General features: G+C 32.5%; 6 protein-coding genes and 1 pseudogene across 7 annotated transcripts; 3 read left to right on the top strand and 4 right to left on the bottom strand.

Annotated features, from left to right (window-relative positions):
* The first annotated feature begins 9669 nt into the window (after positions 1-9669).
* LOC114712044 (ABC transporter B family member 15-like) lies at positions 9670-14057 on the top strand (annotated as a pseudogene).
* A 9026-nt stretch (positions 14058-23083) lies between these two features.
* On the top strand, positions 23084-25077 carry LOC114712045 (protein JINGUBANG-like). Its single transcript, XM_028896496.1, has one exon. It carries the CDS (start codon positions 23460-23462, stop codon positions 24774-24776), a length of 1317 nt encoding a protein of 438 aa, XP_028752329.1. The 5' UTR covers positions 23084-23459; the 3' UTR covers positions 24777-25077.
* Positions 25078-28015: 2938 nt separating this feature from the next.
* Positions 28016-33626, bottom strand: LOC114712046 (protein SIEVE ELEMENT OCCLUSION B-like). Its single transcript, XM_028896497.1, has 4 exons — positions 33461-33626; positions 33214-33356; positions 32665-33136; positions 28016-28029 (listed from the first exon to the last, which is right to left on the bottom strand). Exons 1-4 carry the CDS (start codon positions 33555-33557, stop codon positions 28016-28018), a joined length of 726 nt encoding a protein of 241 aa, XP_028752330.1. The 5' UTR covers positions 33558-33626.
* A 47-nt stretch (positions 33627-33673) lies between these two features.
* LOC114712047 (protein SIEVE ELEMENT OCCLUSION B-like) lies at positions 33674-36700 on the bottom strand. Its single transcript, XM_028896498.1, has 3 exons — positions 36202-36700; positions 36030-36125; positions 33674-34150 (listed from the first exon to the last, which is right to left on the bottom strand). The coding sequence occupies exons 1-3, from the start codon at positions 36388-36390 to the stop codon at positions 33674-33676; spliced, it is 762 nt and encodes a 253-aa protein (XP_028752331.1). The 5' UTR covers positions 36391-36700.
* A 72-nt stretch (positions 36701-36772) lies between these two features.
* Positions 36773-41599, bottom strand: LOC114712042 (glycosyl hydrolase 5 family protein). The gene is made up of 4 exons (XM_028896494.1): positions 41101-41599; positions 40741-40988; positions 38031-38551; positions 36773-37448 (listed from the first exon to the last, which is right to left on the bottom strand). Exons 1-4 carry the CDS (start codon positions 41494-41496, stop codon positions 36943-36945), a joined length of 1671 nt encoding a protein of 556 aa, XP_028752327.1. The 5' UTR covers positions 41497-41599; the 3' UTR covers positions 36773-36942.
* A 6290-nt stretch (positions 41600-47889) lies between these two features.
* LOC114712041 (myosin-9-like) lies at positions 47890-51615 on the top strand. Its single transcript, XM_028896493.1, has 5 exons — positions 47890-49847; positions 49955-50031; positions 50210-50321; positions 50540-50656; positions 51092-51615. The coding sequence occupies exons 1-5, from the start codon at positions 48474-48476 to the stop codon at positions 51443-51445; spliced, it is 2034 nt and encodes a 677-aa protein (XP_028752326.1). The 5' UTR covers positions 47890-48473; the 3' UTR covers positions 51446-51615.
* A 1151-nt stretch (positions 51616-52766) lies between these two features.
* Positions 52767-57422, bottom strand: LOC114712043 (pentatricopeptide repeat-containing protein At1g13040, mitochondrial-like). 2 transcript variants are annotated; one of them, XR_003737191.1, is made up of 4 exons: positions 55557-55639; positions 55297-55389; positions 54432-54693; positions 52767-53375 (listed from the first exon to the last, which is right to left on the bottom strand). XR_003737191.1 is itself a non-coding variant. In XM_028896495.1 (4 exons), exon 1 carries the CDS (start codon positions 57263-57265, stop codon positions 55718-55720), a length of 1548 nt encoding a protein of 515 aa, XP_028752328.1. In that variant the 5' UTR covers positions 57266-57422; the 3' UTR covers positions 52767-53375; positions 54432-54693; positions 55297-55389; positions 55707-55717. The 2 variants fall into 2 exon arrangements, 1 of the variants encoding a protein (XP_028752328.1); XM_028896495.1 differs by lacking the exon at positions 55557-55639 and adding an exon at positions 55707-57422.
* Between the last annotated feature and the right edge of the window lie 3597 nt (positions 57423-61019).

Consider the following 61019-nt stretch of genomic DNA (forward strand, 5'->3'; position numbering starts at 1 on the left):
ACTATTCATGGGAGAATGTCATATCAAAATTAAAATTGTGATTAAAAATGGGTGCTTTAAAATACAATTTACTCTATAAAATATTCCTATTGATTACCACATGTCAAGAGATTTTTTATCAAAGACTAGTTATGATTATTAAAATGATACTTTAGAAAACTCTACTTATATTTATGACAAATAACTAATTTAATTAATTTTTTTAATATATTTAAATTAGTTAAGTAGCTTTTATACTAAGGATAGGATATAGTAACATCTAAGTGATATGGACATTTAAAACTTTAAAATATTAATTGTCATTGTTTAAGGTTTTGTTGTCATTCATCAACAAATTTTGTTATTTTCTTAAGGTGAAATAGTTATTATCATTAGGTCACTTCCTTTCCAATATTTCATTTGCCACTTTCTTTGTTGAGAAAATTGGTTAAAAATCCCTTCTTGACAAATTAATCAAGGAAGGATACATGTAATAAATGTAAAGATGTTGACATCTAATGTCAATGTGGTAGAAAAAAAGATTATACTCCTCCGGTCCTTATTATAAGACCCCGTTTGACTTTTTATTTGGTCCTAATTATAAGACCCCAATCATTTTTGTCTCTTATATTTATGCAGTTTTTTCCAAGATAATCCTTCTAATAATGATAGTTTTAGCCAATATACTTAATTAGCAAGGATATTTTAGGAATGACAACACTTATTTATTATAAATAACCAACTTAACTTACTTCCTTAATCTCCTCAAATAAGTCAATTGGGTCTTATAATTAGGACCGGAGGAGTATTAGCTTAACAGATGCTAATTGCATATGATGGATTCTCACTTGCATAGCACGGATTTTAATTGCATATGATAAATACCTAACTGTATATGAAATTTTATTACATATCACAAATCTTAATTGCACATCATTGAGCCAAACTTGCATATTGCTGATTCTAATTGTGTATTATGGATACCTAATTGTATATGGTACCTTATTACATGTCATGGATCCTAGTTACATATAATTGATTCAAAGTTGTATATTAGCTAGTGATTCTAATTGCATATGTGGATGCCTAATTACATATAAGACCTTATTGTGTATCACAGATCCTAATTGCGTATTGCTGATCCAAAGTTGCATATGTCTGATCTAATTGTATATTGATGATGCCTAGTTACCTTATAGCATATCATTGATCCAAATTTGCATATTGCTGATTTTAATTACATATATGTTACTATTTAGATAAACAAATTTCTTTGTGCAGTATTCACAAATAAATTCTTATATACAAATTAACATGAGAGAAGTAAGATTTGTCATATGTAATTAGTATAGTAGATAAGAATTTGTTTGTGAGTAGCACAAAAGAATTTATTTATGTAAATAGTAACATATACTAAAAATATAAGATAAGCTTTGTTAGAGGGGCTTAGTTTTTTTTTTTTTACAAGATAACACTTATTTTTATCTAAATATTTAATGAGTTTTTTAATCAATTTTGCCTCTATATATTCTCTTTTCGCTTTGATTTATTTATTGCATCTTTTACTTATTTCTTTATTAATAAGGGCTTGTTTGGGGGGAAAAATACATTCATTACATATTATTTTTTAAACTAATTTTAACTAATTTTTTTATAAATGTAAATGGATAAAGTTTATCTTATATTTTGAATCGGATAGAGTATGCAATTAGAATAAGTAAATGCAAATTTAGATCAATGATATCCCATTAGGATCCATGATGTAAAATGAGGTCTCATATACAAGTAGGCATCCGCCATATGCAATTAAAATCACCAACATATAACTTTGAATCAATTATATGTAACTATGATTTATGATATGCAATAAAATACTATATGCAACTAGGTATTCATAGTATGTAATTAGAATTAGTAATATGTAAGTTTGGATCAATGACATGTACTTAGGATCCATAATATGCAATAAAATCTCATATGGGATTAGATATCGATCATATGCAGTTAGCATCTGTTGAGGTAATATAGTCTTTTTCCTATCACACTTACTAATATTTAAGGAGTCAATACCTTTATATTTATTACAAGTCTCATTTCCAAATTAATTTGTCATAGAGGAACTTTTAATCCATTCTCCCTTCTTCGTTTCTTTAACTTCGCAATAAAAATTAATGCCAGAAAGAGTTCATAGAGACAAGGAGTTTGGTTATTTCATGGTCTACTTTGGGATATGGATACTGCCGCTGTTCACAATATAAGTTCAGGTTAATATTGGGGTGTTCGGGACAATTCCAGAAATACTTTTCAGAAACACTTTTTCACAAATCGAGATAACTTTCTTCATATATTTACTTCATATACCGTAAAAGTATTTTTAAAACTATGGTTTTGTTTCTACTTAAACACCCGCATTATCTAGAATGTTTTATATTTGTTTTCCTATTTTACCCTTAAAACTTTTAGCACCGTTCTTCCCTTGAATAATACATATTGATATCACCCGCACATATTCCAATTTAAATGCATCACTCCAGTCCTAAAGGTAAATTAATATTATGAGATATTTGGATCCTTAATATAAGTCACTTATAATATATTTAATGATTATTTTTTAATTCTATCTTTATTTAATTTTTATTAGAAAGAGAAAAGGAAGTGAGAGATATGGAAATAATTTGTAAATAAAAAAGAGAGAAAAAATTAATGGAAGTAAAATTGAACAATTTTGTCAACTTAATATATTTTTGGATTACAGTGTAATTTTAACAACTAAATTTATCAAAAGACATTGGGCACTATAAAACTTTTTTGAATCCAAAAATATACATGAAGTGTCAAAATGAGACAAAAATAATAACATCCTTAATGTCCATTACTTTTCACTAGTGGGACCTACAAAATCAAGTTTTAAGGTATTTTTAACAACAAAGTTACACTAATGGGCATTGAGCATTATAAAATTTATTTTGCTACAAAAATATACATGAACTTTTAAAAAGAGTGAAAAAATTTAAAAATTTGTCAATTTTCATAAACTTTTGTTAACTTTATTCTTTTAGGTCCCATCAAATGTCATGTTTTCTCTCCAGTCATTTTTGTTTCCAAGTCGATACATCTTTTTCTTATTATAGTCAACACATATTCTCTTTTTTTGCCATGTCATTTTTTTAGCTTCCAAGTCTTTTATATATATTTACCCATTTGTCAATATTATGCCCCTCTATCTTGGGCCTCTCTCTCGCGCACACGTTCATTTTTGAAGATCTTGCTACATGGTACAGAGGCAAGACAGAACTAACGATATTTGATGAGAAAGGCAATGAACCTCATATTCTCAAAGAAAAGACGTCGTGTTAGGTAACTACATATAAAATATTGGGGTTTAACAAAACAATATGGCAAAGAAAGTGTGTATTGAATGTGATCAGAGAAAGATAGATGACTTGAAAGTAAGAATGAGTGGGACGAGCAGCTCAAAAAAAAGAATGAGTGGGACGAAGAGAAACATAGTATTTGATGGGACTTAAAAATAAAGTTAATCGATGTTTATAAGAGTTGACAAATTTTGTTATTTTTCTATTTTTAGAAAGTTCGTATATATTTTTACATACAAATAAACTTGATGATACCCAGTATTTATTAGTGCTAACATCGCTATTAAAAATGCACATTAACTCTGACTTTGTGAGCCCCACTAATAGACAAATAACGGACGTTAACCGTGTTATTATTTTTGTCCTTTTTGATAATTTTATTTTTTTATCCAAAAAATTTTTTATGATGCCTAGTTCTTTTTATGCAAACTTAATTGTTAAAATTAGCCTTCACTCTATACTTTTTGGTATTTAACTTTCTCTGATTCTATTTATAAATTTAAATTTAGATAAAGTATGATCCATTTTGAAAGTTTTGATTTAGAATTTGTCTAAATATTTAATATATATTTTTATTTTTGCTTTTAATTATGTTTTTTTGTCATATTCTTTTATTATATTTTTTTGTATATTCTCTTTCATCTTTTTTCTTATCTATTATTATAAAGACAAATTTAAAAATAAAACTATATTTTTAACTTAAAAGTTTATAAGAATATATATTAATAACCGGAATGGTACGTGTACGAATAATGGGAAGCCTGTACAGTGGGGTGCGTGCGCGTCATCCCCTGTGAGCTTTTGATGCTATCAAGGCCACACGGCTGGCCACTTTGGTCCCATTATATCCTACCTCTGAATAAATTAGTCATTCCTCACTAGAACACATTTAAGTTTTAGATCCCCCAATAACAAAAAATTATATTGAAAATTTTATTTTTAAGTTTATTTAATTCCAAAGAAACAATATGTCAATAAGAGAAAGAATTTAGTCAAAAAATTATAATTAATTCATTTTAGGTCCATTTTAATAATTTTTTTATAATAATTTTAAAATTTCGTATTTGTAGTTTTGGTGATGATGAGCCCCTTGCTTTTGGACGCTTTCCAATTTCCATGTTTATTTTATTTATCGCTTTTGCCAACCTTGGAAGTGGAACCACCGTTTTGTGTACGGATGGTTTCACTTCCCTGCCTTCCGTTTCTCCCAGATTTATTTACGCCTAAAATTCCTTTAAGACAAAACTGCCCCTCAGGTTTTGATCATATTATCATGAGATATTTAGACAAAACTAAATATGAATGAATTTAGTTTGATTTACAAAAAACGTGGTTGTTAGGAAAAAGTGGGAACACCCCCAAAACCCATTGCCTCCCCATTTATGCGGTTCTTTGGTGCTTGGGTTTATTGGCCCCGCGTCGTCTCTTTTTGTATCCTTCGCCTAATAAATTAACAATGATTCTCTTCTACTCAGAAAAATTTAACAAAAAAAAGACTATGAAATTTAATAAAATAATATAATTATAAAAAATTTGAAGTATATATATGATCTTTTATTTTATACAAGATTTCAATTTACGAGTAGTCTATTAATTATAAAAAATATATTTTTAGTTTATTAACCTTAAAACAGTTAATCTTAAATGAAAATTTTTGGTGACGATCTTGATTGTTTTTTTTGTTAATATCAGATTATTTGTTAATGATCTTAGCATTAAAAGCCTAAAAATTTAAAAGTTTTCAAACATGCCTTATATTTGAAAGGGGAGTAATAGAAAAGTAAAAGAAAGATGTAATGTTGACCAAAAAACAAAGGAGAAGTAACGCTTTTTTATTTTTTTGGACCAGCAAAGGAGAAGTAACGCTTGACATTATAAACCATAAACAGAAATATATGGTATATTCAAGAATTAATGTAATACGTAGAGGCCTAGAGTTCTTGAACATTTCGTCCCATCCTGTGTCCTCCATGATTCGCCTTTTTGTCCCACACTTTCCAATCCATTGAACACTCTCTCCACAACTATCATGCACACATTGAAGCTCTCAAATTAATTAACTAAATGAACCCTATATAGTATAGAAGTAACTTAGATAGTCTCTCTCTCAATGAAGAGCTTTGTTAAATTTTCAAAACCTTTTTATTAAGAAAAAAATGTGATGTACAAAAAGAAAGAAAGAGTAGGAAAGAAAATTGATTGATTTTTTTAAGAAAATAAATTGAGAAAAATAAAAGGAGAATAGTAATAATTAAAAGAAAGCAAAAAGAACGAAAACTTTACTAGAATAATACACTTCCTAAGGATATTGATGAGTGGCTATTATGGTTTAAAAGGACGAGGAGTTTGTATAAAAACAATTACTAAGTAAAAAAAAATCATAGAAAACATCTAAGTCGTGATTAATTAATTAATTTATACCTAGAGAGCTAGCATATAATCACCTTTCAATTAATCATTTAAAAATCACTTAGCTTGTAAATTCAATTAAACAATTATATCTTATTTTCTTGAAGAAAGTTATCTATTGAAAACCCTAAAGCATGAACTACTTGTACAAATCAAAATAGAAATCTATAAAAATAAACACTCATAGAATCATGAGGAAACTAAAATATTTTATTGAAAACTTCAAAATATAATTGTTCAACTAAAACACAAGCCAAATATCAGTCCGTAAAAAAAAATCAAAATTTTAACCTAGGAAATTCATAAAAGCAATGTACTAGTGGATTGAAATATTGAAAACTAACAAATTCCTTAATATAAACAGAAACCCAAACCACATCATCTTGTCCTCAGGAATAAGAGGACTAGCACACCATAATGATAAAAAGAAAATAAAAAGAAGACAGTGAAAAACTAGATACAAGAGGAAAAGTGTTTGCTTGTGCTTGTGTAGTAGATGGCTTCATTCTTCTTCAAGGCTCCTTTGATCTCTTTTTATAGTGCTTGAATTTATCCCAGTTGGATGAAGAAACCCTTGAGACTTTAATTTGATCTGATCTTTTATTTTCTTTTATCTTATAATATTTGATAGAACTTTGAATTGAATTCTCTTAATTTGGTGTGATCTTCATTGCAGCCAAAGGAAAAGAGCTTGTGAGTTTAAATGATATTGGATAAAATGATAATATTTCAAATTTGAATAAAGATGTGGTGGTAGGTTTGGATGATTTTCAATTAGATAATTAAAAAAATTCTCTTTTAATGCCAAGTGGCTACTACAAATGTAGTTTTCATGGGGTTCATACTTGGTTTAACAGAATATTCCCCAAAATCAAAACAAAGATACCTTTCAAAAGAGAAATTATAAAAATATAATAAAAATGCACTTTTAAGTAATTAATTTATATAATTTTCTTAATTCAAAATATGAGTATCTTCTGCATTTTAAACTTTTTAAATATTATAAAATCCCTTTATTATATATAAAAATATATTATAAAATTGGGATACATCACACGCATTTGTTTTCGGTTTCAATAGAGAATATGGCCTTACATGTGAGTAATGGTGGCGGCAGAACGGGTAGAATGTAAGTTGATGATTTGATTTATACCTCAGGATACCGTCGTTAAGAGATACTCCCTCCGTTCCTTATTATAAGAGACAAATAACCAAATCACGTTGATAAAAAAAACAGTTAAAATTAGTTGAGGACAATTAATGTGTAAAAAATATAATATTTTTTTCCAACAATACCCCCCATTAATAAGGAGAGAGTATGGGAGAGAACAATTAAATTATTGAAAAAAGAGAAGTGAGAGGGAGAGAGAGTATGAGTTGGAGACAAAATAAATAGGGGTAAAATAGGAAATCAATACAAAAAAATAGACAACTTTTAAGTGTCTCTTATATATGGGAACATACCATAAGCATCAAATGTCTTTTATAATAAGGAACGGAGGGAGTATTCCCCAACCTCTCAATAAGTTGAGATACAGCACTTATAAGGATTAATTGAATCCTCCTTGCGACAAACGGGGTGACATACAAAACAACATAAATAAAGAAAAAGAACTTGGCAGCAGAGAAAAAGAAACTAACAAAGAAAGTAGAAAGACATTCCGAAGCTTCGGATAACATGTTATTATTTGTACACTTTTCATGCCCTTAAGTAATATGAGACTTCACACCAATACACATTATATACAAAAAGTAAAACTGAAAATCCTTACACCCCTTACATCAATGGCTACTGATACGGACTTCTCCATTTCACATATCAATATTCACTGAGCATGCATTCTTTACCTGCCAAAACAACAAAAGCCATGTCTAAATATATATCCTTCCTTCGAAGTTTTGTAGTTCACGTACACAGATCATGATGATCACAAGGTGATTAACTAACACATTGATCTCTCCTCCTTAGATAATTCAGGTGCCGTTCTTGGCACGCTAATATGGATAATCCATATGTTGTAGTTTTTGTTTGTGTGTGCCTTTAAAAGAAGTCTCACATTACTTAATATGGTAAGATATGAACTTGGCCTAATAAAAGCACTAAGAACAAAGGTGGGAACGTGCCCAGGTCAACAATTGCTACCAATTGACCAAATCTTGTGGGGATGGACCAAATCTAACGAACGCCTCATATATAATTGGTCGTGATGTCTAGTAACTATGCAACATGCATGCTTCACGTTCTGTCCTAGGTCATGTGACACCATGTGCACGCTCCTGTACCCTATCCTCTCATTCCAAGCGCAGTCAATAACAAAAACACTTTTTGGCTTTACACATTAATTTCTCGTTACTTTTTGCTAATCACAGGCATCTTCCTATGAAGTCAATCTTATTTGAGACACCATCGGGTGCTAATTTACCTCTCTCATCTCATGGGGATTCGAATCTTGGTTTGTCATGTTGTAAATACTAGTTCCTTCTGCCAGATAGATCTAACCCTGTTGGTTTTTTTGTTCCTTAATTTAAATTATGATGACTCGAATTCAACAAGTGGGGGAGTATCTATTTGGGGTCAGCTCTCACATCAAGCGTAATGTTATGTTGTTGTATGTGAACAGCTCTGGGCTTACATGTTTGCTTCAAACTGAAAAGAGAGACCATAAAAGAAGAAATAGGAAACAGAAAATTGAAACGCTAGTTGATTTTTGCTTTTGCTTTCGTCTCTTCTGCCTCGACTTACAAAGGAAATTACATGTTTAGATCTTTCGAAGAAATTAACAGTTCAAGACAGAAATACAAATTGTATCAGAATCCATTATCCATATATTAATAGTTCAAGACAGAAATACAAATTGAAACGCTAGTTGATTTTTGCTTTCGTCTCTACCATGACTTACAAAGGAAATTACATACTTAGATCTTTCAAAGAAATTAATAGTTCACGACAGAAATACAAATTACATCCTCCTATTGCCCTGTTGTTTGAAAAAATAGAACAAACAATTATATATGCGATATCGGGAAAGAATACAAAAACTTGTTGGAAAAATGGTGCGACAAAACTATTAATTCATCAGCGGTATATGTATTATGTAAAGTGATATTTCAAATGAAGAATGGGATGTTAATATATAAATTTATTGAAACAAATTAAGAATCTTTCATTGCCTATCCTCTAATCAGTAACGTTAATAAAATTCGATTCCTCCAAGGGAATGCAAGATACCACGATATGGCTGTTGGTTATGTTTTGTCACGACGGTCTTGGCTCTCTCAAACCATGTCTAAATCATCATGAGAAAGACACTTCGTTCTTTACTTACATGGTTTTAGTGAAAAGGTAATAAAACCATAACTTTCACCCCCCAAACACTAATTGGCTGCGTTTCACTGTCTGAGTAAATGAAAATGAAATGTACCACTCACAGTTTATTGTACAAGAATATGAAATGGAGAGGCATATATAAACTTCCTTTTCTGATTAAACCAAAAGAAACACACACACCCAATCGATCACTTATTGCACGAGATGATGATGTTGATATGCTCTATGAATGACAAAAGCAAGTTGAACTGACACAGCTTGCCAATTCTGTGCCGTGCCTTATTATACTAGTCCAACATGCATGGACAACGTCGTATAAGTTCATAAGGATGTCAAAACTACAACCAATAAAAGCATTAAAATAATCACAAAGAATGATTTGTTCAAAATAATTAACTATGACTATTGCATCTGTTGTGACGGCAAGAAATAAAAGTGCACGACTTGCGTACAAATGCCGGCCAAAGCCAAGATTTGAGTGTACACTTGGTGGGGTCAGGCATAGAGGTACGAGAACAATGTTATCTATAATATAACACCTTGCCTTTGATAATCTAGCATGAAAGGAATTTTCTTCAGATGGGGAAAAAGGGCGGTTTTCTGCGTTATGCAGATAGGGTGGACAAGTTATTGCTATTGTTTGGGACATTGGGTTGCATTGGAGATGGCCTACAAACTTCTGTGACAATGCTCGTTCTTGGCAGTTTGATTGATGACTATGCAAATCATACGTCTGATTCTGAGAATGATGCCTTTAAGCATTCGGTGGACAAGGTATAAGAATGCAGTTACTGCTATTGTTTATACTTTCTAGTTTATCACCTTTGTTAAATTTCACTTCAGTCCAAGACATCTGACAAATTAATGTTCATGATCATTTTCTCATCAGTATGCTCTCAGGCTGCTCTTTATTGCCATTGGGGTGGGCTTATCTGCATTTGTTGGTAAGCAAATTTTGCTATTTCTATGTAGAAAATGATTTGCAAGACTGGAAACACAATGGCTAGAGGTCTTGTAATTTTTCTTGTGGATGGGTAGTGAATAGTTCTTTTATCATAAATATATGCAGAAGGAGTATGTTGGACAAGAACTGCAGAAAGACAAACATCTCGCATGAGAATTGAATATCTTAAATCAGTCCTTAGGCAAGAAGTGGGTTTCTTTGATAGCCAATCTGGCTCTTCCACCACTTTCCAAGTTATTGCCCCATATATATCTTCTGATGCTCAAACCCTTCAAGACACTTTGGCTGAAAAGGTCCTTGATAAAATGGCCTTCTTCTTCTTCTTCTTCTTCCAATTATTTATGTATGTTTTTTATTAGAGGATATGATAACAATTAACGTGTATGATTGTTTTTTCTTGTAGATACCCACTTGTTTGGTTCACTTTTCAGCAGTTTTTTCAAGCTTCATAGTAGCTGCAATTCTTTCCTGGAGATTAGCAGTATCTGCTTTTCCATTTTCAATTATGATGATCATGCCAGCAATCATATTTGGGAAGAAACTAAAAGAGATGGGAAGTCAGATGAAGGATGCTTATGGTGTTGCTGGTGGCATAGCAGAGCAAGCAATCTCTTCGATTCGCACAGTATATTCATATGTAGGAGAGAAACAAACACTAGAGAGGTTTTCCTTAGCTCTTGAAACAAGCCTGAAGGTTGGCATAAAGCTTGGTTCAACCAAAGGTGTGGTGATTGGGAGCTTTGGGTTGATTTATGCAACATGGGCATTCCAAACATGGGCTGGAAGCGTTTTGGTCTCTCAAAGAGGAGAAAGTGGTGGAAAAGTATTTGTTGCAGAAATATGTATCATCTGGGGAGGATTGTGAGTATCAATTCTAAATGCATTCTAAACCTTTTCTCTGTTATTATATATATGGGTTTGTGTGTGTGTGTGAGTGACTTATTCATACAACATTTGCAGGTCATTGATGAGTGCACTTCCAGGTCTTGCTTTTTTAGCAGAGGCAACAAGTGCAGCTACGCGAATTTACGAGATGATTGATCGAGTGCCAGCTATATACTCTGATAGAGAAAAAGGGAAGATTTTGAAGGATGTGAGAGGAGAGATCAGTTTCAAAGATGTTGACTTTAGCTACCCATCAAGGCCAGATACTCCAATTCTTAGAGGGCTCAATCTGAAATTTCAAGCAGGCAAAACAATAGGTCTTGTTGGAGGGAGTGGTTCTGGGAAATCTACAATAATCTCTCTGATTGAAAGATTCTATGATCCTGTAAATGGAAACATATTGCTTGATGGGCATGATATAAAGAAATTTCATGTCAAGTGGTTAAGATCCCAGATGGGACTGGTAAATCAAGAGCCAATTCTCTTTGCAACATCCATTAAAGATAACATCCTACTTGGAAATGAAGGAGCTTCAATGGAAGATGTTGAAAATGCAGCAAGGGCTGCCAATGCACATGATTTCATTGTCAAACTTGTCAACGGATATGAAACTCAAGTAAGCCATTAAGTTTGCATTATTTCCCCATTATTCTGTTGCATAAATATTTTGTTGAATTTGATGGCTTTTATAGATGCAACCTTTTTTTTTTTTTGTCTAGGTGGGGCAACTAGGAACCCAATTATCTGGAGGGCAAAGGCAAGGATTGCCATAGCAAGGGCTCTAATAAGAAACCCTAGAATCCTGCTACTTGATGAAGCTACCAGTGCTCTTGATTCACAGTCTGAGAAATTAGTAAAAGAAGCCTTGGATTTAGCTTCCCAAGGAAGAACCACAATCATTGTAGCTCATCGCCTTTCAACTATTCGTAAGGCTGACTTAATAGTAGTTCTTCAATCAGGAAAAGTCATTGAATCAGGTTCCCATGATGAGCTAATCCAAATGAACAATGGGCAAGGTGGAACATACAGCAAAATGCTCCAACTGCAGCAATCAGCCCTTGAAAACAAAGAGATTGAATCCATGCACTACACAAAACACAAGTCCACTAAACGTAGAGGTTCCAAGAACAGCACATTCAAGTTGGCAAAGTAGCCCAGCAATGCCATTTAGCCCTATATATTCTTTTAGCATTGTAGATTCTCCCCTTGTTCCCTCTTGGAGTGATGATGATTACTACAATAAGAAAAACTCCAAGAAATCTTCTAATTCAGATAAAAGCTTTTCCCAATGGCGTTTGATACAGATGAATGCACCCGAATGGAAGCAAGCTTTGCTTGGGTGTTTAGGAGCCATGGGATCTGGAATATGCCAACCAATATACTCCTATTGCCTAGGAATTGTTGCATCTGTTTACTTCATAAAAGACAAACCTCGCATCAAATCTGAGATCAGGTTGTACTCGGTCATCTTTTGCACCCTAGCCATTGTGAACATTATTTCAAATCTCTTTCAACATTACAATTTCGCTGTCATGGGAGAACGCTTGTTGAAAAGAGTAAGAGAAAACTTGCTGGCTAAAGTTTTAACCTTTGAGATTGGATGGTTTGATCATGAAGATAACACTAGTGCAGCAATTTGTGCAAGGCTAGCAAATGAAGCTAACTTGGTTCGATCCCTTGTTGCAGAACGAATGTCATTGTTGGTTCAAGTTTTCTTTACGGCATCTCTGGGTTTTATACTTGGCTTAGTTGTTTCATGGAGGGTGGCTATTGTGATGATTGCTATGCAGCCTTTGATCATTGGCTGCTTCTATTCAAAAAGTGTTTTGATGAAAAGTATGTCTGGCAAAGCTCAAAAGGCTCAGAAAGAGGGAAGTCAATTAGCAATGGAAGCTACCATCAACCACAGGACTATTACAGCATTCTCATCTGAGAGAAGGATACTGAATCTGTTTAAGATTGCCATGAAAGGCCCTCACAGGGAAAGCATTAAGCAATCATGGATTTCAGGTTCCATCATGTCAATCTCTCAGTTTTTGACAACTGCATCTATAACTATCACTTTCTGGTATGGAGGGAGGCTTTTGAATCAAGGATTGGTGGAATCAAAGAACCTTTTGCAGGTTTTTCTCATCTTGATGGGCACTGGAAGACAAATTGCGGAGACAGGAAGTATGACGTCTGATATAGCCAAAAGTGGGAGAGCCATTGGTTCAATTTTTGCCATCCTGCACAGGAAAAGTCAGATTGAACCTGAAGATGATCATACACATGATAGGTCTAAAAAAACAATCAAGGGCAACATCAAGTTGCAGAATGTGTTTTTTGCTTACCCAACAAGGCCTGACCAAATGATACTCAAGGGTCTAAGTCTTGAGATTGAATCTGAAAAAACAATAGCACTAGTGGGACAAAGTGGCTCAGGCAAATCCACCATCATTGGATTAATTGAAAGGTTTTATGACCCTGTGAAGGGATCAATCTTTATAGACAATTGCGACATCAAGGACTTCGATCTGCAAAAGTTGAGATCACAGATTGCCTTGGTGAGTCAGGAGCCCACTCTATTTGCAGGAACTATACGCGACAACATCATCTATGGGACAAAGGAAGCATCAGAGGTAGAAATAAGACGGGCAGCTAATCTTGCAAATGCTCATGAGTTCATAAGGTAGAACACAGTACACACATTTATGGTCTGATTGCTTTGAGTTTTAACAAAACTAACATCTCTTTCTGCATAATGCAGTTCTATGAAAGATGGATATGATACGTATTGTGGAAAAGAGGAGTGCAACTATCAGGAGGCCAAAGGCAAAGGATAGCCATAGCCAGAGCAATACTGAAGAACCCATCAATCTTGTTGTTAGATGAAGCAACCAGTGCTCTTGATAGTTTATCAGAGAATCTGGTGCAGGAGGCACTAGAGAAGATTATGGTTAAAAGAACATGCGTAGTTATAGCCCATAGATTGTCCACAATACAGAGTGTAGATTCCATAGCTGTGATTAAGAATGGAAAGTTAGAAGAATTAGGATCACACTCTGAGTTATTATCCGTAGGACGAAATGGAGCATACTACTCTATGGTTAAGTTGCAGCAGGCTCACTCTGCATAATGGAAGCGATTAAGCGAATTAGATGATATACATACAAATGGAGTCATGTTACTTGTTTTCATATTTAACTTTTATAGGCATCATCTGTATTGGCCTTTTTTTTTTTTTTTTTTATCTAATAGGTACCAAGGTAGTTTTGTAATAAAATCAAGGCTCATGAGTTTTTTTTTTTGCCCAAAAATAAGGTTTATCAGTTTTGACAACGAGAATGAATCTTGTGATAGTTTTAATTTTATACCTAGCCCAGGATTTTTTTGTTTTTTTTAACCTTCCGCAACTTTGTTTCAAACTATTACAAAAGGCTAGCCTATTTACCTAGATCCAAACTTAATGTTGTCCATTCTTGAATTTTATGGGGCAAGCTAATGGATTAATGGTGTTCATGATGACACTAAATATACTAGGTAAGATTGATATATTATTTTTTTCCCCTTACTTAAGCTTCAAATATTATTTAAGAAATTATAATGCTTTAAGATATTTTTTTAAAAATTTTATTTCATAAAACTAGAAAGTTAATAATGTCGAAGTGAGTATTAATTTTGTTTTGAAAAAGTCAGCTAATCCATTTAAGAAGCTCTTTCGATTAGTTTAAAATGTTTTTGATCAAAAAAATGTCTTTGCATTTTTTTAAAACCTATCTCCTTTGACGTTTTCATATAACGCCAAATTACATTTATACAGTTAGTTTAACAGACAACTTGTCCACTAAGATAGGTTTTGATTTACATTTACCAATTACCACTCTTTCATGATTTGTGTTTGTAACTGATAAAATCCATTCAAAATCATAAAACAACATTGAAAAGATGTTAATTCAATTCTTGCTTCTTTAAGGAAAATAAATATTGTTATCACTGGGGGCCAGTTGGATGCTTTGTCCGTTTTAATAGTTTTTTTTTTTTGTACAATGTCCGTTTAATAGTTGCCCAATTGATGAGTATTTTCCACGTGGCCGTATCTAAGTGAGCCGGCCCAAATCATGCAGTTGATGAAATCAAATTAAGGGTGTGTTTTGGGTGACACCCCAAACCATGGTTTGGGTCCCCAAACCATTTTGGAGTGTCAATCACCCAAACCCCCCTCTAAAAACCAAAACCATGGTTTGGGTCAAAACCATGGTTTTGACTCCAAAACCATGGTTTTGGAAAAAGTAAAATTTTTTTGCTTTTGGAGGAAAAAGGGAGAGTGTGAGAGCCTATATGATATGTATCTTGTTATTTTTTTTATAAATATTTTTGATAAACATATTTAATCTATATTTTATAAATATATATACACTTAATTATTTATAATTATATTATCTTATGTATTATTAATTATGTTGGTAAAAAATATATTATTAACAATTTTATTCCTTCAAATTAAAATATATCATAAAATCTATTTTTTCTGTAATATCATATTAACTTATGTCTTTTTTTTTAGTAATTTGTATATATAAAAAGTGTTTCTGATACAACTATCCAAACACTCTCACTCTCAGAATCACTTTTTTACAAAATATTATTCACAGAATCTATTCTCCCCAGAATCTATTCTCCAGAATCACTTTTCCAAACCACGGTTTGGTTTCATCCAAACACACCCTAAAGCTCTCTTTGGCAACCAACAATTTATTGATTGAGATAATAAACGGTTTTATACTCATAAAGAGAGAACATAAATTTAAATTTTAAAAAGTACACTTTTAAGAGCATTTTAACCTAATGTTTTTGGCTCAATAGAGATTAGTCTCAAGTGGTGCCACTGAAATAACTAATTGCTAACAAACTTCGAGGTTTTGGTTGGGGTGATTTATTTCTAACTTAAACGTTGAAGGACCAACAGCAAAAAAAAAAAAAGTTTTAACTTGTCCAAGTAATGTTAAGAAGGAAAAATTACTTTAAAAAAGATCTTATTTAATGCTAATATATCTTAAAGAATTTAATATTTACAAGTTTGACTTGTAAATAGTGCAACTAATTTGCAAGTATGAGGCCATTCTCAAAAGGGTGTGTCCTTCCAATTAGGTTTTAGGTTTACAATCTCTTCTTTTCAAAGTTCTGAATAAACATATTGATGAAAGCTTATTGTCTGATATAGTTAGAGTAGGAGTTGGCTGATTTTATTATTTGCCGGTTTAACTAATTGTTCTGTTCTCAAATATTATCGGATAAGTTTTATTATAGATATAGTTAAAGAACTTATAAATATAAAAGTTTAATCTGCAAATAGTATTAAATTCTTTCAGACTTATCAACATTAAATGAAATTAAAAAGATTAGATGTATTTAATTTGACCTACATGGAATTTTTCTTTTAAAAAACTAGCCAACAAAAACACAATGTCAATCCAACATAAAATAATAAACAAAAATGGGAATTATAATATAATACTACCTCTGATCCTTAATATAAGACCCTATTTGATTTTTATTTTGATCCTAAATATAAAATCCTAATTCACTTTGTTTTCTCATATTTATACATTTTTTTTCTAAGGTAGTCCTTCTAATGATTGTAGTTCTAGCTAATATAGTTGATTAGTAAGAATATTTTAGGAAAGACAACATCTATTTATTACAAATAACAAATTTAATTTTTTTTAATCTCCTCAAATTAGTCAACTGAGTTTTTAATTAGGACCAGGGGTAGTAATAATTATTATGAATAAGTGAAAACAGAAGAGAGAATCTTTTGGAGCGCAATTTTCCTTGGGCTGATGTGTCGTCTACCTCAGTATTGCAAGTGGCTCTTCCTTAATTATTTACAAATCCATCCCTTACCTGAAAATATGCCTTCTTTGCCAATTCATAAATAATTTTATAATTACCTTAAATAATTTCACGTGTCTCTCAAAGTCAATTCTAGAATTACTTTATATATTGTTTCTTATCATAATATATAGGTATTTATATATAAAACATGATATCAAATCTGGGAGCGTATCCAATGAGAGCATCCAATTTTGAAAAGCCAACTTTAATATTCATTCGGGAGTTAAATAAGGTGGTCACAGTCAAAGATGAGTTCTGTCGGTGTAATTTTTAGTTGTTACTAAAAATGTTTACAAAGTTTGACTTTGGATAAAATAATCCATTGATTTTTTCCCAATAAAGCAAAGCCACGTTTTCTTACCCAATTTTATCTTCTTCCGTTTAACGAGAAGTAGCAGTTAGTGCGAGCCAATTTGCGAGTTGCAGATTATACAAGGCAGGCTGAAAAAGGAGTGCTTCTAGGTTGATTGGCATTAAGTCAACCCGAACTTATTTAAGGATGCGTTTGGTACAAAAGATTTGGAGAAAGGGAGGGGGATTTTACTCTCTTTTTCTTTGTTTGGCCACCCAAAATTCGTAGAAGAGAAGGGAAATTTACATAAGGTTTTCCTCTCCCTCCAAAATTGGAAAATTTGAAAGAAAAATGTATGTTTTTATCTTGTTTTGACCAAAATATTCATGGCTTTTTGTAATATTCTCATCCTATCCTTTTGGCTTTCTTCTTTGTCTCATCTCACTCAATATTAAGCAAAAATTGTCAACTAATAATGCTATAAAACCTGCTTCTTTCAATGATAGAGTTGTGTGCGCATGTGCATAAATATATATATATATATATATAAAGTTTAGTTTTTTATTGTGTATATATATTATGATTATAATATTTATAATTAGTATGGTATGTATATTGTAAGCATGATTATAACCTATAAATGATACTTTTATATAATAAATGTAATTTATTATTATATTGATAAAATTATCCATATAAAAATATCTTTTCTCCCTTCCCCTTCTAAACCAAACCAAGTAATACTACCTCCAGTCCTAATTATAAAAGCCAGTTGACTAATTTGAGGAAATTAAAAAAGTAAGTTGAGTTAGTTATTTATCATAAATGGGTGTTATCTTTCCTAAAATATCCTTACTAATCAAGTGTATCGACTAGAACTATTATTATTAGAAGGGCTATTTAAAAAAAAGAAAATATAAATATGAGAGACAAAGTTATTTGAGGTCTTATATTTAGGATCAAAATAAAAGTCAAACAGGTCTTATATTAAAGACAGGAGGTAGTATTAAAATTCATCACTTTCTCTCTATTTGGATCAATTCAAATGAGGTAATGTTAAAATCTCTCCCATCCCTTCACCTACCATTACCTCTATTAAAATTTCTCCTTTCTCCTTCCTTCTATTAAGCCAAATAGATCCTCAAGCGTCATCTTAAAAAAATTAATTTGGCTTTTAATTTTTTTTAAAAAAATTAAATTATAAGTTTTGATAGACAAAATTTAAATTATTTTTAGCTTACGACAGGTCCTGGACATGCGAATTGACAAGTTGAGCCCACTGTCTGCTTTTAGCCGTCTTCTATAAAATTCAAATAATGAAATTACGTAAATAAATAATAGATTAAATCGATTAAAATAATAAATAGGTAAAAATAAAATTTATTTAACAAACACTTTTATTTATGAGAAGAGGATTAATAAGGGAGAATAAATAAATACAATAACTAATGCAGTGAAATTAAACAATAATTAACCCAGACAGAATTAAAAAATGACACTAAAAAAATTAAATAGAAAGCGCTTATTCCCCACCGTGGAATTTATATACGTAAAGACACACGCACACAATCCATCTGTCCCATACATACTTTTAGGATAGGATTGGTCCCTTTTATAACTTAAACTTTGTATTATGAAAATTTTAACTTTTTTTAATTTAATATTCCTATTGTTTGCAAGTTTCTGCATCAAGTATCACGTTCATCGAGAATTATAATCAACTCTCTCTTGTCTCTTTTTTCTACCAATTTTTTATTATCTCTTTTTTTTTTTACTCATTCTTTCATAAATAAAAATGTATTTTAAAAAAATATATTTTGTAAAATGATAAGTTTGGGTTTATGATTAACAAACAATTTTTTTCTTAATACATAATATTTGAATCAAAGGATTTATAAAGGGGGAATTACAACCAAATCCCACAGAAGAGAAATAATTACCGAAAGGTCCTAATAACAACTTCAACAGTCTATAATAACAAGTTTTATAGTGAAAATGACAATTTTTAAGACTTGTTTTTTAATTCTTTTTCTTGCTTGGGACCTCATTATAATTCTCCCATATTTATAAATGCTTTTTAATTTATATATTCATATAACTTATTATATATTAAAATACTTTTTCACATGTGTCGTTCATTTTCATTGCTTTTGTGTATCTTTCAACTTTTTTTTTTGGGTTACGTCGTTTTGCATGTTTACACTATGTCCAAACTTATCATTTCACAATTAGGATATGTTACTTGTAGATGAATTGTTGTTATTTTTAATTGATTCACATATTACGTATAAGGAAAAAAAATTTTATTCTTAAATCCAGACTTGTCATTTTACAATTAAAACTTGTTTTTGTAAATGAATTGTTATCATTTTTAATTAATTGTTATATTATTTTACGTTATATATCAGAAAAAAAATGTTGTTAACCTCAAATCAAGATTTATTATTTCACAATTAGAATTTCCAAATGAATTGTTATTGAAATCAAAGTAAATGAGTTAACTTTTATATATATATATATATATTTGCATTATAATATTAATAAAGTTTGCAAGCTTAGTGGTCACTTTTAATTTTAAGAACCGTCCGGTTGAGAATCAAATCCTACCAACTTCATTTTTCCTCCCTTTTTCAAAAAAAAAAAAATCCTCCTGCAGACGAGGAGCTCCAAACTTAAAAAAAAAAAATAAAAAGACATTTTCATAATTTTTCTTAAATTTTAAAATTTTAATTTGAGTTTATCTTCTTTTCTATTATTTGAATTTGGAATTTTCTCTATATTTTTACTCATTTATTTATACCAGTTTATTGGGATGAATAATTCCGTGAATTGGGAGAACGTGTCGGGACGCAATTGGCCAACACAGCGTATAAACCAAGAACGAGGAGACGAGTTGCTCACAAACTGCCAACTGGCACCACATACCCAAGTTTCACAAAACCACATACATAGTTAACCGTAAACATACGCCTAGAATTTTATTTATAAATGACTTTTGATATGTTTTATAAAAATTAAAAAAATTTAAAACTATTATTTAAATTCTAATAACTTTTCAAATTTATTCCTATTTAATATACATTATATTTTATATAAATAAAATTAACATAATAATAAATAAAGGATAAAATTGTACATCTATGTAGAAAATTTCTTTCTATGTCTTATAAATAGAACCAAAAAATATCTTCACTTTTTCCCTTATCAATAAAATCAAAGGAATAATGATATACTCGTACTAATTGTGACTGAATTAGACTTAATTAATTCCCCTCCGATTTTAATATAAATTACATAAAACTAAAACCGGTGATATCAATTGATTTTACAATTGGGTTCAACTTGCCCATAAACAGGCATTTTTGGCTTACACTGCGTAGACTTAACCCACGGATTGACTCATATTATTACTTATATTTTCATGTATTCTCACATATCAAGGGATATATCAAATTGATAAAAAAATTTATTTTATTTTTATTAAAGTTTTTTCTCTACACAGTTACAAATCAATATTCTTGTATTTCTCCTTTTTACCATTCTCATTCTAATTAGAACTAAATAAAGGTAAAAATAAAATAAAAAATACTTCAAGTGATTTACATTTAGGACCAAAACTTTATACCACAAGTGATTTACACTTAAGAAGTGTTTGGATACCTCTAAAAACACTTTTTAATAGTGTTTTCATATAAGTTGAGATAAAACTTCTCTTAAATACTTACTTTGTATATCATATAATCACTTTTAGAATCATGATTTGCTTTCTACCTAAACACTTTCTTAGAGTAGGAGTGGTCCAACATAATTAAAATAAAATAATTTAATTTAATTAAAATGTAGACAAATATTTATATTTAACCATAAAAAGGATAATATTTAAATAAAACGAGTATTAATTCATAAAAAAAAAATATTTACATATATATATATATAAATCATCTATATACAATATAAAATATAAATCTAACATATTGTGTATTTTTTTCTCAACTCAAAATGATGTTATTTTTGGTTTATGAGAGGAAAATTATTCTATTCAATTCAATTGAAGCTTGATCAGACTGGTCAATGAATTAATTCATTGGTTTACTAATCTCAATCATCGATCCTCGTGCATACCCAAACCCAATTCCATATTTTCTTACAAAGTTGGTTTTTTTTGCCCTTTAAATATCTCATATGTTATAGAGAGCTTGAGAAATACATTATGCTATTATGAGTTACAAATAGTGTGGGGCTCTCTGATATTAAGTACTCCTTTTGGTTCTAAATATAAGATCTATTTGTAATATAATTTATATTATAAAATATGTCTTATATTTAGAATTGAAAAATTATTAAATACTAAGGAATGATATGGTACAACAATGTGTGATTGATTCACATAACATGGAGCTAGTTTCATCAATTCGTTTTGTTTAGCATAATGAGCCAGTTCCTTATGATTTGATGAGATTTAAATTTCTATTGAAAGACGTACTTATACTTAGTGCTTGATAGTGTTTTAAATTGGATTGTTGTCAACACGAGAATATTGTGCCTAGCAACAAACCTTAGGCAATCCAGACTAACATATGAAATATGTACAAAAATATGTGAATTTTACACAATATTACTCCTCCGGTCCTTAATATAGAACCCAATTGTTAAGTTGATTTTGGTCCTAAATATAAGATCTATTTCTCATATTTATCAATGTTCTCTAAATTACCTCTATAGATACTCCCTCAACCATAATTAAATAGAAGAGGAAGAGGGGGTATTAAGAAAAATGATTATGGTATTTAAGAAAAACGTGTTATACTTATATTTCTTATAATTAACTAACCTACCTAACTTTCTTAATCTAATTAAATTAGTTAAATGAGTCTTATATTAAGGACCAGAGGAGTATGTATTACTACCTCCAATCCTAATTATAAGATCTCATTTGTAGACTACAAATGAGTCTTATAATTAGAACAGGAGGTAGTATTTTGTATCACTTTCTATTTAAATATATATATATATAGAAGATCTGATTTAGATTTTCATTTAGCAAGACTTTGAAACTATATTCCAGTATTATTTTACATATATCACTTCCTATTGATCGAAATAGTGGAGTTTGTTAAGGTTTATATACTATATATTATTAATTTCCTCATCGAAATCACTGACAAATATAATTTTCAAACTTTATAATAATTTTATAAATTATAAAATTAACCAGAAACAGTCTAAAATAAAATAATTTATTTATAGTTTATAAACAACTCTATAATTAGTACACCTAGCGGGATAATTTAAATGATAGAATAATTAACCTCCATACGTACCACTCCCGCACCAATACATGTCAACAATATACGCGATACAAATTTGGATCATTTCTTGTTTCAATCTTACCTTCTTTGCACAAAAGAAAGGAAGCTACTCGATCGGTCCTATATATCTTTTTCTTTTTTTTAATAAACTCGATACCCTGGAGGATTTCAAAAGCAGAATTTGATTATTAATTGATTTAGGACTGGAGAATTAAAATTAAGTTTTTTTTAGAAAAATTAGTGGAAAAATTTCTAATTAAAAAAATTAATTTTCCAAAAGTATTTAAAATTTTTCAGTATTTTTCAGCCCGGTAAATAATATATATATTTGTCCCAAAATTAAAACTACATTTATTTTAAGAAGAGTTGTACTACCTCCGGTTCTTAATATAAGACCTTGTTTGACTTTTATTTTGATTCTAAATATAATATCCCAATCTACTTTGTCTCTTATATTTATTTATTTTTCCAAAGTAATCCTTCTAACAATAATAGTTCTAGCCAATACACTTGATTAGTAAAGATATTTTAGGAAAGACAACATATGTTTGTTACAAATAACTAATTTAACTTCTTTCCTTAATCTCCTCAAATTAGTGAACTAGCTCTTATAATTAGAACCGGAGGTAGTATCATTTAAGGATAATTTGCACTTATTCAAAAGTTTAAGGCTCTTAATTAAGTGGAGAATTAATTTACTAATCTTCTTGTTTTCTTTTTCTTTTTACTGTTGGGCCACTGTAACGAAGATGAATAATACCGTACCGTAAAGAAGCGTATACGACTCATCACAGTGGTCCCACTTAATCTCCCTCGCCTTCCTTCCTTCGTCCGTCCTTCCTTCCTTCCTTCCTTCTCCATCATATGCCCCTCCTCCGCCTTATTCCATCCATCCTCGAACTCACCGTACCATCTTATCTCTCTCTCTCTTCCGTCTTCTCTTCTTTTTAATCTTCCCTCCTTCCCTTCCTTCTTTACGCCATCCTTTCTTCCTCTTCTCTTCTCTTCTGCATCTGCATCATCTCTTTACAGAGCCTCTGCCATGCGCATCCCCTCATGGCTCGATTCCTGCTCTTCCACCGCAGCGACAGCCCTCCAATCTACCAAGAAACCGCCGATACCTTCCGATGATACCAGTTCCTCCGATTCACCTTCTTCTACCTCTCGGGACACCGCCTGCACCAGCACCACTAGCAGTCTTCATAGCAACCTCTCCGTTCAGACCCACCCTTCTGTTCCTTCTCTCCAGAAGCTTCCTTCCCGCGGCACCACCTACGTCGTTTCTCAACATTGCCTTGCTTCTCTAAACCCACACCCCTCTCACCCTCTCACCTGTCTCGCCATCCACGGCGATCTCCTTTACGCTGCATCCTCCCACCACATCACCGTCTACGATCGCCGTAGCTGCACCCACCTCCGCTCCTTTGGCTCCCAACGTTCTTCTTCCGGATCCACTAAGGCCCTTGCGTTTTGCAATGGCAAGGTCTTCACCACTCACCAGGACTCTAAAATTCGCGTGTGGAAATTACTTGAAGATAAGGGATACCAGATGGTCACTGCTCTTCCCACCGTCAACGACCGTCTACGTCGTTTTCTTCTTCCCAAGAACTACGTCGCCGTACGGCGTCATCGGAAACAGCTCTGGATCCAGCATGCAGACGCCGTCACAGGGCTGGCCGTTAATAACAACATTATTTACTCTGTGTCTTGGGATAAGAGCATGAAGATATGGCGAGCCTGCGATCTGCGCTGCGTTGAGTCAGTGAAAGCTCACGAGGACGCCGTGAACGCGGTGGTTGTATCCAAAGACGGAACGGTGTACACAGGATCCGCGGATAAACGGATTCGGGTATGGAGCAAACAGGACGGAGAGAAAAGGCACTCGTTGATAGCGACGTTGGAGAAGCACAAGTCGGCGATAAACGCCTTGGCGTTAAACGAAGAAGGGTCGGTGCTGTTTTCCGGTGCGTGCGACCGTTCGATATTGGTGTGGGAGAGAGAGCACAGTGCGAATCATATGGTGGTGAGTGGAGCTTTGAGAGGGCACGAGAAGGCGATCTTGTGTTTGATCAACGTGCGTGATTTGCTTCTGAGTGGGTCAGCAGATCGGACGGTCAGGATTTGGAAGCAGGGGGTTCAGGAAAGCTATTGTTGCGTCGCCGTTCTGATGGGTCATCAGAAGCCGGTGAAAAGCTTGGCGGCCGTTACAGAATCCGAAGCTTCTGAACCGAACAGCGACGTTTCGGTGTTCAGCGGTTCCCTGGACGGTGAGATTAGGGTTTGGAGAGTTTCTCTCAAGGAAGACGTCGACGCGACCTCAACGACACTTCCGGTGGGCACAGATGATCGGCGACGGTGACGGATAGAATATAACAATGTTAGAATTCTAAATAGTAAATACGAGTACTATAAATAAACACAAGTTGCAGATGGAAACCGGGAGAAAAAAAACAAAAGAAAATCCCAAGTTGCATGGTGGGGGAAAAAAATATGAAAGGGATATATAAATGAGATTTGACAGACGGGCCGGTCTTTAATTAGGACGTAGCTTTAACCATTTATTAGTTTTGATGGCAAATTTGTTGAAATTGCAATTGATATCACTTTGATTATTGGTTGTTCTTCAATTAATGCTTGTATCTATCAACGACGAATTGATTTTTCGCCTGTACGAGATTGCACCATAAAATGTCTCTAATATACCACAAGGGTATATATATTTTCAATATGGTTTACATAGATTAAAAAAAATCTTAAGTTTCATTAACTCTCATTTAAAATTCAATAACTTTTTAATTTTTTTTCTTATTTAATATACATTATACCTAATTTAAATAAAGTTAACACAATAATAAATGAAGGATAAAATTGTACATTTATATAAAAAATTTCTCTCAGTATTTTATAAATAGGATAAAAAAATATCTTCTCTCTGTCCTATAAATAGGACCAGAGGATATGTATTAAGGTGTATGAAGGAGCATGGATACGCGCAGAAATAATGATTAGGGAAAATCTAAAAAAAAGACTCTGAAGATTGAAAAATTACATACAAGACCCGTTCACAAAAGTTGCTGTTATTTGTTTATCAATTATCTTCAAAACTCATACTAATATTGTATCGGGTTTCTATTTACAATTTTTTTATTTTCAAGGTTTTTTTTGTGATTTTTCCTAATGATTATAAACTTTTTATAAAATTATGACTGTTGAAACTCGAAAATTCAGACCTGGCTGTGAAGGATCAATGGCCGTCTCGTTCGATTATATTACACAAGAAATAAGCTAAGCTTTACTTACACAGCCACACACACACACACACAATATAAGCAGGTAAGTTTGAGCTGGCAAAAACAAATTAAGTAGGCAAGTTTCACTCGATACTGTAGGGGTGTTTTTGTCTAGAATATAATAACCCAGCAGGATTTGGGCGTTTGGTGGTACCATAAAACCAGTCTCAGTATTCCAGAGAGTATAGCTGGATGTGTATATATACACACTCCTGGATTAGTTTGCCTTAGTTTCATCCAAAACTGTGAACTTTGATCTCATCTTGTCACAATGTAACCAACAATCGGCATCTTTATTTTATGAGCACAAAATTAAAATAATTGCTTTTCTCTCCTCCACACCCGAGTAAATGTGGATCCAACACTCTATTTGGTTTATATATGTAACATCCAGCATCATTATCTTTTTTTTTTTTTAAGTACATCCCGTATACTCTAGTCTTATTTTAAGTGCGTCTAACATGATATACCTAAAAAAATAACATCGAGATGCTCGATGTACCAGGAAAATAAGACCGATCAGGATGTTCGATGCATCTTTATCCTTAAATATATTTGCCACTTGAACGCTCACTCCTATATTAAATTTTGTGTATATTTAAATTTTTTAAAAAAAAGAAAGAAGCATGCCATATATTTAATTATACAACTCAAAATGAAGAAGCCGGGTAGACGTGCCCGTAACTTGCAAAAAGATAGCAATCTATATCGTGTGTGTGTGTATAATATATATATATATATATATATATTTATAGCCAAGGAGGCTATATCTAATTAAGCACTAATATAGCTTAACAGTTAAATTAACACTGAACACATTCAAATACTATATATACAAATACAAGTAATACTACCTTCGCTCCTTAATATAAGAGTTAGTTGACTAATTTGAGTACATTAAGGAAGTTTGTTGGGTTAGTTATTTGTAATAATTAAGTGTTTTCTTCCCTAAAATATCCTTACTAATCTTATATATTAACTAAAGCTACCATTTAATTGAATCTTTAACATATACAACTACTACAAGAACTATTTTGGAAGAAATAGATAAATGTGAGAGACAAAAATGAATTGGGATCTTATATTTATGATCAAAATCAAAGTCAAATAAGGTCTTATATTAAGAACTGGAGGTAGTATGCATGAATCAATATAGGACAAAGAAAGGCATTATATTCCTTCTGGATGCCTCCATTGTTTTAAGATAATCTGATTAATTATTGATTAATTAATTAATTAATCCGCAAGCCACGAGCCATGTATTTGCTAAATGCATATATTTAGTCCCAGATTCTCAAATCACTTCCTCAATTTAAGGCTCAAGTACTTTGTATTATGTACTGATTTTCGATAAGTTGACTAATTATCTCGTAAATTTTTTTAAGTTTTAATTAATTTTTTATTTATTAGTACGATTCCCATGGCCTTGATTTTTCTCTCATGTTCTCATTAATTACTTATTCAGTTTTATATACCAACTGGGATTAATATATTTTCTGTCACTTGCCGTCCCCATGCATGAATATATTATACTACCTTTATTCCTTAACATAAGAGCTAATTTGACAATTTGATCCTAAATATAAGATCTCAATCCACTTTATCTCTCATATTTATTCATTTTTTAAAGTAGTCATTGTAGTAATTACACATATTAAATGTGCAATCAAATGTTAGTTTTAGCTAATACATGATTAGCAATGGTATTTTAAGAAAGACAACACATAATTATTACAAATAACTAACTCAAAATTTTTTACTAATCTACTTAAATTAGTTAACTAGTTCTTATATTAAGGATTGGAGGTACAGTTTTATAGACATACGTTTGTTAATAAAAGACAAAATCATAACTAGAATTTCCTACCATGTGACTGATGAAGCTTGATGTTGATGAGCAACAATAATATTAAAGGAGATTTAAGACGTTCATAAAAAATAGTCTAAGTTACATTTATTAAAAGAAATTACAAAATTAACAAAATTTTTATCAACTTCAAAAGTTATACAAGAGGTGTAAATTGCACAATCTCGCGAGTAGTTGTGAAAATTCTTTGCATGTTGACTATTATGCTTAATTAGGATAGTATAACTTAGTTTTGCTTTGAGGTAATGAATATAACTACTGTTACCAGCCACTTCAAGGCAAACAAAGAAAAGAATAAACCAAAAGTAACTTTGGCTTGTCTTTTTTGATGTTAAGTAACTTGTCATAATAGATAAACATGGCCTGCCGTGAAAATAAGGATTTACAGATTCCATATCATTATTATTATGGCTTAATTACTTAATTAAGTGAAAAGAGATTTCATATACAGAAGGCTAGCTAATTCTGATCCTTTCATTTGTCGCTAAACTAAGATCCCAACCAAGCATAACCCTGTGGAATTTAAATTTACTTTGGATTTTTCCTTTTTTTTTTTCCCCCAACAGTACTCAAATTGTTAGAATCACTTGACAAAAAAATAAAAAATAAATTAAAGTGAAAAAAAAGCCCTTTCTATCAATAGCAGGAAAACAAAACAATAAAAATATAAATATATAACTAAACAGAAGATCAGCAAATAATGAAGTGGAAAAGAAGAGCTTGAAAAATCTAGAGCATAATGCGCTTAAACTACACCATTTATTAGTGATAGTCACACTTGAATCTCTTGAGAATTATTAGAGGCTTTATTAGCTCATACCCAAACATCTACATGTTAAATGAGATGATTTTTTTTTTCAACGAGGGTTGTCTTTTTTGGACTCACCCACATCATGAACATAACACAAATTAGTATTATTTTTTTAATAAAAGTCTAATTTGTTGAAAAAGAATTAGCTAGCATAGAAGACTCATCACATTACCCGTTCAATTAAGGTCATAGTCATACAACACATATAGTATAACAAAACAAATAGTAATACAAGAAACAAGAGCCACACACATCCGAACAACATTAACAAATAGACAATAAAATCATACAAACCAAAGTTGATGACCTAGAGATTGTGGAATCCATATCCACCCCATACACTTGCATGCACTTTGATGTTCACAAAAAAGCAAGACATTAGCAAGTTGACTTAATGTGACGCGCTGCATATAATGGAAGTTCCACCACCAAGTTGTCGATGAACAGGATTATATATACTACTTCTTGTCTTTAATATAATACTTGTTTGGCTTTTATTTTAGTCCTAAATATAAAATCCCAATTCACTTTGTCTCTCATATTTATCTTTTTTTCCCAAGGTAGTCCTTGCAATAATGGTAGTTCTAACTAATATACTTGATTAGCAAGAATATTTTAGAAAAGACAATACATATTTGTTATAAATAACTAATTTAACTAGTTTCTTTAATCTACTCAAATTAGTCAATTAGCTTTTATATTAATTAAGGACCGGAGGGAGTACGCAGACATATATATGCTACTGATTAACCTCACTCCCCTAAAGATGAGAAACATGCGTTAGTTTATTCGAATTGAGTTTGAAAGAAATGGGCATAAATCCAACTTCAAGTGGGAAATTCCGTATTATATTTGCATCTCAACTCAGAAATTTCTTAAATTCCAGGCATGCACCCAAGAAAAAGAGAGGAAAGCTTTGTAGTATTTTACATAGGCTAGATAGATGTCATTTTCAACGTTGTTGAAAGGGAAGGGATTGAAATCCGTATCTGTGTATATATATAATCGTAATACTACTATTCATATACGCATAGTTATGCGTGCATGTCGTTATCATTGATTATATTGCGTGTGAATGGCAGAAGTTAAAGTGGAGCTCTAGTTGTCCATCAATTCAAGCAACCCAGCCTGTTCCTTATTCATCCCTGCGCCACAAACAAATGACACACACACACACACACACTCCCTCTGATTCAATCGCCTTTAGAAAAATGACTTGAAGAGTGAATAATGCTTATTTGTTAATTTTGTCCTTATAATTAAATGCTTGAATATAACTCTCTATATTTTTCTCTCTCATTTACAACCTCATTTGATATGAGTAAAGTTAAGGGGGGGGGGATTTTCAATTTGAGGCAAATTTAAGGAGTTCATGACTACCATTTTTTGATTCTGATAAATTAGTTGAAATGAGTTATATTATGGATTGGAAGCAGTATATATGTATACACACAGAGTATATGATATAGAGGATTAGGTTGGGCGAGGTTGTAAGTGCAACTTGGCAACTTGAGCAACACCGTCACTACTAATTTTATTGGCAATTACTCTCCCGTTTTTATTATAAACTTTAAATAATTAATTTATAGATAAAAAATAATTAATTAAAAACAATAAATGGATTAGAAATAAATTTTTATTTTCATATATGCCCTTATAATAAATGAGAAAAAAATGAAAGAGAATGTGTAGAAAAATATGATAAGAGAAATAATTAAGAGCAATATTTAAAAAAATGCATTAAATGTTAAGAAAAATTCAAATTGAAACTTCTAAAAATAGACAACATCCCTTCTCAAATTTGAAGCTTATAAATAAGATCAAAGGGACTACTGATTAATAGTTAAGTCTAATTAAGTTCTGGTGCCTTTTTGTTGGCATAATATACGTGTGTAGCCAATTTCATATACTATGTGTGGTCCTTAATCTATGCATTTAATATTTATCACTTTTGCTTCTAAGTAATTTTTATGGTGATTGCATATGTTAAAGCGTTTTCATAAAAAAGTAATTCCAATGCATATGATTCATAGAAGTAGTTGAGAGAAAATAATATTTATTTATTACAAATAAATAACTTAACTGATTTTTTTTAATTTTTATAAATTAGTTATATAGTTTTTATATTAAGAAATAGAAGTAATATACTTACTAGCCCTTTTAACATTGGTGAGAGAGGACTTTTAACATCAGTTTTAAGGAGGCCATGGTTAGTCACAAGACGACGTAGTACTAGTACACTAGCTATCTTCTTATTTTCTTTGGCGCCTTGATTCTTTGTACTGTTCCCCCCCCCGGGGGTCATTTTCTAAGTCGCAAGACTCAAAATGAGTCCCGGTATATATAATTTATGCAAAATAATCAAAGCTTACTGTCATCAAATTAACAATAGTTTTTCCCCAAATCATATCAAATAATAATACTCTTCCGATCCTAAATATAAGACCCTTATACACACTAGTATAAGGATCTTATATTTAAGATCGGAGGAGTACTTTCGTACACATTAATTCTTATTTTTAGTCCTTGTTATGTGAATAACTTTTGATGCAGACACTACAAAGTAACGTCGATCGAGTCTCTTTCGTTCAGGGCTATTAAACTCAGCACATAGATTATTAATTAATCATATTCGATTAATTAAAGAAATCTGATTACCAAATTAAAGCCTATGACTGACTACCTTTTTTTTTTTTTTTTGAAATTATTGAGTATGAAATATAAGTATAATTAATTGATTTACTTATTTTTCAATCGGATGCCGTCATTTGTGACATAAGTTTCAATATCTTATTTCTTTTAACGATCGTCCTTCTCAATATGATTATGCCATTTTTATATGACATCACCACCATTATTCCTGATTGACTTATATTTTAATACAAGCATTTCTTTTCATTCACAAATGACAGCTACGCATATGAATTTCGAAATAATTATATATTATGAAACAGCGCCAGAAGTCACATTATCATAAATGAAAAATTATTTTATTTTTTTAGTGATTTGAATGAGAACTTGACATGTCTTATACATTTAATTAGGCTTTTCAGAAAGCAACTTTTGCTCCTTTTTTTTTTTAATTACTTGTTTGGGAGCTACTTATATCTTGAATTAAAAATAAAAGGGAAAACGAAACTTTTAATACTCAAAGATTACCCAATTCACACAGTGACGTTAAATTGACATGACAAGATATTTGTATGGCCAATTCTTGAGAACTTCTCATTTATTATTGAATTAGTACCGCCGGTAAAAATTGTGTGAATGTATGATGAAGAGTGAAAAATTTTAAAAGTGTCAATATCAATCATTTAATATAAAACATAAAATTTAGATTATAAAAAAAATAAAACATAAAGTTTACAGAAAGGTATGTTATTTATAGAATTTGCATAACTGAGGCATATACCTGTCTTGAGAATCCAAAAAAGTACACTACTTGGACTTTGTATGATCCTATATTTAAGAGTTGAATCAATAATCATTGCAGCAACGGTACATGAAGAGCTTTTCCATGGGACGGCCACATTCAGCACAGGTCACTTCTTCTAGGCTTCTGCCATTGCTTCCTGGAACTATCAACCTATTGCAATGGTGTGGGGTTCTTAGCTCTTGTATATATTCTTCCATTGCTATCAAAACCCCTTTCTCTTTTGCCTTGTCCTTCCATTTCTGATACTCATTAACACATTTCAGGACTGTTTCTCCTTTTGCTTTCACCATCTTCTCTGTTCCTCTGCCCATCACAGCCCATCCTTCCTCGCTTCGATCAAAGCTCACAATTGTCATCACTTCCTGCATTATTGGGTCACTCTCTACTGTTTTCCCCTGCTGTAACTTGGAGTGCCACATGCTTTCTACTCTAACCCAGAAGTACCATATTAATGTCAGGTCCTCCAGTGTACTGCTCAGCTTCTCTGAAATTATAGCTTCCGTGTTCTTCTTAACTTTCTCCCCTGGATTGCTTCTCCCTATGTATATCATTTCCAGTGGGATTTCCAGAGTCTCAGCCATAGCATATGCGCCTCTTGTGAATTTCCTAATCCACTCAAGATCTTCACCTCCATACAAGCATACGTATTTCCCTTCTGATATCTGAAACAAGTTTGCACTCCAGTAAGTTTAAGCCAGTAAATTTGTGAATTTGCATTTAATTGGAAAATGTAACATCTAGTATCAGTCTCAGTTTTCAAATAGCCTAGTTGAAAGGAGATATTCTGCATTTTTCCTAATGAAGTACTAGTATGAATTGTTTCGCATACCCAGCTTAATGGACAAAACACATCTGCCAATAGCTGGAGTCCCCATGTTTGTTTCGCCCAAATGGATTCCTCGTCAGAAACTGCGAAAGGATATGCTAAGCATCCCCAAATCCACATAATGTGTAAAGCATTTAGGTTGACAACCTTTCCTTGCTGGTCCAACACAACAAGTATGGGCTTCTTCTTGAAATGCCAAATATCTTTAATGTACTTAATGACTGCTTGCTCTATCTGCCAAGGATCATAAATTGAGTACCATGGCATTGTTGATCGTAGGTCCTCCAACTTCTTCCGTTTCACTTCAGTACATGGGGTTGCCTTGTTCACAACTGGAAACCAAACGACTTCGTATGGAATAGGAAACATGTCTGGTTCCTCACGTGACTCGAGATGCATATGTCCAAGAATCATGATCTCTTGGTCAGAGAGATCGAGATCTGATATGAATAGCAGCACAATTTTACTCCTCAATGCATCACTGCTTACCTGAGGAAAAAGATAGAGAAGGTTGGCACTGACACATGGAAATATCAGACAAAATAGCATTTACATTGAAGTCTAACCCTTTGCTTGGTAGAACAATCAAGGAGTGGCAGTTGATCATCCTTGAAGTCAAACAAACCTTGAAGAATTTCCAAGTTGTCAGCGTGAGATGCATCAAAAAGGCGCACAAGTGTCTCGAAAGCTTCAGTTTGTTTGTTATCATCTGCATTAATACATAAATGTCCAACATCACCAGGATAAAAAGGTGTCCCGGTTATAGATGAATTCATTTAAGTGGTGCAAATCCACATAAGGAATTAGATTTACCCATCTGCTTATGTAAAAGGGCAAGCTGAGTCTGAAGGTGATTGTGTATGTTATTGAGCTTGTGAACCAGACTAGAAAGTTCCCAAGCCTCTGACATTGATGCTATATTTCTAACATCAATCCAGAAATTAATTAAAAAAAGAAAAAAGAGTTTGATTTCCAAAATCACCAAAGCAAAAATATAAGGAAGTTAAGAGCAATTTAGGATGATTCTCATAGAGAGGCCAGACAGACATACCGATTCATACTCAGGAGGCCTGAAATTTGTGATGCAGAAGCCACAATACCACGAATGGTCCAATAGACAGCAATGGAAACCAAAGTGGTGGTAGCCAACGTCTGCGGCGTGTCAGGTGTTTTGTACTGCGAGGGGAGCTCCTCAAATGCCAAAATGCAAGTGGTCAGATCCAACATGACCTTGACAATGTTGCTGATCACTTCATACCTATGTTGCAATCCCAGAATATCCTCTTGATTCTGTGTTTCAGGAACATGCTTCAACATAGCAATAGACGTCGCAGGAGAGTTGGTGGTATAAAGCTGAGTTATCAGCTGGACCTCCCCAAAGTTCAATGCAAAGGCTGCTAATGCTATCACCACCTTTGAATCCCATGAATAGCTTGAAAGCATGCCCAGAATTCCCATAGTTGTCGAATGAGAGTTTCCTCCAATAGAGCACTTGTAAGATATCTGACAAAACCATTGAAATCTCTAACATCAACAGATAATTGGAAGCGTGTACACTTGATGGGGTATAAACTATTGGCCGTTGTTGTGGAGAACTCAAGTTCATGAGAGGTTTGATATCTCTAATTGAATATAGATGCTACTTGTTGTATCCAAAATCAAAATCGAAAGTAGACAATTTTCTTAGCTGCTTACCACTGTAGGAAAGTGAAATTGCTATTAGCAGTCAGCTGATACCTGTATTAAGACCTTGTACTTTGTCGTGTATGAATTGTTGGTGTTATGTTTATATGAGTTTTAAAAAAAAAAAAACAGAGAGCAAGCTAAGTTTTTCTTTAAATGCAAGCTGCCAAGTGTCTAAAGTTACACTACCTCCAATTCTAAATATAAGAGTTAACTGGCAGTCCTAAATATAAAACTCCAATTCACTTTGTCTTCTAAATTTATAATATGTTCTGAAAAATATCTCCATTGATTGTAAAGTATTTCCACTCAAGTGTAATTCTAGTATACATGATTGAATTAGGACAATTTAAGAAAATCAACACACATTTGTTATAAATAACTAACATAACTAATTTTCTTAATCTCCTCAAATTAGTTATCTAACTCTTATATAAAGGACCGGAAGTAGTATTAGACCTTGACTTGTCTAAATTTAGTTGAGTTCAGCCTCCAATAAGAAGTAGCTCTCCTAAAATATCTACCGCATACATATGAACTTGAACTCAACTACTCCTCTAGCCCTCCTTATAAGGCAAAAAGAGGAGAAAATTTTTTTGGTCCTATATACAAGTCACATTACTAAATTTTTCATTTAAATCATAATTTTACTATTCATTTATCATTATATTGACTTTGTACTCTTAGGATAAAGTGTATATTAAAATTAAATAGGGGTAAGTTTAGAAAGTCACTATCTCTTGTCTTAAATATAAGAGTTAGTTGAAATTCGATTTAGTCCTAAATATAAGACTCCAATCTATTTTGTCTTCCATATTTATTTATTTTTTTTAAAGCAGTCCACATGATAATTACACATATTAAATAGTTTTATTCTAATGCATACAATTGACAAAAGTACTGTAGGAAAAACAACACTCATTTATTACAAACACCTAACTCAACTAATTTTTTTAATATTCTCAAACTAGTTATCTAGCTCTCATACTAAGGATCAGAGGCAATATTAAATTTTAAGGCAGAGTTGATGAGATTCAAGGATTTTTTTTTTTTGGTGAAACATGTTAGAAGTGATTTGTACATAGTAGCCGAAGATTATTATTTTTAAGACAAACTTCTAGCTATGACCATTGACCAACGCTTATTGGTTTAGCTCTTATTTGGTGAGAAAGGCAACTGCACAGTCACCAGAGGGAAAAGTTATCTTAAATTCATTCAGGGCAAAGACTATTTATTTAAAGTTACAAAAGATTTATCTACCCATAGTCTGGTACAAGTTAGATACTTCATACAAGCACCTAAAATATCTCCTTAATTCCTGTTTATCTCACATTATTCCTGCACCAAACATATCAAATTATCATGTCGTATATCCTCTAGGGACATATTTTAAAAAGTATTTTTGGCAATTATAAAAGAGAAATAAATGCACAGAGCTAACACATATGATTTCATTTTAGAATAATACAACTTCCTATGGTTAGTTAACAAAACATCCTTGCCAGTATAAAGGAATAGAAGGAATAGATAAACCTTTTTAAATTTTTCTAATTTTTCTCAAGAGAGCTTAAGCAACTTGGTCAGAACAAATAATCAATTACACTTGAATCTTTGTCGCTGACAATCTCTAAGCAAACAAAGGATATAAAAACACTTAACCTTCTCACTCGAAACAAGAACAAGAAACAAAAAACCAAACCTGGCAGGAAATTTTGCTGATTATGTGGGACATGTTATCAAGCATGTGAGGAGCAAGAGCATTGCTACCCAACGCATCCAAGTTTGCTTGCTTCCCCTGTTCAAAGTTATGTCAGAATCAGGGAGGGACAAGCTTTAAGAAAGAAAAGGCAAAATGGCAACACTGTCACAACCTGAAAAACGGGAGGGATGGCTGTGGTGATACGGTGAAAGATGTCTTGAACGACGTTAAGAAGAGGTCTAACATCAATATGTCCGTCAACAGGAGCATGAGTGGCCACAACTTGTTGCATCAGTGCATTGTCTTCTGATGCTGATAGTGTGAGGCGTTTAGCCATTGGTTGCATTGTTTGGGGTACCATTGTAATCTACTTCAATGGAAATTCTGGGCAAGGAAAAGAAGGATCAACAGACGCAAGGCATTTGGTAATGCCAGTGGCTTGGTGAGGTGTAAATGATGTCTGATTCTGTTGAATTCACTTTTTCTTTTTGGGGTTGGTAATAATTCTGTTGAACTTCTATACCTTGCTTCATTTTGGGATTAAACCATGAGGTAAGGTATTGGAATTTGGGAATTTCTAAAAAAGACTTGTCCCCTTCTGTTCTTACCTTTTTGCCATAGGCTTAACAAGGCCATTGGAATTTGGGAATTTCTGAAAAAGACCTGTCCCCTTCTGTTCTTACCTTTTTGCCATAGGCTTAATAAGGCCTTAAAAGAATAACAAATAAATAAAAATAAAAAAATTTATTGAAATTTAAATAATACTTGTAGATTTTATTCATACCGAAATGTTATATACACCATCCCTACTCCATAATTTACAAAGCTAACACCTCAGCTGGAATAGTATGTGCAACTTCAGACCATATTGGTCAGAACTATTATACAATGAAATGATATTGTTGGAGTTACCTTATATTGAGCTCACTGATTCCCAGTGAGAGATAATTTCTGGTAAATTTGAGTCTACAGGTAACGTTAATGAACGAGCTGAGATTGAAGTTCTTGTAGTGTCGACTAGTTTGAACCATTGGCTCGCAGGATCACAGGTAGGATCTGTGTTCAAGCATTTGCAAGTGTTGGTAACGAGGTAGTTGTTGGAGTCCACATCTAGACAAACAGAAGACCCCTTTGTGAGTTTTGACGAGAGGTGCATCTTAGATTCCGATATTATGTCCCATTTGGAATTAGGCCCCGAACATAGTATGCTTAGTTTTGCTGGCATCCCTACATCGTCTGCCTGTAAGCAGAAATATGTTCCCTTCATTGTTAGTATCTTCTGGGGCGTGTATTTCCAGCCTTCAGCTTCAGAGCAGGATCCCAACGTCAATGGGTCAAGCAGTGATTTTCTTTGCACGCAGAGACCCGTCAATGGATGGAATATTACTTTATATGGCCTGCCTTCTGATATCCCTGGCCCTGCATATATTTCAAAATTTCAATATTAACAAATCATAAGTGGAAGGGAAAATCTATATACCGGAGTTTCAATCACTGAAGTCTGGTAGTTATTCTGATATAAGCATGCCATATGAATCATTAGAAGAGTTTGAAGCGATAATTAGCGGGATTAAACCAGGCAAAGGGATCAAAATTTCCCATTGATTCTTTCGGATATGCAAAAGAATGTGTGAGAAGGACAAAAAACGAGAAGGTGGGGCCAACGAAATCCATTTATATGGGTTTCACTTTCTTCCCTCATTACTCTCTTTTACCGGAGACTGGGGGGGAAAAGCTGTTTATTAAAGTAGAGAAAGAGAAGGAAGGTGAGGCCAGTACAATTCATCAAGCCCACTTTTTCAAGCCCCTTCGGTATTTGAAAGAATCCGAGGTCACTGAAGTCTCAATACAGAAGATATTCTTGGATTTCAAGAGTATCTATAGATAATTCAGATTGCATTTAGACGTCATAAAGAATGAGGTGTTCGGATTCTCTTCTAGCGATCCTCTCCTATCCTCTCTAGATGCTATTGAATAGCACAAGGGAATGAAAGTTCATACCTCGGAAAGGAGATTGGAGAGCAGAGATCCTCTGTAAGAAAGAAGAATTCCTGATATCACGCCAATCCCAGTTGAGAAGTCCATAATACTCATTCATTCCAACAACACCTTGCCTGAGGTAATAACTTCCGACAAGGGTCCATAATGCCCAATCCAAGTCATGTTCAGCTGCCAAACCCAAGAAGCAACTCAAGTACCTATTGTCGTTCTCGTTGGTGCCTCTTAAGTCCCCACCAAACTCGCTCACAAACAATGGCCAGCCTTGTTCTACCAAATAACCCGACAGTCTCATCACATTTCCTGAAACTTGGCCACACACATGATTTGGGTTGCCATGGACCCATGCTTGACCGTCCGTGAAGGCATACCAGTGTACTTCAAATACAAGTTTCCTCTGAAACGACAGCTTTACTGGTCGTTCCCTGATGAAGGACAAGTCTTTGTCGAAATTTAGGCCAGAGAGAATCACCAGAACGTCCTTGTTTGCTGCATGCACTGCTTCTGCTCCTTTTGTCATGTACCTTCACCCAAAATCAAGACATCCGCCTCTCAATTTCATTTCATGCATGTCGATCGATAGTTATAATTTCCAATTGTTGGGGATCAAAGGGCCATCGAAATTATTTTCCTTTTTTTTTCCCCCCCTAACTTCCACGCCCAATAAGTGTGTATGGCTAAGAGATATATTGATGATGATGATGAATTGATGATACGTGTGTTATTTTCAGCATCAGCTTACAAAAGATCTTACAACGTTATTGGCACAAAAACATAACGACTTCATTGGTCCAAAACAATTGCGGTGGGATATTCCATTTTATTTTTGTCGCCGTACAGGCATGCATAAAATGGGCCTAATCGGTATAAATTAAATTAAGGGGAAAACGATTTTTTTTTAATTATACATAAATTTCTATATTTAAGACTTGTCATTAAATAGAACCAAAACAGAAGAAGTAATTTTTTAAATAAAATATATTAACTTCCCTTCTATTCAATCTAAATTACAAAGACCTTCTTTTTATTTTGAAAACTTATATAGACCTCTCTCAGAATCAAAATATATGTTGTACAAACCTCCCTTCTAGTTTTGAGATTCAACTTATATCTACCTAACCATTAGATTGACCCATTAAATCATAATGCCTCTCTTTAATACAAATATTATTTAACAATTATCATTTAATCACATATGACATGTCTTTATTTGAAATTAAAAAATAATTTTAATATATATCTATTTTTTTTTGTTATGATATTAAATCAATTACCATATACAAATTTAATTAATTTTGTGAATACAAAATTTTATCTTATAATAAATTTAAATATTTAATCTTTTTTATTTATTAAAACTCACTTATGTAATATTTTAAATATATATGTTAGCTGAAAATGTTTTGCAATCATATGTAAGTATTTTCAATTAAATTATTAAGTTATATCTTAATTTAGTAAATTTAGTAAAAATATTAAATACATCATTGATAAATATTAATGTTAAAAGATAAATTGGAGATTTAATATAATGAGGAGCAAAGTAGTAAACATGAGTTATTCTAATATGGTTTTAATTAAAAGATACATTTAAAGAATCATTTCAGAATATTTTTTAACAATGTTAATAGTCAGAACTAAAATTTATATTTTCAAAATGGAAGAGAGTCTATGTAATTGAGACAAAATAGAAAAATAGTCTGAATATTTTACTCTAATTTTTTTTTAACATATTACATCTCTTGTCACTAAATATTTTTTAACATACTAGTATTACATATCTTACCCCAAAAAAAAATTTGGCCAAGATCTTGTAACTAATTATTATTAAAACATTATTTTTAAATTTAAAATATATTGTTTTTACATATGATTGAAAAAAAGAACATTAAGCATATTAGGTTAAATAACTTACTTACTTATAAAAATATAATTATAGAAAATAAATACGTGACTTTCACAATTCACCCTCCTATATAAGAGTCTTTTTTTTTTTTCTTTTGCCAACCCTATATAAGATTCTTTAAAACAAGCTTAAGTTCTAATTTGTTGACCAAAAAAAAAAGCTTTAATTTCACATATATTATAATGGAAAAATTAGGAATAAATCTCTCGTTGAAAATTTAATTGGTAAATAGTTTTTAGAATGATGGGTTGCCAGGAGAAACTAAGTTACACAAGTAAAATTAATTACAAAAATAGAATATGATTTGCACAAAGCATTACTCGGGTATGAGAAGCTAGTTTATGCATAAAAGAGATGAATTGCAAACAAGAGAAGATGTTGCATAAAGAAATATGATTGCGCATGAGAAAAAATAGATTACATACAAGAAACATTAAGTTGCACACAAAAAAAGTGGAGTTACACAAAGTTCTAAGTGATCATTTGTCAATTTATCCTCAGTTTTAATAATAAGTAGATAAAATTTATACCATGTGGTAAATTCTTATGTACCATGTTTTTAAGAAATTAATAAAATATAAAAATAAAATCATCATAAACGAATGTAAAAGTACAAAAATGCCCCCATTGATTTTTTTTTTTAAAAGACATAGATCATAGATTTCAGGTCAAAGAAAAAGACGTAGATTGTAGAACTGGTAGATAGATATTGAACGTTGCCACCGATGCGGGCGTGGTTCGGTGACGTGAACGATAGGATGATGGGCTAAAACATGATTGGGCTGTTCGAAGAAATAACGTACGTACCGATACCAATCGTTGACGTTTTGTTTGGGGCCTCGCAGTTCATTCCTCAGGCTCATCCCAACCACATTGGTCACTCCTTTGAACAGCGAAGCCATCTTCGTGAGCCCCTCCACCCACAGCTCCGGGTCGAAATCCCGGTCGCCGAAGAATCCATTCCCGTCGGAGTTACTGCAACACCATCCCGGCTTCGTCATGTGGTTGTCTAATATCACCATCACATCCTCCTCCCCCATCCTCTCCACCACCCACTGTTCAACATCAATCACTTAATTAACCTAATTTTCCAGTGCGTAGATTCTTATAAATTGCAATACATAACAATTTATGTGAAATTAAAGCCTGCAGAATCGTTATTTCTACCTTGTAAGCTTGGATAAGGGGAAGATCGATGATGAATGGGTTATTGGATTGGATGCCGGCGATGGATTGGAGGAGGCCGAGGTTGAGGAAGGACTGCCTGACGGTGAGGGAGGCGAGAGAGTCGTTGGTGACGAGCAGAATGGGCCAAGTGAATCTCACGCAGTTAAATCCCATCGACTTGATTCGTCTGGAGATCACATCCACAGGCTGCTTGCTCAAACCTTCTGCGAGTAAGGGTTCCAGATGCGACACCCAATTCACACACGCTAACTTCACTCGCTCGCCGTCTTCCGTCACGATCCACCGCGAATTTGTGTACAGGGGTTGAGACGACGCCAGTAGAAGCGGGAAGGTACAGACCAGAGCCAACCTTAACAAGAAGGAAGGGCTCCCCATCTTGGTGTTCGTTTCTGCTTGATTGAGCTTATGGATTATACGATAGAGTCACTCTCCCAAGTTTCCTTTATATTTAGAGCAATGGATTGATGTTTCTTTCATGGCTTCATCATTCCTGTTCAACTGTCCCTATCATGGCTCGCCTTGTATAATTGTATTTACTGTTTCTTGCCTTCTATGTTTTCGTACTTATCTCGTCTTCAGTTTGAATAACGTTCACTCAATGGCCTTCTATTTGAGAACTTGTACGCAAGAAATTATGATTATTGCTGGTAAAAAAAGAAATTATCATTTTTTTTTTATGAAGGACGTACACGACAAAACTAGCTACACGTTATGTTTCTGGCCTCTCGGGGGCCATTGCCACTATCCTCCTTAACTACATAATCCAGCTGACTTGAGAGCTCACTAAAGAGATATAGATCTGTTTGCATCGTACTCGCAAACTTAGCCAACGCGTCAGCAGCAGTGTTCTTTTCCCTGTTCTGCCCCAGCAACCATAATCACAGCATTCACAGCCTGAGCAGTCTCCTTCTATTTCTACGACCCTGAATCCTCGATCCCAAGCGACCTTCAAGGCCCAAAGAATGCTCCATGTCTCAGTTGATAGACTCGAACCCAAAGGTAGTCTATATAGAAAGCCGCATAATACTGATATTGTAAAAAAATGAGAAAATTGTAATAAAGTTTCACCTGAAAGAATTAAATAAAAAATCTCTTAAAATTATTAAATTAATCTAAAGTTTCAAGAGATTTTACTGTAAAAGATTTTATTTGTTTAATTACTAAACTGTCTTTTTTTTTAAAGTACACATTGACAACTAAAAGAACAATTATTAACAACTTGAGGTATAATAATTAACAACTATCACGACATATATTAACAGCATATTTTCTCAGTGCATAACAAAAATGTAATGCATAAGTTATCAATGTCCACCACGATAGTAGTTAATTGTTACACATTAAATTGTCAACGATTGTTCTTTCAATTGTCAATACATACTTAAAAAAAAATAAGGGCAATTATGTAATTAAAAAATAAAATTTCTTACAATGAGGTCTTTTGGAACTTCATATTAATTTGATAATTTCAAGAAACTTTTTTATATTTAATTCTCTTAGGTAGGACCTTATTACAATTTTCTCATAAAAATTCATCAAATTGTTCTCACGAATAAAATTTTTAATGTGAATTTTTTTCGCTAAAAACTAATTTTTAAATGCTTATAATTTATGTTAATTGTGAATAAATTTTAACTTATGAACTTCATGCATGATGTTAAGTAATGACAGCCACACAAAGGGGAGATCTCATAAAGTATATAAGATTTTATAAATTAAAATAAATGGGATTGAGAATTTTATCGGTGAAGTTTTTTTTTTTCCCAAAATAATGACAACTACATAAAACTAAGCATGGCCCAAAGCTTTTGGGTCTTACCAATGAAAGTTTTAATAAGGATTTTTTTTTCTCAATTTTGATTTTTGTTCTTTTAGCTGCCTAATTTTTCATCCATTCAAAAGGATCATCAAAGAAGAATAATTGCTGGGTTAAACTAAAGAAGCAAGGCTAAAAAATAATTCAGAAATTCAGTGTTGGAGCCACACAGAATGAATCTCTCCTTTTCTCTTCCAATATATATTAAATAATATATATCATTTTTAATGTGATTGGATTTGGATTTTTAATAAATGAGTGAATGGATTTAGTTAGGAAGCACTTACCGAAACCTCTTTCTCTATCTTTTCCAATTCTATGTGAAGAGTAAGCGTAGGAAAGGAGAAGAGGTAAAGAAGAGTTGAAGAAGCCAAGAATTTGAATTCCCAGAGAATTTGGATTGCTAGAAAGGGGGTGTTTGGTAGAGCTGTCAATAAAGGCTAGCTCAGCTCTAAAAGGCTAGCCCTTGAAGGGCCAGCCCTTTAAAGCCCACATGCCTTAAAATTATCTAATTATTGAAGCCTGGCCCTTGGACATGTGGGCTTAGGGCTTAAAAGGGCTGGCCCTTTTATGTTATTTTTTAAAATTTAAATTCTTTTTAATTATTTTAAAATAAAAAATAAAACAACAAAACTTCTAAGATTTTTTAATTCAAATTATAAATATAAGTAAAATAAATTAGTGGTGTATAGAAAAAAAATTAAATGCCAATAAACTATTGTCCAAAATAAAAAAAATCAAAATCTAACAAAACATGAAAAACAAAAAGATAAAAACCTAACAGCTAAAGATTAACAATATCAACATCATTATTATCTTTATCTTCATTTTCATCAGTATCATCAAGATCAACAATATTTGATTGTTCTTTACTACAAGTGAGCTTTTTTTCGGTGATAAAAATATTAAGGTTTTTGTCTTCATTTACCTTATCTAAAATAAAACTATGTAGTAGTTATAAGTACAAATAAGAGTCTAAATATTTGTTCGAATAAGAAGAGTTTTACACTTTGTTAAGATATGTAAACCGATAGTAAATGAAGATCTACTAGCTATTATGGTGATTAACATGTTAAGAATATCAGCTACCATTCTTGAAAGAATTGAAAATTGATTTTAATTGTTTTTCCACAAGTCCAAGACATCTAATTCTTTTTAATTATCTAGCTTGAATATTAATTCTTCTAAGTATTTTTCTAATTTAAACTTATTCATAAAAGATTAATCTATAACTTTATAAATATATTGATAATAATAAATAAAAAATAGGTGGGTTTAAAAGGGCTAGCCCTTGGCCCTAAAGGGTTGGCCCTTTTATTTTTGAGCCCTATAGGGCTAGCCCTTTTAAACCCAATTTCCTTTTAAACCACCTAAAATACAAGCCCAGCCCTCTACTTAAAAGGGCTTAAAAGGACTGGCCCGATGGGCTTGGCCTGTTTTGACGGCTCTAGTGTTTGGGTACCACAAAAAGTATTTTTTAGAAGCACTTTTCTGCAAATCAAGATAAACTCCTCCATATATTTATTTCGTATACCGTAAAAACACTTTTAAAACCATGATTTTGATTCTATCTAAACACCCTTGGGTAGTTTAAATGTTGCTTCAAGTTACGCGTATCTAATTTTGTCTAACTATAACGTGATGTTTGGCCGTCCTCTGCATTTGTACCACCAAAATGCCTCAATTTAAGCAAAATTTCTTGACATGGATATCGTTAGATATTATCTCCAATGCTGTATATATAATAGAACAGTTTTTATTCGTCTTAAATATAAGATCCTATTTAATTTTATTTTCAAAATTTATAATTTTTTCCAATTCAAATAACTATTATGGTATTTTAGAAAAGTTAATACAAAATTTTTATAAATAAATAATTAATTTAATTAATTTTTTTAATATTTATAAATTAGTTAACTAGATCTTATAATAAAACCGTAGTAAGTAATTATGACGGCATGTCCCTAATTAGGCTGTCTACCCTTTTTTGGGCGGAAAAAAAAAAGGTTTACCATTTAGCAAACATTGAGATTTTAGTGTCTGCCAAAAAAGGATGCTCGCATTTTAATGCTTAATAATATTGCTTCTGCTCTTGTTTTTCCTTTGCTTCTCAAAAAACTTCATCACGGTTTGTGAGTCCCAGCTCATTTCTTCCCTGTCTTAATCTTATCTATTTTTTCCTGATCGCATTTGAGAATGAACTGTATTATTGACTTTCGTAGAAGCATTAAACTGCAACTCTCTCTCTCTCCCCCCCCCCCTCTTTACAGGAATCCATACCCGAAAAAAAGTCATTGTTCAGTGATCTACTGCACTTTGGTTACAAATTTATTTTTTTATAGTGCAAAAATGGTGTAGTTGTAACTGCTCTTTCTCATACCATCCAAAACAAAAGGGAGAAATTGGAAACAAAACCCTCATTAAAATTTGAATTAACAAATGAAACCTAAAGACTTCATGTAACTCAACTTTTATCGTGTGTAACTTAACTTCTTTTGTGTGTAATTTATCTTTACTTGTGTACAATGATTTTCCTTTGTGTGATTTGCAACTCAATTTTTCTTTGGGTAATAAAATTTTCTTATATGCAAATCATCTTTCTTATATGCAAACTAATTCTTTATATCCAAATATTATTCTGTGCAAACTATCTTCTTTTTGTGCAACTTATCTTTCTTTATGCGCAACTAATTTTTCTCCATACAATCAATCATCATAAGTCCCATTTGCTAATTAAATAGGGATTTATCCTTAATTTTTCCAAACAAAAACTTGTAAAACACAATGTTGTGTCTTGTTTGGTTATATTTGCTTGAGGAATCCGCTCCATCCTGCTTGCTTCTATGCGTCACTGCTTTTTTGTCCATTTGCTCTTTCCACCGCTGACCTTGCTTTCATAACCTACCGGGAAATTTCTCGAGTATTCCAAGAACAAGAGAGCCAGCCGTGGCAGATCATTGTATGTCACTTAATAAAAAATTACTATAATATTTTATTATTAAGTTTTTCCTTATTTTGATTTTAAGGCTTATACTTTTAATAAATTCCTAATTAGGCCAAGAGCCCTAACTAGGGATTTTCAAATGTTGCTAAAAGCCTAAAAGACTAGAATGTCTTTTTGTAATCAAAAAGGAAAATTGAATGTAGGTGTAAGTCTAATTTTAGTTTTAATTATTCTAGTAGATTTACCAATGAGGATGTGGTCTTTTTTAGATTTTATGTCAAATGTGTGTTTCATACTTGTGAACGTTATGTCAACTCTAAAATTTATGGGCTTTTAGTTATATTTTATATAATAAAAATTTGATATTAAATAAATCTTAGAGACTGAAAAATTGAAGATGAATTGATGAGTCTCAATGTAATTTGTGAAACAGTAAAATTAGTTTTGATAGATATTCAAGAATTTGGTGAATCTTTAATTTTATTTTTTCTCGCACAAAAAAAAAATATTTGATCCTGTTAATCTCTGACATTTGAAATCGTAAAATTTTTATTGGTTCCCATATTTTTGTAATTCTATGGATATTTAGAAATTATACATTTTTTATCTTGACTTTTCAATTATTTTTTATTGGCCATAATCGTGATTTTTCTTTTTTTTATACATGATAATGTTTTTGGCCAAATTTTCATATGGTAATATTTAAAGAAAAAACATGTTAATTAAATTCAATTAAAAGAATTAAAACTAAAATTAGGCTTTTTAATTACAAAGGGTATTTTGGTCTTTTAGCAACATTTGGAAATCTCCAATTAGGCCTCTTGGCCTAATTAAGAATTTGTTAAAAATGTAGGCTTAAATTAGGATTTTGCTATTTCAAATGGATTTAATTAGAATTTTCCCATATTTTAGTGTCTCAAGTTTTTTTATTTATTTAAAGTTTTAACTTATGGTTTGAAATTTAAGGGATCAAAACCAAAATAAAAATAGATTTGAAAGAACAAAGATAATAAATAATTAATGATTTTTTAAAGCTTTGATTCATGATTTGTAGATTATAAATAAAGTCTTGTAATTACAATAGGAGGTAGTATATAGATTTTGAGAGGCCGGCTTTGGGGTTTCTATTGAGGGCTTCAAGCCTTCAGCCTCATCAATTGCGTCGTCCGCCAGGAAAAGCATCGCTTTGGCGTTTCAAGCAAGGCGACCAGATTCAATTCTTAATGATCTAAAATATAACTCATTTTAATTCTGATACATCATTTGAATTAGGGTATTGTTTGGGTTGACTTATAAATATATTTTATATAAGTCGAGATAAAATTTTTCTTATATACTTATTTCATACTCCATAAATCACGATTGAAATACTGTTTATGAATCATTCCAAACAAATCCTGTGACTAACTCTCCTCAATTAAAACTTGCCCTTGGTCAAATGTATCTGGCTGCCCTTCTATTTTTCAATGTCCAATGTGTATTATCAAGAACAAAATTAGAAAATGATAATTAAAATTATACTATAAATCAAGAATTTCTTCTACATCGTATCCAGAGATTGAAGGAATAATTAAGGGTTTGTTTAGATTATAGTGCCGCAAAAATGGCTTTTATCCCGAATTTAGGATTAAAAATTAATTAATATAATATAACTTATGTTTAGGTAGATTTTTATTAAAAAATTTAATTTGATAAAACTTATTTGAATAATATATTAAAAAAATTAGTTTTTTAATTTAAAGGGGTTAAAAAAGTCACCCCACAATCATGGGAAACATTAAATTTTTTTTCTCCAACTGACTTATCATTATTCTGAACATGCACTTAAATTCTTAATTTCCAAATAAGCTGGACGCGGGATTTGTCCGGGCTGTGTTTCTTGCGTCAAAGTCATCGGCCGGGAGGGGAACTTTCTGTACAAGGCTAAGAAAACGAAAGCCAAAAAGAAAATCTTGTTTCCAAGTGGGAGCTTTTCTCATTTTCTGGTTCGTCCTTTCCACACTTGAAAGACCGAAGCAACTCGGCAGGTTGTGTGTCATTTTCTGACTCGCCGTTTCTCTCACTCAGACGAAGTTTCCTTCTCAATCAAATCGGCGCCAAAGCTCATCCCTGAAAGCCCTTTATTTTAATCATCTCTCTCTCTCTCTATATATATATATTCGGTTTCTTCTGCTACTCGCCTGTACCTTTTCCTTCTTTCTTTCTTTTTATAATTCGTATTTTTGTATAAAAAAAAGATTAAAATTAGATGTGATCCAGAGAGGAAAAGGAAAGAGACTGACGAATTGGGACGCAGTATCGGTGACGGTGTTGTGTTGTGCTCAATTTGGGTACCAATATAATCGCCGTCGCGGTTGTCATCATCTTCCATTTCCACTTGCTTAGTATCAGTGGCAAGCGATTCCAATCAAAAGATCAAAAGGACCATCCATATTTGTATTTTATATTAATTTATTAAGCCATTGTCCCAAACTCCAAGTGTTCGTTCATAATTGGGCTTCTTGGATTTCCCAATTCAATACAGATTCCTTCAACTTCCTCCCATTTCAAGGGCTTTATTTTGTTTCCTTGATCGCCGATAATATTATCTAAATGGCGGCCGTTGGTGACGGAGATGCTGATGCTGTCCTTAGTGATGTTGAGGATGATGACAATCCCGTGCCAATTACGATCCGGAGTCCGGCTCCGGAAGATGTCTCTGCTGACAGAGTTAGGGAGCTTCTCGTGGAGCTCGATCGGGAGCGCCAAGCTCGCCAGACGGCCGAGAATTCTAAATCCGAATTGCAAGTTTCCTTCAATCGGTTGAAGGCGCTTGCTCACGAGGCTATCAAGAAACGCGATGAGTTCGGGAGGCAGAGAGATGAGGCTTTGCTTGAAATAGAAGATGCTAAGAATTCGAAAGACAAGCTTTTGATGGAATTGGCTGAGGCGAACAGAGTGAAGAATGAGCTGTCGATTCAGAGAGATGAGATTGCCAAGCAATTCGATGAATTGGTGAAGGAGAGAGACGCTCTTCGATCGGAAATTGGAAATTCTACCCAGATGTTAGTGAATGGGATGGACAAAATATCTGCGAAGGTCAGTATTTTCAAAAATTTTGCTGGTAATGGGTTAGCCAGATCGCAGAAATACACGGGTTTGGCAGCTGTAGCGTATGGAGTAATTATGCGAGCTAATGAAATTGTTGAAGAGCTTGTTAAACAGATTGAGTCAACTGCTAAATCTAGGAATAAGACAAGAGAGCAGATGGAGCAGAGGAATTATGAGATTGCCATTGAGGTTTCTCAGCTGGAAGCAACAATTAGTCAATTAAGGGAAGAGGTCACAGAGAAAACTTCTATCGTTGAGAATTTGGAGAGAACGCTAGCCGAGAAGGATGAAAAGGTAAATGAAGCAGTAGAGTTGAAACAGATTGTCATTGATTACGATGACAAGTTGAGTAAGTTAGAGACAACCATGGAATTACAGAGGACTTTATTGATCGATCAGTTGAGTTCTGTCTCTAAAATTCATAACCAGACTTACCATGTTATTAAGATCATTGATGCAAATCATTCTGAAGTGTCGGAATCCTTGTTTCTTCCTCAAGTAACAGACAATGATGGACTTATACGCGCCTCCTTGGCAGGGATGGAATCTATATATGAATTGATTAGGATTGTTGCCGAGAAAGCTAAGGATGTGTTTGAAAATAAGAATAATGAAATCAGGACTTTGGAAGATACAGCTACTCGATTAGTTAGGGAGAAAGATCAAATTGGTTCTTTACTTAGAAGTGCTTTGTCGAAGAGGATAACATCTGATCCATCTTCCAGAAAAAATGAGTTGTTCCTAGCTGCAGAAAATGGTTTGAGGGAGGCTGGGATAGATTTCAAATTTAGTAAGCTTCTTGGAGACGGAAGGGATGCAGCTTCAAACGACAAGGCAAATGTAACGGAAAAAGAAGAGGATGACATATGCTCTTTGGTAAGTGTTTGCTAGCATTGTTTTGTTTCATTGTAAATTATTGCCTTTAATGTTGTTTGCACTTTGAAGTTTCCGTGGTGAGTTTTATATTAATATACTGCTCACAGGCTGCTGCTTTGGAGAACGTTGTTAAGGCCTCTCAGCTTGAGATTATTGATCTGCAGCATGCTAGAGATGAATTAAGGTACATGACTGAGAAAATTTCCGAAATTTTTACTGTGTATCTAATTTGAAATTGGCTGAAAGAAAATCTTCTCATTTTCACTCTCTGGAGATTATGTATAATTTCAGTTTTTAGCTATGCTGACCTTTCCTTTTTTAAATTTATTGTGGGTTTTACTACTTTGTTCAACTGAATTAAGGACAGAGTTGAGTTTACTTAAGCAGCACGTCGAAGATCAGGCCAAAGAGCTGAACCTTAGAATGCAACGAATAGAAGAACTTGAAGAGAAGGAGAAAGTTGCAAATGAAAGTGTATGCTTACATATCTTTTCTTCGTCATTAGATCGATCAAGTTACTGTCACCCAAACACTGGTTAAATTTACCTGTCATTTGTCATGCAAAAAGGAAAAAAGAACTAATCATTTGCGTATTGTCTATCAATGTTGAGTATGCTGTGGATTGTATGATAGGATTTAACTGTTAATTCTTCTTTGATTCTAAGTATGAACTTAACCTACTTATGATGTAGGTTGAGGGGTTAATGATTGACATTGCTTCTGCTGAAGAAGAAATTAATAGATGGAAGGTGGCAGCAGAGCAAGAAGCTGGCGCAGGAAGAGCTGTTGAACAAGAATTTGCCACACAGGTATGCCCCCTGTTATAGCAATCTTACTGGATATTCACGATTATTTGTTGGGATTAAATAGAATGATTATGTTAATCACAGATGGAAATAATTATTTTTTCCTCTTAATTTTGTAAATTCCACTATTCTCATAATTCAAAGCTTCACTAAATATATAAACCGTTCAATGGTAAAGTTCCAGCTTTGGTTGAGCAACAATGAAATGTGAAATTCAAAATTACTGAGCCAGATTGCTGGTTGCTATTGTGCACTCATCATATTCTGATGTGCCTCTTTTAAAGTACTCTTACGGGTTTGCTCAACAAGTTTATCACTGTAATAACAGCAGGTTAATATTGTGGTGTGTTACAAAATTCGATATTTACATTGCTACTACTGGCTAGTATTCCTCGTTGAAGATGCAATATTCCTAATTACTGGTTGGAAAATCTGCAGCTGTCAGCAGTTAAGCAGGAACTTGAGGAGGCAAAGCAATCCATGCTGGAATCGGAGAAAAAACTAAAATTCAAAGAAGAGACGACAACTGCTGCAATGGCAGCAAGGGATGCAGCAGAGAAATCTTTGAGGCTGGCAGACTTGAGGGCATCACGGCTAAGGGAAAGAGTGGAGGAGCTTACACGTCAGCTCGAAGAGTTCGAGAGCAGGGAAGACTCAAGGAGCCGAAGTAGGCCTAGATATGTGTGCTGGCCATGGCAGTGGCTTGGCATGGACTTTGTAGGACCTCATCGGCCTGATGCACAACAATTACAGGCTTCAAATGAGATGGAGCTCTCTGAACCTTTCTTATAATTGCACCATTTGTTCTGCTTTTCTTATTGTGATTTCTTCATTTTCACATTTACCGAAAATGTAGCTTGTAGCACCAATCTCTTGAACAATCTCTTTGGTGGAGCAATGGTGGTATTAATGGGCCACCATTATACTGTACAGCCCGAGTATCTGCTGGTTTTGACCTACCATCTGGTTGACCTTTGTGATCCTCGCATTGACACATTTGTGATGTTCTTTTTCCCAAAATTTAGAAAGATGGTTGTTTGAGCTAGGCACGCGTGGGCATGTCCAAGGGGCGATGCTTGAGCTTGTAAGTCAAATACTGTGAACACATCACATTTTCTTTCACTTCAGCAGTGATATACGGATGCCCCAGCCCTTAGCTAAACCATGTTCTTAATCACAGATGGGTCTGTCAATCAGGGTTGCAGCTCGGAGGCTGTTCAGGAAGAATGGTTTCCTTTGCTATGATGAAAAGAGCCCTTTCTTTTGAGAAGATTGAGTTGAGATATTTACAGCAGAAGGAATTAGTGATCATTTCCAAAGGAAAAATAGAGAATAGGAATGAGCATCACCTAGAGGAATATCACCAATGATTCATTTCAAGGCAAATCGCGAAACGTGTATAGCTGTTTGTTTGGGAAGAGTGGAGACAATCTTTCTAGTTCGTTTTCCTATTTTTTGTCTTGGTTAATTTTCCAAAGACAAAATATGAAGAACTTGAGCTTTACTAAGTCTGAATTTTACTGTTAGTGTATTGTACTAATTAATCTTAAACACTTGAATAAAAAAACTAAGTTTTAATTTCCTGTTTTAATTCAAGCAATGTGGCAAAGCTGTCCCTAAATTGTGAATTAAAATATTTTACAATCCGACTAATTGCATTTTCCCATATCACTTTCTTCCCAAATAAATAAATGCATACAAGTAAAAGATCCATTTTTCTAGACTATATCTAGGAGATGCTTTTGAATTACAAAAAAACAAATTATAAGTAATCTAAAACCCACCAGAATATACTCGAATGAATTAAAGATGGACTAACTCGTTAATTAAAATTAGAGAAAAAGTAATTTTGGCTGATCAAATATAAAAAAGTTGTTAGAGAAAAGATGAGAAGTTGTGTTGAGAATAATCTAATTTTAACTTATTTTGATGTAAATTACCAAAATAAGCTAGAAGTAAGTTTTCAACACATTACCATCTTTACAAGTTACCCCCTTTTTATAGTATAAGCACCCCATATCCTAAGTCAAACCATCTTTCAGGCACAACAACTAACTCAAACTAATTCGAATCAAGACATGACAGGAACCATTAAAGTTGACGCTACTGGCTCCTAAAATGCTGCATTCTCATATCTCGAACTCAAAACTCATGGTTAAACTAGAATAGTCCCAACCAGCTGATCTAATTATCGCAGTTAGCCACTCCATTATATTTATTCAACTGAAACCACTTTTTTTTTTTGGTAATTTTAAACAAGCAAGCCTAAATCTAAAATCGATTGCTGTGAACCAGGATGAAAAACATCACCCACTAGACCAGCTCTGTAACTTGGCCAACAGACGCCTGAACGGTCAAAATCAAACCGATGCTGCCGCAAGTTGAAATCCGCTCGGAGTCGGAGGGGCCAATCTGGCCGCGTGGTAAATGCCTTGGGGAAATTTCTCCTCAAACTTCCTTAAGTAGAACTACTGATTGTATAAAGAAGCTTAAGGCAAGCTCTGTTTTATTGCCATGAATATTTTTCATCCCCACAAAATGGGCACTCAGAGATGTCAGATGTGTGTCCAACAGTTGAACTTGACAGTATAAGCTTACCGACTTCCTGAACACTGACTTCTAACAATTCCTGGTTACATTTCGCTCGTGCTGCTAGTATTTCAACAGTGTAGAATCGAATTCGAACTCTGCCATGGCATTAATCAGATAAGGAAGACTGCCCCTGCAAATTTTAATAACAACAGTGAATTTACATGTTTTTTGGTTTTTACCAAAAACAGTGGATTTACATCAGTGTAAAATTGTGTAATTACCATCATATCCTACGGCAAACTACAACAACTAGTAATTCATCAATAGAAAATATTACCTCCGGCCCTTAATATAAAAACTAGTTGGTGGGTAAGATTTGATCCTATAAAACCTCAATCCACTTTGTCTTCCAAATTTATGATTTTTTCTTCAAAATGTCTTTATTGATTTTAAGGAATTCCTACCAAAGAGTTGTTCCAATACACATGATTAATGAGAATAGTTTGAAGAAATCAACACATATTTATTATAAATGACCAACTTAACTAATATTTTTAATATATTCAAATTAGTTACTAACTCTTATATTAACACCAAAGGTAGCATATTTAAAAGATGTATCAAAATATGAACTGGTGCCTCAAGCAACACATCTTAGCATTAGCAATTATTCCTCTGGTCTTATTTATAAGGAAGAGAAATAAGAGATTTTTTTTGTTGTCCTATATATAAGACAGAAAGAGAAATTTTTCACATGAATGTATAATTTTACCCTTCATTTGTTATTGTGTTGACTTTGTTTTCATGAGATATAATATATATTAAATAGGGATAAAGTTGAAAATTTGTTGAATTTTTCAGGAAAGTTCATACAGTTTAAAGTTTTTATTGGTCTGTGTGAAATATATTAGAAGTGACTTATAAATAAGACCAAAGGAGTAATAATAACTTCAAAAGATAAAGTCCACATCTATATCAATTAAGACCGAAGCATAATGCGCACAGAACTTCAGCTTAAGTTTTGTCAGATGAGAGCAAATTCAACATACTAGGAGATTGACATTATATTTTATGTTAAAGAAACTAGATATGTAGCAAGAAAGCAACATGTTTACATGTCACAAGTTCTTGGTTTCACCACAACTACATGGAATATGACCTGGCACAAATTCTTTTCTTTATATTGAGTGATTAAATGATATTATTTTTCATGCACTGATGAGCCAAAAAGTGGCAGAAAACTTACCAAATATCTTGAGATTCGGTATTTCAGAATCCTTCAACAACGTTATGCAATCTCTAAAGGATACATGCGTCCAAGCATTTTTCATTTTGTTCTCTTAATCTTGTATCAGATAGGAGTTGGCAGAGGCAAAGAGGACAAAATAGTGTTACGGGTTGAAGCAAATTCTCCGCTTAAGAAAACGTGCTGAGTTTAAAGAACTTCAAACATGCTTGGATACGTGCAGGTTGCATGGAGACATTTTCCTAAACAAACTTGCTTCATCCTGCCATGTACACGGGTGAATTACATCACAGGACAGTCAAAATTTTAACAAAGTATTCACGAGGTAACGGAAATGCTAGATTAATCATATATAGACTAGAGTAGCATTCAGATTCATTGTACTACATTATAGTACACCGTACACATTGGACTACATAATACCTTTTAGCTCATAAACATCTGCGTAAGAGGGAGACGTATCTGTCTTAAACGTTTCATTCAAACAATTTCTCCTCTAGTTTTGTCTTTTCCCCTCAATTCACAGAAAGCAATAACATATCATATAAGTTTGAAATTTCAAACAATATAAGCCAACAAATCTGGATTTTTCTTGCCAATAGAAATCACAAACCACAAAAAGGTTGCAAGTTGTAACAGCACCACAGTTTTTTTTTTTTTTTAAAAAATGTTATTCAATTGAATACTTAAAGCCTGGGCCCAACAAGGCTAACTAGGGGATCTTCTCTTCTTCAACGATCACCTGTTGCATTATAAGAAGTCTTGGAACTTAAATGTATAGCCAGATATTCACCCATTAGATAATGTCCAAGAAAGCCAGTGCTTTAAAATCTGAAAAAAAAAAAATTTCCGTTCAAGGATGTACCAGGGTAAACGTTGTGGTAGAAGGAACTAGATATTGGTCACACCGAGGAGAAATGCCTGTTGAATGAGTAGCTCCAAAGTCCAAACTAATGCTCTGCAACACACAACAGATGGTATAGTGAACATCATAAACTTCAACCTAGTGAAGCAATGCATAACAAGGATAGGCTGGCATCCCAAGAAGAATACAAAACTAGCACCAACAGGTAAACAAGTCAAATAACAATTAAATAGCATAGAAGGTTAGGATACATATCATACAGTGCAAAAGCACAAGTGAGCACAGAATCCAGCGACAGCACATGCCATTGCACTGTGAGGAGCAGAATGATTTGGCAAAGATTTGTTGCTCTCATTGCAGAAAGAGTATATATAGTTGTTATGTCTTTCGGAGGTTCACAGAATACAAACCACTGCATTCCTCATGTAGCATCACTTGATTGGATGGCATTGATTAGACTCTCAGAAAGGACTCTATCAAGTGTAAAACCCTTCTCCATCATTTGGTCCCAAACCCTACAAGCAACAGAAAGCTTGTTTTCCTTTAATAAACCTGCAATGATCAACTTGAAAGTCACCTCATCAGGACAGAGTTTTTTCATCTGCATTTCATTATATAAATGCATGGCATCTGTTATTTTAGAGGCTTTACAGAGTCCGTTTATGAGGGCATTATATGAGATCACATCAGGACTTATTCCATTCTCCACCATATCACTGAAGACACTGCAAGCCATATCAATCTTCCCAGACTTGCAAAGGTAATCAACAATTGTTGTATAGAATATACGATCAGGAAGCAGATTCATACTTGTCATTTGATCAAGAAGTTCCTTGGCAATATCAGAGTTACCTTCTTCCAAAAAAGCTTTTATAAGGATTGTGAATGTCACCACATCAGGTTGAATTCCCTTCCCATTCATTTCCTCAAACAACTTGTAAGCCTTTCTGATCTGACGAGCCTTACAAAAAGCTCTAATAATGGTATTATATGAAACAACATCACACAGCCCTTTCCTTTCCATTGTCTTCACCATCATTACATAGGCCTTCTCCAGCTTATGAGCTTTGCAGAGACCCTTCAGCAATTCATTATAGCTATATACATCTAGTTCCATCCCACTTCTCTCCATCTTCTCCATCAACCTCACTGCCTCCTCCAGCATAAGCTCATTGCAACAATAATCCAACAATATGTTGTACGTAACCAAATCCGGCTCACACCCATTTCTCCTCATGAACGATTTGATAGTTAGTGCTTTATCAATCCTACCCATCCGACAGAATCCACTTATCAAAGCATTATAAATCAAATTATTAACATCAACTCCACCCTTAATAACACTTACTGTAAGTTCATATGCCAAATTAACCTTTCTACCACTATACAACCCAATAACAAGCGCCGTGCTAACCTTACAATCCGGGGATAACCCCTTTTCAATCATATTATCCCACATTTGTGTGGCTTCATCGAGGCGCTCGGATTTACATAATGCGTGAATAATTATGGTATATGATACAACATCAGGTTCTCTTCCTTTATCAGACATGCTAGAGAAGACCTGTAGAGCCATGTCTAACCTATTCTCATGACATAAAAGATTCAAATAAATGTTAAAAGCCCAAATGTCAGGGACACAACCCAGAGTATCCATATCTTGAAGAAGCTTCTCTATGAGACTAAAGTTCTTAACTTTACACAAACCAGAAATAAACCTCGAGTAAGTGAATGGCGTCAAAGAAAAACCTTGGAGATTCATCTTACAATAATAATATTCAGCCAAATCGAAGCGCGATTCGCGAACCAAAACACCGATGAAGCGATTGTAATCCAAGCTCAAGACGCGGCATTTTGATTGGGTCAGTTCGCTGAACACTTGAATGGCTTTGTCGATGAGTCCTGTTTTAACGTACTTGGAGATTTGAGAGCGGTATATGTGGCGGTGAGCGCCAAGACGTTGAAACATATCAGAGTGAACGCATAGCAGCGAACAAAGTAACTAAATACTCTTGTTCTGAATAATAATGAATTGAAACCCAGACGCTTTTCTTGATATCAAATGCGATACCATATATTCCCTCAGGTTTTTCTTCTTTTGTTTTCTCTCTTCTGATATTTTCCCTTTGCCTGGTTGGAGGCTAGAGGGAACACTGAAGAGAAAAGGAAGAAGCGCCTTGTTCAACCTTCGAGTTCAGCTACGAAAGTTTCTCCTTTTTTTTTTTTGTTCTCTGGACTTCATGGTTTATGAACTGGGCTGACTCTAAAAATCCTCACTTGATAAGCCCAAGTAATTTTGAGCCCGACGACCAAGCCCAATTTGCAGTTCAAAATGGCATCCTATTTTTTTGGACTGAAACGGCTTACAATTAAAATGGAGCAAAAGTAAACTTTTGATTCTATTAATTATAAAATCTCATTTATATTCAATAAATAAGATTTTATAACTAGAACCAAAGTATTATTATTTTATATAACGTTTAGTTTGGTTTTTTAATTTGATAAAATATTAATATTTTTAAAAATAATACCTGCATCAAATTTTTCATGTCATTATGTCTAAATTCTCCAATCACATATGACTATTTGTCCTATTTTTAAATATTAGCATTTAATATCATTTTAATTATAAATTTATATATAAAATAAGACACATGACCATATGTGATTGAAAAATTTAACATAATGAATATAAAGAATCTGACTTAAGCAGTTTTTTTTTTAAAAAAAAATTCTTTAAGCTTAATATTTTTAGTTTCAAATGATAATTGTATATGTCAGTGCCTCATAAACTTAAAATGTTATAAATGTATTATCAGTTTAATTTAAAATTTCAATCTGAACATTTTGTTTTAAATTAAAAGATCAAAATAAAAATTTATGCGAAGTTAAAAAGTCAAAGATACACTTTTACTTTAAAAGATTATTAAATCTCAACTCTCAACTACGTAAAGAGAGGCAGTCATGTTAAAAGAGTACGATCACCAAGGAAAAAAGAGTTCCTAAGACATAGTTTGATACGAAATATTAAAAATGAGATATTAAAATTGAAATTGAAAAAATAGTGTTCAGTATAATAAATTACTCATTACATAAAATTAGACAAACCTATATATATAGGATTGGGGAATACCATGCAGGGAAATGATATTCCCTAATCCTATTTTTATAGATTTGCTTAATCTCATATAACAAGTAATTACTTAAATTAAATACTTTTTTAATAATTTTTTTAATTACAATCCTAATTCTTATATCTTATTTCTAATATTTTGTAGCAAACCAGACCTAAAAGAATTGTGCCAACTTAACCATTAATTAAGTTGGTAAATCATTTTATAGCCTAGTAGTGTGAGAACTTTTTTATAAGTAAGAGGTTATGAGTTTGATTTCATTTATATTCAATAAATAAGATTTTATAACTAGAACCAGAAGTATTATTATTTTATATAACGTTTAGTTTGGTTTTTTAATTTGATAAAATATTATTATTTTTAAAAAATAATACTTACATCAAATTTTTCATGTCAATTATGTCTAAATTCTCCAATCACATATGATTATTTGTCCTATTTTTAAAATATTAACATTTAATATCATTTAATTATAAATTTATATATAAAATAAGACACATGACTATATGTGATTGAAAAATTTAACATAATGAATATAAAGAATCTGACTTAAGCAGTTTTATTTTTTTAAAAAAAATTCTTTAAGCTTAATATTGTTAGTTTCAAATGATAATTTTATATGTCAGTGCCTCATAAACTTAAAATGTTGGCCTTTAATCGTTATAAATGTATTATCAGTTAATTTAAAATTTCAATCTGAACATTTTGTTTTAAATTAAAAGATCAAAATAAAAATTTATGCGAAGTTCAAAAGTCAAAGATACACTTTTACTTTAGAAGATTATTAAATCTCAACTCCAGCTACGTAAAGTGAGGCAGTCATGTTAAAAGAGTACGATGACCAAGGAAAAAAGAGTACCTAATTGATACGAAATATTAAAAATGAGATATTAAAATTGAAATTGAGAAAGTAATGTTTAGCATGATAGATTACTCATTACATGAAATTAGACAAACCTATATACTCCTCCGGTCCTTAAGGTAGGACCCAATTGTTGAGTTGATTTTGGTTCTGAATATAAGAACCATTTCTCATATTTATCAATTTTCTCTAAATTACCCCTATAGATACTCCTTCAACCATAGTCAAGTAGAAGAGGGAGAGAAGGTATTAAGAAAGATGATTATGGTATTTTAGGAAAAACATGTCATATTTTTATAATTAACTAACTTACCTAACTTCTTTAATCTAATCAAATTAGTTAAATGGGTCTTATATTAAGGACCAGAGGAGTATATATGATTGGGGAATACCATGTGGGGAAGTGGTATCCCTAATCCTTTTTTATGGATTTGTTTAATCTCATATGACAAGTAATTACTGATATAAATATTTTTTAATATATTTTTTTAAGTACAATCCTAGTTCTTATCCATATTTTTAATGTTTTGTAGCGAACAAGACCTAAAAAGATGGTGCCAACTTAACCATTAATAAGTTGGTAAATCATTTATAGCTTAGTAGTGTGAGAACTTTTTTATAAGTAAGAGGTTATGAGTTGATTCATTTATAATTATAACACTAAAATAATAATATATGTCCCTTTAATTGAAAAAAAAAAAAAGAAGAATAAAAAGAAAGCAAGTCTTGTAGAAATGGAGACCTAGTAACTAAATATCAAAAGATAATTTACCGACAGCATTAACGATTGCAGATACTTGCTCACTTCCTAAATATGTAGTTTTTTTAGCCTGATTTGGCACTAGGTATACAAAAACATTGAAAAATACCATCTAAAAATTTTAAAATAAAATTTACATTTACTATTAATTATTATTTCATTATACGTTACTATATAATATCGTATCTGTCAATTAATACTATATAATACCGTATTTGTCAATTATAATATTTTCTGAATGGTATGTGTGTGTTGTAAGAAATTTTGTCCATGGAGAAAAGGGCTGCATCGCATTTTTTTTTTACGTACAAAATATGGTTTCAAAAATTTCATTGGGTCAAGATTAATTTCTTCTCCTCGGATCGTTCTATTGAATTGATCCTTGACAATGGATTCAGTTTTTGAGCATTGATAAAATCAAAATATGAAAAATGAAGAAAGTACCCCATTAAAAATTAAAAAAAAAATGGTAAAAAATATAAATTAGAGTATTGATATTTATATATATAAAAACTATAAAGTATTAATACTTTTTACGTATAAAATTTATCAGATTCTTTAACTAATAAAATTTTTAATAGGAGGCTCTTTATATTAAAATTGTGTTGAATTTTATTTCTATATCCTGTGGCCTTAAAGATGCTGAGTCGGCTTTTTATTTAAACATACAAAGATATGCAGTAGTTATTAAAGTATTATATAAATTAACATATGAATAATATTCATTTAATAAATTACTACGTTAATTTGCTGACAAATACGAAATAATTAATATATTATAAATTTGTAGATCATTTGAGATATTTATTTTTAAATTGTTAATTATTTAATTTACTTTTATTCTTTTTTACATATATTATAATGTATATTCAGGATTTAAAATTCAAATACTCCCGTTCTTAATGTAAAATATATTGACTAATTTGATTAGATTAAAAAAGTTAAGTAAATTAGTTAATTATAAGAA

Source organism: Neltuma alba, unplaced genomic scaffold (assembly GCF_004799145.2).
Source record: "Neltuma alba isolate B1F8T4 unplaced genomic scaffold, ASM479914v2 tig00011330_pilon, whole genome shotgun sequence".
Classification (NCBI taxonomy): Eukaryota; Viridiplantae; Streptophyta; class Magnoliopsida; order Fabales; family Fabaceae; genus Neltuma; species Neltuma alba.

Excerpts from the sequence above, each read along its gene's own strand:
- LOC114712045 (XM_028896496.1), top strand. The coding sequence starts at position 23,460 with ATGCGCATCCCCTCATGGCTCGATTCCTGCTCTTCCACCGCAGCGACA.
- LOC114712041 (XM_028896493.1), top strand. The coding sequence starts at position 48,474 with ATGGCGGCCGTTGGTGACGGAGATGCTGATGCTGTCCTTAGTGATGTT. Across the intron at positions 49,848-49,954 it reads AGGATGACATATGCTCTTTG|GCTGCTGCTTTGGAGAACGT; the intron begins GTAAGTGTTTGC and ends TACTGCTCACAG. Across the intron at positions 50,032-50,209 it reads CATGCTAGAGATGAATTAAG|GACAGAGTTGAGTTTACTTA; the intron begins GTACATGACTGA and ends AACTGAATTAAG.
- LOC114712043 (XM_028896495.1), bottom strand. The coding sequence starts at position 57,265 with ATGTTTCAACGTCTTGGCGCTCACCGCCACATATACCGCTCTCAAATC.
- LOC114712047 (XM_028896498.1), bottom strand. The coding sequence starts at position 36,390 with ATGGTACCCCAAACAATGCAACCAATGGCTAAACGCCTCACACTATCA. Across the intron at positions 36,126-36,201 it reads CCATCCCTCCCGTTTTTCAG|GGGAAGCAAGCAAACTTGGA; the intron begins GTTGTGACAGTG and ends AACTTTGAACAG. Across the intron at positions 34,151-36,029 it reads TCAGCAAAATTTCCTGCCAG|ATATCTTACAAGTGCTCTAT; the intron begins GTTTGGTTTTTT and ends TGGTTTTGTCAG.
- LOC114712042 (XM_028896494.1), bottom strand. The coding sequence starts at position 41,496 with ATGGGGAGCCCTTCCTTCTTGTTAAGGTTGGCTCTGGTCTGTACCTTC. Across the intron at positions 38,552-40,740 it reads AACGTCAACGATTGGTATCG|GTACATGACAAAAGGAGCAG; the intron begins GTACGTACGTTA and ends TTTTGGGTGAAG. Across the intron at positions 37,449-38,030 it reads TCTCCAATCTCCTTTCCGAG|GGCCAGGGATATCAGAAGGC; the intron begins GTATGAACTTTC and ends AAATATATGCAG.
- LOC114712046 (XM_028896497.1), bottom strand. The coding sequence starts at position 33,557 with ATGTCAGAGGCTTGGGAACTTTCTAGTCTGGTTCACAAGCTCAATAAC. Across the intron at positions 33,357-33,460 it reads CCTTTTACATAAGCAGATGG|ATGATAACAAACAAACTGAA; the intron begins GTAAATCTAATT and ends GTATTAATGCAG. Across the intron at positions 33,137-33,213 it reads ATTGTTCTACCAAGCAAAGG|GTAAGCAGTGATGCATTGAG; the intron begins GTTAGACTTCAA and ends CTTTTTCCTCAG.